The 72,089-nt window shown below is 36.6% G+C and overlaps 1 protein-coding gene and 5 long non-coding RNA genes across 10 annotated transcripts; 2 read left to right on the forward strand and 4 right to left on the reverse strand.

The window, feature by feature from the left end:
• The first annotated feature begins 37,708 nt into the window (after positions 1-37,708).
• LOC113327729 lies at positions 37,709-38,503 on the forward strand. Its single transcript, XR_003349166.1, has 3 exons — positions 37,709-37,847; positions 37,946-38,116; positions 38,482-38,503. It is a non-coding gene; the product is annotated as an uncharacterized LOC113327729 (long non-coding RNA).
• A 2-nt stretch (positions 38,504-38,505) lies between these two features.
• Positions 38,506-39,559, forward strand: LOC113327730. Its single transcript, XR_003349167.1, has 4 exons — positions 38,506-38,527; positions 38,624-38,702; positions 38,808-38,946; positions 39,443-39,559. It is a non-coding gene; the product is annotated as an uncharacterized LOC113327730 (long non-coding RNA).
• Positions 39,560-41,333: 1,774 nt separating this feature from the next.
• Positions 41,334-45,217, reverse strand: LOC113327638. 4 transcript variants are annotated; one of them, XR_003349102.1, is made up of 4 exons: positions 45,068-45,217; positions 44,810-44,962; positions 43,459-43,570; positions 41,334-41,962 (listed from the first exon to the last, which is right to left on the reverse strand). It is a non-coding gene; the product is annotated as an uncharacterized LOC113327638 (long non-coding RNA). The 4 variants fall into 4 exon arrangements; XR_003349101.1 differs by lacking the exon at positions 41,334-41,962 and adding an exon at positions 42,801-43,359; XR_003349100.1 differs by lacking the exon at positions 41,334-41,962 and having other exon boundaries at positions 43,380-43,570.
• Positions 45,218-49,784: 4,567 nt separating this feature from the next.
• LOC113327654 lies at positions 49,785-51,649 on the reverse strand. The gene is made up of 2 exons (XM_026574808.1): positions 50,838-51,649; positions 49,785-50,337 (listed from the first exon to the last, which is right to left on the reverse strand). The coding sequence occupies exons 1-2, from the start codon at positions 51,508-51,510 to the stop codon at positions 49,982-49,984; spliced, it is 1,029 nt and encodes a 342-aa protein (XP_026430593.1). The 5' UTR covers positions 51,511-51,649; the 3' UTR covers positions 49,785-49,981.
• Positions 51,650-60,931: 9,282 nt separating this feature from the next.
• Positions 60,932-62,654, reverse strand: LOC113327721. Of its 2 annotated transcripts, none has more exons than XR_003349162.1 (5): positions 62,573-62,654; positions 62,217-62,363; positions 61,993-62,068; positions 61,513-61,572; positions 60,932-61,362 (listed from the first exon to the last, which is right to left on the reverse strand). It is a non-coding gene; the product is annotated as an uncharacterized LOC113327721 (long non-coding RNA). The 2 variants fall into 2 exon arrangements; XR_003349161.1 differs by having other exon boundaries at positions 61,993-62,082.
• A 182-nt stretch (positions 62,655-62,836) lies between these two features.
• Positions 62,837-63,697, reverse strand: LOC113327722. The gene is made up of 3 exons (XR_003349163.1): positions 63,574-63,697; positions 63,177-63,283; positions 62,837-62,995 (listed from the first exon to the last, which is right to left on the reverse strand). It is a non-coding gene; the product is annotated as an uncharacterized LOC113327722 (long non-coding RNA).
• Positions 63,698-72,089: the final 8,392 nt, after the last annotated feature.

Below are 72,089 nucleotides of genomic sequence, written 5' to 3' on the forward strand. Positions count from 1 at the left end.
AGAAAAGAGGGACGCCATACTTTTTCTCTATCCTGTATATGTAATACCTATGTTTCGGACCTTTGCATCTTAAAAACAACTGAGGATCTCTATACCACGACATAGTTACTCGCTGAAAGAGAGATTCGACAAAGCAAATCTATCTCTGTGAAAGAAAAGAGGAAGTATGAGAATTTCCTTACTAATCCTTAACGAGATATCAAATACTACGATGTATATTTAAAGACAATCAATATAATTCAACAAACAAAATAAATTATATGTTCATATAAATGTCAACTATACTTACATATGCAGTTGGCTTTGTCCAAATTCTCATTAACACAGCTTCTAGGAAGTTATATGCTGGGTTAATTAACTTGGTCAGAAGTCTAAACTTATAAACTTATACATGATCTTTTCTTGATTATGACGATGATGAGTAACTATTCAACCGTGACAGATCATTGTAACCAGGTTCAACAAGTTATGAATATCAAATGAATCAAATTTAACCGGGTCAATAGTCTCTTCTGTATGTGCCTGTTCTCATGGATGTACGACACAAATTAGACAAGTACTTAATTAAATGGTGCAAAAATCAATTAGTAGTTGTAACACATCCAGTCGGAAAAAAAATTCTTCTAAGACGTGTTAGAATTAATTGCGAACTCAATTCTCTCAAATCTGAACAACAACCGAAGCCAAATGACAAATTCATACAGTAATATCCTATTCTGTTGTTACTGACCTCAAGGCTAACCCTGCTAACAACATTGCCGTGCAGGGGAAGCCTGATGGTCAAGCCAATTGTGGTGACTTTGCAGTTACATACCCATGGGCTGCTGACTTTGATCAATACAATCCGGTCCATATCAACAAATTTGCTTTATGTAATTGATCAGGTCTGAGAGCCTATTGAAGCTCGGTGCATTAATACTATACAAGCAGATAAACAATGAAATTTCACATACAAGACTCATTGTTAGAAGCCAGACAGGAAAACATAAATTTCAAATGAACAAAGAATTGATACAAGTCAGAATAGGCAAACTAACTCAATAAATTCTTAAGTATTACACCACACATACACTCTGTACAATACAACCACCAGCACCACGGAACTATTTGAATTTTGCTGTCAAATCGGAAACTTGAGTTTGCAAATATGTTACTTTATCTTTAAGACTGGAAATTTCTGCGGAAATCTTTTTCTCATCAGCTTGTTTCTCAGCCAATTTTATTTCATATGGATTAAGGATACCAGGTAGACCATAGAAAATTGAGTCATCTTCCTCTACTCGTGACCAGGTACCTGGGCAATCACCATAATTCCTGTAAATCACCAAACCTTGAAAATTTACATACTTATGAAGGCCATATTCACCTAACCAAGTTTTGAGAGCGTCATAGTCGCTCTCTTGGTTATTGCCTAAAGAAAGATGTCTAGAGAAATCTACAAGTGCAGAAAAATTGAAATCTTGTGAGAAAAGAGGGACGTTATACTTTTTCTCTATCCTGTATATGTGAAACATATGTTTCCAACCCTTGCATCTTAAAAACAACTTAGGATCTCTATACCACGACATAATTGCTCACTCAGAGAGCTTCAACAAGAAATCAAGCTTTGGCGTGAAAGAAAAGAGTACCGTTGAGGAGATTTGAGAATTTCCTTACTTTGTAAGAGATCAAATACTATGATGTCCATTTATGTTGGCGCAATGCGGAAATGTGATGGGTTTATGGAAATGAATTTAGGAAGAGAGGTTGGTTAATTGAAAGGTGAGGCTTATATTAATATGAAAATGAAAATATTACAAGAGGCTTGTGTAGCAACTTTGGCTTACACTAGTTGTTTAGTAAGAGGCACTTTGGCTCTTACTCTAAACTCTAGCTCTCACTCTTACTACTTACTCACTCACTTGAGTTGTGGATTGTTGTTGGATGATCCCAAATGAATCCATCCTATGCCTATTTATAGGCTTCATGACCAACTCCTTACTTTTCTAGATAGTTCTATCTAGACTCTTCTTCAAATTAGATATTATAAGAAAATTCTAGAGAAAAGAATTCTCTAGATAATACTTGATGTAAAGAAGGCCTAGAAGATTCTAGTATTTGGGCTTTACTTAGAGTAGATGATTATTTGGGCCTTACTATTGGGTTTTCACAAATTATGTTTTTAACACCCCCTCTTAATTTGTGATGTTAAGTTTTTCTCTAAAATGATTGAATTTGTCCACTGTGACTGCTTTTGTGAAGATGTCGGCATTTTGCTCTTGTGTTGGACAAAATTGGAGCTCAATTTCTTTGTTTTCGACCAGCTCTCTGATAAAGTGATGTCGTAGCTCTATGTGCTTCGTCCGTCCGTGAAAGACTGGATTTTTTGTCATTGCAATTGTAGACATATTGTCACAGTAGATAGTCGTCGGCTGCTTTTGCCTTTGTTGTAGGTCGGTCATTATTCTTCTCAACCATACTGCTTCACATGCTGCACTTGTTGATGCTATGTACTCTGCTTCGGCTGATGATAGTGCCACCGTACTTTGCTTTTTAGAACTCCAAGAGATAACTTTTGTTCCCATACAGAAAACATAGCCTGATGTGCTCTTTCGATCTTCAATAGAACCTGCCCAATCGCTATCTGTGAAGCCAATTAAATCATTGTCTTTTTCTCTTGTATACTTGATGCCAAAATTCTTTGTTCCCTTGATATATCGAAGAATTCTCTTCGCAGCGGCATAGTGTAATTTGCTTGGCTCGCTCATATACCGAGAAACAATGCTGGTTGCATTGACTATGTCTGGCCTTGTATTTGTTAAGTAGATCAGTGAGCCAACTAGACTTCTGAATAAGGTTGGATCAACTTTTGTCGCTCCATCATTTTTTACCAATTTCTCATTGGTACCCATTGGAGTTGCAATTGGTTTGCAATCCATCATGTTGAACCTTTTCAGTAAGTCTTCCGCATATTTTTCTTGGGAAATGAATATTTCTTCCGGAGACTGTTTTACTTGAATCCCAAGAAAATATCGCATAAGTCCTAAGTCTGTCATCTCATATTCTTTCATCATCTCCTTCTTAAATTTTTCTGCCATGTCTTGTTTTGTGCTGGCGTAAATTAAATCATCAACATAGAGACAGACAATTAGGAAGTCCGTACCTTGTTTTCTGATGTAGAGTGATGGCTCACTTGGACTTTTCTCAAATCCATTATCTCGGAAATACTTGTCGATTTTGCTGTTCCATGTACGCGGTGCTTGCTTAAGACCGTATAGTGCTTTGCGGAGACGATATACCATTTTTTCTTTTCCTTTTCGGATATATCCTTGAGGTTGTTCAACGTACACCTGTTCTTCAAGTTCTCCGTTTAGGAACGCCGACTTTACGTCCAATTGCTAGACTTTCATTTTGAGTTGAGCTGCCAAAGCTAACACCATCCGGATTGTTTCCATGCGAGCGACTGGGGCGAATGTCTCGTTGTAGTCAATTCCTGGTTGCTGGGAATATCCTTTTGCAACTAGCCTTGCTTTGTGCTTTTGAATTGACCCATCTTCATTATATTTTGTCTTGTAGACCCATTTCAGACCAATTATTTCTTTATCAACTGGCTGATTGACGAGCTCCCATGTCTTATTTTTCTCAATTACTCGCATTTCTTCGTCCATGGCGTTTCTCCATTTTTCTTGTTTTGCCGCTTCCTCATATTTTTGAGGTTCTAGTGCTATAAAAGCACAATTAGATACATTATAAATATCTCTTAGGGAACGCACCTTTCTAGGTGGGGCACTTGAGTCAGATGAGCTTGGACTTTGTTGTGTTGGACTAGGAGATCTCGGGCTTGCTGGTGGAGTGTTTTCTTCTTGGTGTGACAGATATGGCTCTTCTTCGATGAGTAGTGGAGACTCGTGGTTATCTGGTTCATCATTCCAATCCCAAGCTTTGAATTCATCAAAGATAACATCTCTTGATATTACCAGTTCCTTTGTATCTGGATTTAGAAGTCTATAGGCTTTAGACTCCTCGCTATATCCGATGAATATAAGCTTTTCTCCTTTTTCATCGAACTTTTCTCTATGTTGGGATGGAATATGTGAGTATGCTACACAACCAAAAATTCTGAAAGAAGTTACCTCAGGCTTTTTCTTATGCCATCCCTCGTATGGAGTTTTATTGTGAACCGCTTTTGTTGGCGAGCGATTAAGGATGTACACTGTTGTGTTGACTGCTTCCGCCCAGTAGGTGTTGGGTAGCTTCCTTGCTTTTAGCATACTGCGAGCCATTTCCACGATCGTACGATTTTTCCTTTCCGCGACGCCGTTTTGTTGTGGAGTGTATCGGACGGTGAGCTCCTTTTTAATTCCATTTTCTTTGCAGTAGTTGATAAACTCTTTTGAAGTAAATTCTCCACCACGGTCTGTACGGAAAACTTTCAATTGATGGCCACTTTGCTTCTCTGCCAGCGCCTTGAATTCTAGGAATTTAGTGAATGCCTCGGACTTTTGCTCAAGAATGTACACCCACATCATCCTGGTATAATCGTCCACGAATAAGAGAAAATATCTTCTGTTGTTGAGTGAAGTTGTTCTTGTCGGACCGCATATATCAGCGTGCACCAATTCGAGGGGCCTTCTTGCTCTCCACGATGTCTTCGTAAATGGAAGTCTATGAAACTTCCCTAGAATACAACCTTCACATACTTTATCTCCACCGTCGATATTGGGAAGACCAATTACCATGCCTTTTGATTTTAGAACCTTTAAGGATCTGTAGTTGAGATGCCCGTATCTCAAATGCCATAGCTTTCCTTCGTCAATATGGTTGATACTCATTGCACAATTTTCAATTGATGGCATAGATAGGGGAAAGACAAAATTTCCTGACATTTTTACTTTTGCCACCAATTGATTATTAATTTTATCGTAAATTGTGCATTCTCCGTCTTCGAAATGTAGTGAGTACCCTTTTCTTATAAGTTGTCCAACACTTAATAAATTTTGAGCTAGGCCAGGAACATAAAGAACATCAGATATGTATCGAGTTTTACCTGACCTTGTACGTACGGATATGACTCCTCTTCCTTCAACATTCTGGAACTTTCCATCTCCAAGTTTGACTGGCGGAATCTCTTGTTCCTCCAATTTTACGAAATATTCTTTGTTTCCTGTCATATGGCTGCTGCATCCGCTGTCGACGTACCATATACCTTGCGATTCTTGTTGCGAGGTGAGGCAGGAATAGAATACTTGATTCTGAGAATTGTTTTTCTCGGAATAGTTTGCTTCATTAAGCCAACAATCTTTCTCCATGTGATTTAATTTATCACACTTGGTGCACTTATACTTGCAATCTTCAGTTGCATGTCCAAACTTTTTGCAAACATTGCATCGGAGATTTGAGGAGTTATTTTTTCCGTACCTTTGATTGTTGTTTCTATAACCTCCTTTTCCTTTTCCACGTCCGCGGTAGAAATTTCTGGGTCCTTGATTTGACGTCGACCCTTTCTCGTACTGTGAGTTGGATGACGATCCCCCTCTGGAGCTTTCTTTTTTGGCTTCTGTATTTTTCTTCTCACTGAAATTTATTTTTGATTGAAATGCCTGCTCCAATGGTTGCTCCGCGAACCTATTTATTCTTTTCTCGTGCGCCTCGAGTGAACCCATTAATTCATGTACCGAGAGAGTCGATAAATTTTTTGATTCTTCAATGGCAGCGACGATATGATCAAATTTGAATGGTAAGCTTCTTAATATCTTTTCTACCACTCTTTTATTTTCAATGGTATCTCCATAACTACTGATTTGATTTACTATGCCAGTAACTCTTGAGAAGAAATTCTGGATAGTTTCATTTTCTTTCATAAGTAAATTATCAAAATCTCGCCATAAATTTTGTAGTTTAATGGAGATTACCTTTTCTGATCCTTGGAATGCTACTTTGAGAATATTCCAGGCCTCCTGTGAAGTTTTCGCCACCGAAATTCGAGGAAAAATAGCTTTGGTTACGCCCTGTTGTAGAAACAGTAATGCTTTAGCATCTTTCTTCTTATTTTCCTTATACTCCTTTTTCTCTGCGTCCGTCCATGACGACAGAGTTTCTGCCGACTCTGGTACTTTATAACCTTCTTCTATAAAATCCCACAGGTCTTGTGAAATGAATAGTGTCTTCATTTGTAGACTCCAATAATCGTAACTCTCACCATCAAAAATTGGAATTAGACTTTGGGCATAGTTGAAACCTTGAATATTTTGGTTAATTGCCATGAGTAGAGTTTTAGGATTACTGGGTTAGGTTTGCTCTGATACCAAATTTGTTGGCGCAATGCGGAAATGTGATGGGTTTATGGAAATGATTTTGAAAGAGAGGTTGGTTAATTGGAAAGTGAGGCTTTGATTAATATGAAAATGAAAATGTTACAAGAGGTTTGTGTAGCAACTTTGGCTTCCACTAGTTGTTTACAAAGAGGCACTTTGGCTCTTACTCTAACTCTAGCTCTCACTCTACTACTTGGTTACTCACTTGAGTTTTTGATGATCAAAATGAAACCATGGAGTGCCTATTTATAGGCCTAGTGAAGAAAACTCTAGAAATGAAAATTCTAGAGACTATGATCTACTATGCCTTAAGAGAATTCTAGAGAAAGAATTCTCTAGATTACATGTGACTAAAAAGAAGACTCTAGAGACCCAAAAACTCTAGAATGTATTGGGCTTTACCTAGTCTAGGGAACTTCAAGATTATTCTAGAATAATGATCACAAATTAATTTTTATTTTTAACACTCCCTCTTAATTTGTGATGTTGAGCTTTTCTCTGAAATGATTGAACTTATCCACCGTGACTGCTTTCGTGAAAATGTCTGCATTTTGTTCTTGTGTTGGACAGAATTGGAGCTCGATTTCCTTGTCTTCTACAAGCTCTCTGATGAAGTGGTGTCGTAGCTCTATGTGCTTCGTCCTTCCGTGGAAGACTGGATTTTTTGTCATTGCAATTGTAGACATATTGTCACAGTAGATAGTCGTCGGCTGCATTTGCCTTTGTTGTAGGTCGGTCATTATTCTTCTTAGCCACACTGCTTCACATGCTGCACTTGTTGATGCTATGTACTCTGCTTCGGCTGACGATAATGCCACCGTGCTTTGCTTTTTAGAACTCCAAGAGATAACTTTTGTTCCCATACAGAAAACATAGCCTGATGTGCTCTTTCGGTCTTCAATAGAACCTGCCCAATCGCTATCTGTGAAGCCAATTAAATCATTATCTTTTTCTTTTGTATACTTGATGCCAAAATCCTTCGTTCCCTTGATATACCGAAGAATTCTCTTTGCGGCTGCATAGTGTAACTTGCTTGGCTCGCTCATAAACCGAGAAACAATACTGGTTGCATTGACGATGTCTGGCCTTGTATTTGTTAAGTAGATCAGTGAGCCGACTAGACTTCTGAATAAGGTTGGATCAACTTTTGTCGCTCCATCATTTTTTACCAATTTCTCATTGGTACCCATTGGAGTTGCAATTGGTTTGCAATCCATCATGTTGAACCTTTTCAGTAAGTCTTCCGCATATTTTTCTTGGGAAATGAATATTTCTTCCGGAGACTGTTTTACTTGAATCCCAAGAAAATATCGCATAAGTCCTAAGTCTGTCATCTCATATTCTTTCATCATCTCCTTCTTAAATTTTTCTGCCATGTCTTGTTTTGTGCTGGCGTAAATTAAATCATCAACATAGAGACAGACAATTAGGAAGTCCGTACCTTGTTTTCTGATGTAGAGTGATGGCTCACTTGGACTTTTCTCAAATCCATTATCTCGGAAATACTTGTCGATTTTGCTGTTCCATGTACGCGGTGCTTGCTTAAGACCGTATAGTGCTTTGCGGAGACGATATACCATTTTTTCTTTTCCTTTTCGGATATATCCTTGAGGTTGTTCAACGTACACCTGTTCTTCAAGTTCTCCGTTTAGGAACGCCGACTTTACGTCCAATTGGTAGACTTTCATTTTGAGTTGAGCTGCTAAAGCTAACACCATCCGGATTGTTTCCATGCGAGCGACTGGGGCGAATGTCTCGTTGTAGTCAATTCCTGGTTGCTGGGAATATCCTTTTGCAACTAGCCTTGCTTTGTGCTTTTGAATTGACCCATCTTCATTATATTTTGTCTTGTAGACCCATTTCAGACCAATTATTTCTTTATCAACTGGCTGATTGACGAGCTCCCATGTCTTATTTTTCTCAATTACTCGCATTTCTTCGTCCATGGCGTTTCTCCATTTTTCTTGTTTTGCCGCTTCCTCATATTTTTGAGGTTCTAGTGCTATAAAAGCACAATTAGATACATTATAAATATCTCTTAGGGAACGCACCTTTCTAGGTGGGGCACTTGAGTCAGATGAGCTTGGACTTTGTTGGGTTGGACTAGGAGATCTCGGGCTTGCTGGTGGAGTGTTTTCTTCTTGGTGTGACAGATATGGCTCTTCTTCGATGAGTAGTGGAGACTCGTGGTTATCTGGTTCATCATTCCAATCCCAAGCTTTGAATTCATCAAAGATAACATCTCTTGATATTACCAGTTCCTTTGTATCTGGATTTAGAAGTCTATAGGCTTTAGACTCCTCGCTATATCCGATGAATATAAGCTTTTCTCCTTTTTCATCGAACTTTTCTCTATGTTGGGATGGAATATGTGAGTATGCTACACAACCAAAAATTCTGAAAGAAGTTACCTCAGGCTTTTTCTTATGCCATCCCTCGTATGGAGTTTTATTGTGAACCGCTTTTGTTGGCGAGCGATTAAGGATGTACACTGCTGTGTTGACTGCTTCCGCCCAGTAGGTGTTGGGTAGCTTCCTTGCTTTTAGCATACTGCGAGCCATTTCCACGATCGTACGATTTTTCCTTTCCGCAACGCCGTTTTGTTGTGGAGTGTATCGGACGGTGAGCTCCTTTTTAATTCCATTTCCTTTGCAGTAGTTGATAAACTCTTTTGAAGTAAATTCTCCACCACGGTCTGTACGGAAAACTTTCAATTGATGGCCACTTTGCTTCTCTGCCAGCGCCTTGAATTCTAGGAATTTAGTGAATGCCTCGGACTTTTGCTCAAGAATGTACACCCACATCATCCTGGTATAATCGTCCACGAATAAGAGAAAATATCTTCTGTTGTTGAGTGAAGTTGTTCTTGTCGGACCGCATATATCAGCGTGCACCAATTCGAGGGGCCTTCTTGCTCTCCACGATGTCTTCGTAAATGGAAGTCTATGAAACTTCCCTAGAATACAACCTTCACATACTTTATCTCCACCGTCGATATTGGGAAGACCAATTACCATGCCTTTTGATTTTAGAACCTTTAAGGATCTGTAGTTGAGATGCCCGTATCTCAAATGCCATAGCTTTCCTTCGTCAATATGGTTGGTACTCATTGCACAATTTTCAATTGATGGCATAGATAGGGGAAAGACAAAATTTCCTGACATTTTTACTTTTGCCACCAATTGATTATTAATTTTATCGTAAATTGTGCATTCTCCGTCTTCGAAATGTAGTGAGTACCCTTTTCTTATAAGTTGTCCAACACTTAATAAATTTTGAGCTAGGCCAGGAACATAAAGAACATCAGATATGTATCGAGTTTTACCTGACCTTGTACGTACGGATACGACTCCTCTTCCTTCAACATTCTGGAACTTTCCATCTCCAAGTTTGACTGGCGGAATCTCTTGTTCCTCCAATTTTACGAAATATTCTTTGTTTCCTGTCATATGGCTGCTGCATCCGCTGTCGACGTACCATATACCTTGTGATTCTTGTTGCGAGGTGAGGCAGGAATAGAATACTTGATTCTGAGAATTGTTTTTCTCGGAATAGTTTGCTTCATTAAGCCAACAATCTTTCTCCATGTGATTTAATTTATCACACTTGGTGCACTTATACTTGCAATCTTCAGTTGCATGTCCAAACTTTTTGCAAACATTGCATCGGAGATTTGAGGAGTTATTTTTTCCGTACCTTTGATTGTTGTTTCTATAACCTCCTTTTCCTTTTCCACGTCCGCGGTAGAAATTTCTGGGTCCTTGAGTTGACGTCGACCCTTTCTCGTACTGCGAGTTGGATGACGATCCCCCTCTAGAGCTTTCTTTTTTGGCTTCTGTATTTTTCTTCTCACTGAAATTTATTTTTGATTGAAATGCCTGCTCCAATGGTTGCTCCGCGAACCTATTTATTCTTTTCTCGTGCGCCTCGAGTGAACCCATTAATTCATGTACCGAGAGAGTCGATAAATTTTTTGATTCTTCAATGGCAGCGACGATATGATCAAATTTGAATGGTAAGCTTCTTAATATCTTTTCTACCACTCTTTTATTTTCAATGGTATCTCCATAACTACTGATTTGATTTACTATGCCAGTAACTCTTGAGAAGAAGTTCTGGATAGTTTCATTTTCTTTCATAAGTAAATTATCAAAATCTCGCCATAAATTTTGTAGTTTAATGGAGATTACCTTTTCTGATCCTTGGAATGCTACTTTGAGAATATTCCAGGCCTCCTGTGAAGTTTTTGCCACCGAAATTCGAGGAAAAATAGCTTTGCTTACGCCCTGTTGTAGAAACAGTAATGCTTTAGCATCTTTCTTCTTATTTTCCTTATACTCCTTTTTCTCTGCGTCCGTCCATGTCGACAGAGTTTCTGCCGACTCTGGTACTTTATAACCTTCTTCTATAAAATCCCATAGGTCTTGTGAAATGAATAGTGTCTTCATTTGTAGACTCCAATAATCGTAACTCTCACCATCAAAAATTGGAATTAGACTTTGGGCATAGTTGAAACCTTGAATATTTTGGTTAATTGCCATGAGTAGAGTTTTAGGATTACTGGGTTAGGTTTGCTCTGATACCAAATTTGTTGGCGCAATGCGGAAATGTGATGGGTTTATGGAAATGAATTTAGGAAGAGAGGTTGGTTAATTGAAAGGTGAGGCTTATATTAATATGAAAATGAAAATATTACAAGAGGCTTGTGTAGCAACTTTGGCTTACACTAGTTGTTTAGTAAGAGGCACTTTGGCTCTTACTCTAAACTCTAGCTCTCACTCTTACTACTTACTCACTCACTTGAGTTGTGGATTGTTGTTGGATGATCCCAAATGAATCCATCCTATGCCTATTTATAGGCTTCATGACCAACTCCTTACTTTTCTAGATAGTTCTATCTAGACTCTTCTTCAAATTAGATATTATAAGAAAATTCTAGAGAAAAGAATTCTCTAGATAATACTTGATGTAAAGAAGGCCTAGAAGATTCTAGTATTTGGGCTTTACTTAGAGTAGATGATTATTTGGGCCTTACTATTGGGTTTTCACAAATTATGTTTTTAACAATTTAGAGTCGATTAACAAAGATATATAGCTCAGCAATTATATGTTTATATAGATGTCAACTATACTTACATATGCAAATGGATAACTTGACAATTATATGTTTATCAACTCGACTTATAGCTAGGAAGGTATATGCTGGTGCGTCTAGCTTGGTCAGAGGTTTAAACTTATAACCTTATACAAGATCTGTTCCTAACCAATTACAGATCATCCTGACTAGGGTCAATACGTAATGGATAAAAAATCAGTCGAACTTCGATCTGGTCAATTGTCTTCTCTGTCTGTTCAATTAACTCTTCACTGTCTAGAATCATCTTTATGCTTCGTTAGTGTCACAATGAATTTTTTTTGCCTGCAGGTTATCTCGAAAACAGAGATATTATTGATGATCACCGCCACATCAAGATATGTATATGTGATTCACAAAACGTAAGGGTTTCTATAAATGTTATGTTAATTATTGGTAGCAGATCTATCAATCATTTAAACATATTATGAACAACAAAGAACTGAAATTAATTAACTGAATTGGTTTCACCTAACCTTATAATACGCCCTTTTATTGTATCCAAAAACACTTGAAGCTGTCCAATTCCAGAACTCAATGGAAAATATTAGTTTAGAATAAAGATATATAAATTCTGTTATTCAAACTTACTCAAATTTTAATTCTTTAATTTGTTATTCATAACGTGTTGAGCCTGGTTACAACGATCATGTCGTAATAAAATAATTACTAACCATCGTCATTAATCAGGAACAGGTCATGTATAAGGTTATAAGTTTAGACTTCTGACCGAGCAAACTAGCATATACATAATATATAAGTATAACTGACATTTGTATGAACATATCACATATCATTTGTTTTGCTTGTTGTGCTATATATCTTCGTTGATCCTTGTACTCTAACTATAGGTCATTGTCATTGATCTCTTGCTAATAATTAAGGAGATTCTCATATGTCCTCATTACTCCAGATTTTTCTTGTTCAAGCTAGGCTCTTTCATTGAGCAGTAACTATGTCGTGGTATACAAATCCTAGGTTGTTTTTAAGATGCAAGGGTCCGAAACATAGGTTTCACGTATACAGGATAGAAAAAAAGTATAACGTCACTCTTTACGGGGGAGATTTCAACATTTCAACAGTTTTAGATTTCTCTAGACATCTTTCTTTGGGCGATAACCAAGAAAGCGATTGCGACGCTCTCAAATCTTGGTTAAATAAAGATGGCGGAGGTACTAAGTATGTAAATTGTCAAGGTTTGGTGATTTACTGGGTCAGCTATAGAGAGTGTCCAGGTACCTGGTCACGGGTAGAGGAAGATGACTATATTTTCTATAGTCTACCTGGTATTGTTAATCCTTCTGATACAAGATTGGCTGATGAGAAAAAGATTTCCGAGATAGTAGCAGAAATTTCCAGTCTTAAAGATCAGTTGAATTATCAAGTAACTAGGTTGAATAGTGAAATAACATATTTACAAGAGCAACTAAATCAGGAGAAGAATGATAGGAAAGCTCAAGTTTCCGATTTGACAGCAAAACTCGAAGAGTATCGTGGTGCTGGAGGTGATATATATTGATCACAGAGTGTATATGTTACAGCCTTAAAGAGTTTCTGTAACCTGAAATAAGTTTGTGAACTCAATGTGTGTGTGTGTGCCGTGTGTATGTAAAACTATGGTCTCTAGCAAGTATATTGAGTGGATATCTGAATGCGGGCTTCACCATGTATGCACTCCAAACCTGATGTTCTAATAATATCTGCGTTACATCCATGAGAACAGGTACATTACTAAGACTACGGACAAGGTTATATAAATTTAATTCATTTGGGATTCATAACGTGTTGAGCCTGGTTACAACGATCACAATAGAATAATTACTAACCATCATCATTAACCAGAAATATATCATTAAGCTTACATTCTGACCAATATATCAAGGAAACCTTCATAGTAATAACATATAGAGTGTGAGAGCGTGTGATCTGTAAGTGTGCAGTGTGTGCCGTGTACACGTGTGAGAGTGTGAGCGTTGAATTAGTCGTGTCTATTGAAAGTTTATATACTCTCTGTATCTCATCGTAAGGATTAACTTTCTTATTATTCAATTGAATACAAATCGTCAGCAATGTAGACATGAGGATTCTCAACGTTACTCTGAGCATGCCTATTTCTGCTACAACAGTTAGCTAGGGAGAAGCTTAATTTTGTTCCATTGTATAGTGAAGAACAATTCTTCTTAAATTCAGTAGAATATTGGGGTACGTGTGTGTTGGTTGTTTGCCGCACCACTGTGTGCTTAATCTTGCTTCGATTAGCTCCTCCTCTCAATGTTACTTTGGTACAGTCCTCATAGTAGCGGTATGTGAGTGAGCTGGTTTGTGTGTGTAATGATGAAACCGAAGATGATGCTCTGGGATTGAATTTGGTGATGGTACTGGAATACAAGTTAGAGTTCTCTTTGATGAGTCTACATTCAATTCTGGATGTAGCCTGGTATCTTTATCTTTTACTTTCATGTTTGTTATTTTGAATGAATAATGAAAGGTCCAGCTGAGATTATGCTGTGAGTACTACAATGAATAAGTGAAAAGATTAAATAAGTGATTCATAGTGCACTGCTGCAATAACCGAATAAGGGAAATCATCTATAATGGTGTCAACAATCTGTTAGAATGTGGTTGCAGTTTACATGGTTATTGAACAGATGATGGTGTTTACTCAGTGGTTCAATTCAAGTCTTTGTTCTATCAGTTAGTGTTGGTGCAACAGTGAGCAGCTAATTTGGTCCTTCTAGGATGCAGTGGGTCATCTGTGCAACTATGTATGCATGTTGAGTAATTCTTACAAGTAGATATATGTCACTGTATTGCTAATTCATATGCTTGATCTTCCAGCTAAGTGAAGCAAATCTTATTTGGTTTGGCTGCTTATTTCTTCATATTATGCTCAGTCTGCTTGTCATCAGTTGCAGAGATTTTCAGTTATTGCATCCAATTTTATCCTATGGAGCCAAGTCAGGTGCTAGGTCATAATATACTTCAGCGGTCAGGTTATGAGAGTGTGTGTTGGTGTGCTGATTTACTTGCAGTTCTCTACAGCTGACTGGATTTCATTAGTCAGCCTTGTGTCTCTCCTTTTTCCTGTCTCTTACACCTGCATCCCCTACTACTCCTATTGGTTTTGATGCTAGCTTGGTGGGATTGCTCCAACTGTGTGCTTGACAATGGTGTTTCTTCAAGAAAGCTGTTTTTATTGGTTACTAAGATGTTAGTGCAGCAATTCCTATCTGTTTTGGCTACTTATTGGTTCACAAAACTCTATTCTCTATATTGAATGCAACAGCTAGTCATGTCTCCTGCTGCTAGGTGTGTGCTGCTAATGCAGGCAATGGTGTTTCTTCAAGCTATGCTAAAACTCTGTCCTAAAATGAAGCTTTTGATATCATTCACTGCTCCTCCCGCAACAACTGTATACTGTCGTCCTGTTTGCTATTATGCCTATAATATCATCATATGTACCTGCCCCACCATATCTTACAGCTGCTAACCATGTTTACCGTACGGGAATGAATTAATACCAGTACTGATCTTACAGCTGCTTACTCATGGTATGCCACAATAAACTAATGTCACAGCTGATTCAGTGCTACAGCGCTGGTACACAATTCTTATTGGGATTGCGTCCTTATTCATGCTGCAATCACTTGCCTGACTGCTACTGCTTTAAGACCAATTGCTCCCACTTCTGGTGCATTTTGGTGCAGGTACTTCATTCTACAGACATGTTTCTTTCTACATCAATATTGCCTACTCCAACTGAATATTTTACACCAACTGTACATTGATACTTTATCCTACCGTTCACCACTTCACCTGTCTGTTATAGATAGTAATTGTATGTGCTGCTTTTTGTGAGAGCGTGTGATCTGTGAGTGCAATCTCAAGTTGCCTTTCCAACCCACTTGAGATTGAGGGAGGGTAATAACATATAGAGTGTGAGAGCGTGTGATGTGTAAGTGTGCTGTGTGTGCCGTGTACAGTGTGAGAGTGTGAGCGTTGAATTAGTCGTGTCTATTGAAAGTTTATATACTCTCTGTATCTCATTGTAAGGATTATCTTTTTTAATATTCAATCGAATACAAATCGTTCAGCAATGTAGATTCATTCTGAATCTAGTACATAGTATGGTATGGTATATGTGTTATCAGAATTTACACAAAGCCAACTACTTAATATACATCAAGTTATCTATGTGAACAGCAGTACTCCTAGTGAAGAGATAAGGAACATATACTTTAATTTTTGGTTTACAGCTATCATATTTCATCTTGGTAAAGAGATAAGGAAACTTTTATATGCTCAATATCGTGATCGCTCTTTACAAGAAAAACTAAATTGACTAATCATAATGATGTGGGCTAAATACAATTTTTAAAAAAATTTCCTACTTATAATTTTATTGTGACCAGAAAAGGGACCGTCTATAGCCTGGGTTAGCCCCTGGCTAGGTGTCACACCTGCAAATGTCCCTGACAATTTTTTGTGCATCTGTAACCCGGCAATACAGTGCTTCAGTGATCTCTTATCACCCACTCGTATTTCAGCCTTATAAGTTTGCACATGTGCAAACATATAAGGCTTCCTTGAGTATGCAACGAAAGACATACTTAGATTTTCTCTTCAACAACAATGTAGCCCATACTACAAAGGGGTTTCTGCCATGATTATGCTTCACATAAGTTAGGGAGTATTATCAAATCAACAAGATACTACCGTATAAGCCAACAAACTCTCTTTTATTAGCTTAAGGGGAAGATACAAAATTCGTCCAACCAATTGACTTACAAGCTTATTCTTTAAGGCTAAAACAGAATTCACTCTCTACTACATTGTGGTTCCTCAACGCTTGAACTATTGATTAACTCTCATCTGCAAGGGTTATCTGGCTATTTATAATGCCAAGAAACAGGGCCAATCCGTATGCAACTCTGTTGCACACCCTATGCACAGTCAAATCGAAAACTTGAGCTTGTAAATATGTTACTTTATCTTTAAGATTAGAAATTTCTGCGGGGATCGTTTTCTCATCAGCTTCTTTGTCTGCCAATTTTATTTCATAAGGACTAATAATACCAAGTAGACCATAGAAAATCGAGTCATATTCCTCTACTCGTGACCACGTACCTGGGCAATCACCATGATTACCGTAAATCACCAAACCTTGACAATTTACATACTTATGAAGGCCATATTCACCTAATTAAGATTTGAGAGCATCATAGTCGCTCTCTTGGTTATCTCCCAAAGAAAGATGTCTTCAGAAATCTACAAGTGCAGAAAAATTGAAATCTTGCGAGAAAAGAGGGACGCTATAATTTTTATCTATCTTGTATATGTGAAACATATGTTTCCTACCCTTGCATCTTAAAAACAACTTAAGATCTCTATACCAAGACATAGTTACTCACTGAGATTGCCAGCTTCAACAAGAAAATCAAGCTTTGTCGTGAAAGAAAATAGTACTGGTGACGAGATATGTGTAGGGGTTAAATACCGCACACGTAGGTATGATGCGAAGCAACTGTACTACAAAGTAGAGAATGGAAGCCGCACGTAGCATGTCCCAAATTACGGAATTAGTGACGTCACAAAGTCATCAGTAAAGTGTGAGAGTTGTGCGAAGACTAAGAGCACGTGCGAGAAGATCCAACATAAGCGTGCGAAGAAATCGCATGTCAGATCCGAAAATAGGGGCTTTATTAGTTGTCCTCCATTATGTAAAATCCCTATATATAGGACCAGACACCCTTGTGTTGAGGGGAGGGAGATCTTTTGAGAGTTGAAATAGAACTTTAGCAGAGAGAAAGTTATTTGCATCCTGAGTTAGGGTTTTAACTTCTTTCTTTGTATTGATTTCCAAACTTCATAAAATTCTTATAAGTGTTCTTCATAATGTTTTCCTAGTTTGTTATATAGATTGTCTAAGGGGTGTAGTAATAGGATTTTCTACTACTACATTTTGGTGCTAGAAACAGTTCGGAGAAGGGATCACACCTGCTTGTTAAAATTTTAAAATTGATTTTCGAAGATTTCTTGTTTTTTTTTGTTTCAGTGAAAGATTTCAATTGTTTTCTCGGAATTTCAACATTAGGATTCACTCATTCAAAACATAGTTTTCATTTAGGAAGGAAGTTTTGGTTTGCATAAGTTTGTGAGAAAAGTGTTACTTCAAGAACACAAAATGGTGAGGGAAACATCTGCAGGAGAAAACACAACACCGATTAGGAGAAGTAGAAGAATCGCAGGTAGGAGAAGAGGCGAAATCGTAGAGACATCAAGGATGGGAGAGGGAACCAATGATCTCAATCGATCAAATCTCACATCCAGCAGGAACCAAGGGAGAACGATCAAAGAAAATATGATGAAGTAAGTGTCCACACTATGGATACAGATACCGTAGAAGAAAGTGAAGAAAGGACACTTGAAGAAGGAGCATTAGGAGAAATTGAAGACAATACGACCATTGGCAAAGGAAAGAAGAAGGGAAGAGGAACTGCGTGCGAACTTGACATGAAAAAATGATTAACTAAGAGAGGAAAATCAGCGATTACAAGAGAAAAATTCACAATCAAGGTCCAGAACAACACGTGCGAGTTCTAGATCGAGGACAAGCAGGAGTACCACTAGGTGGAGTAGATCTGAGCACGAAGATAATACGCAAGGACAATTTTTGGATAACAATTTTCAGGTAAATGAAAACTCGCAGGAGGAGCGCGAAGGCGATCACATAGAAGACTGATATATCCAAGAGGGAGAGGATGAACATAGGCGAAGACATTATAGAGAAGGGAGATTGGAGCGAAATAGAGAACATAACTGCATGCATGATGACAAACATCGAGAGGATGACGCAGAACAAGCTAGAATGATACTTCATGGAAGAGAAATGTTGAGACAACAAAAAGAGAGGGATAGAGATGCACAAGAACGCGCGAGACATGAAAGAGAAAGACGACGAGAAACAAGGGACGATGAAGAACAACGCGAACTAGAAAATGCCATACGGCAAAGCACACACGAAAACAGATTGAGGCAATCCCGATTGAAAAGACCTAGATACAAAAAGAAGACATATTCCCAAATGGTGAAACCTTAAGAGAAATAGCAGAGCTAATAGAATTAGTAACAAAAGGGAAAGACGGAGGAAGGAGAAAGCTAGAGGAAGAGATAGAAGAAACAACAAGGACACCCTTCGCACGGCGGATGCAATTAGTGACGATACCAAGAAAGTGCACGTTACCCACGTTTCCTAGTATCTTTGATGGATCTACATGCGCAATCCAGCACATAAATACATACATCTTAGCTTTGTTACAATATGAGGACAACGATGCCCTTTGCAAATATTTTCCAGCCAGCCTAGCAGGAGAAGCCTTGAAGTGGTTCGATGGATTGCCAGTAGGAAAAATAAAATCATTCGAGCACTTGCAGAGTTTGTTCTTGGGAAAATACATCAGCAGCAGTATGCAAATACCAGGAATTGAAAAATAATTCAACCTACGAAGGAGAACGAACTAGAGTATGGGAGATATGACCAATAGATGGAGGAAAATGAGTAACGAAATGGCAGGACGAGTGGATGAAAGGAATCCCATCATATCATTCATCAATGCATTGTTTCCAACAGACTTTTGTTTACGCAGATATTCAAGATGAAAGACAGAATAACGATGGCAGAACTGCGCGAATACCAAGAGGAGTATATTTCTCTTGAAGAAAAGCAGAGAGATATGGAGTCCTACTCGGTTGCAGTCACGAGCGAAAATATAGGGAATGCAAGTCTATTACCAAGGATGGAAAATGTTGTTGTGAGCACTTCTCAGGGAAGCAAAGAGAAATTGATCGTAGAAGATCAACAAAAGTAGGTTTCCATGAGTAGCAGAGACCAAGACATGTACGCGAAAGAATACATGAGAGAGGCAATACAATAATAATGGAGGAGAAAACAAAGTGGCAAGATAAGATAATGACAGAGACGGATATGGAGAAAATAAAAGATATTAGAATCAAGGCGCGAACCACAGAGTCCATGAGGAGGTCAGGATGGCACCTCTTAACACAACAGTGGAGAAAGTTTGGGAAGCTGTTATATGATGAAGGAGATAACACCACCACCTAATCTTGGGAAAGAACCACCATTTGGAAGAAGAAGTAAAGAATTTTGTGCTTATCATCGTTTCCATGGAGACACAACAAATAACTGCAAGAACATTCAAAGAACCGTTATAAGAATGATTGGACAAGGAAAGCTTAACCACTTCCTAGCCACGCCACTACCACCACCACCACTAGCACAACCAACAACAAGAGGGCAACCGTCAGGTGCAGACAAACGCAAAAACACCTTTCTAATAAAAGTGGGAGCGAATGCCAAAAATCTACATTGCAATTCAACAATACATTCGTTCATAAGCATAAAAGACTTCCACGACAATGTGTTGAGTCGTGTATACGCGCGAGATGCTGAAGGGAGGGAAGTAAAGAACCTAGCAAAGATACCAAAACTCAAGGAATGGCAGAAGCAGCGAATCACATTTAGCGCAGAAGAAGTATCTGGAGGAGGCGAACTTTATGAGAGTCCATTAGTGTTTAAGCTGAAGATAATACCAAAAAAAAAATTGGACAAATGAGAAGATGATGAGGATGTCACATGGGCGATAAATAGGATATTAATTGACTCTCGGGATTCAGTAGACATTTTATTTTATCATGCATATAAGACAATGAGAGGAAAAGATAAAGAATTAATTCCTTCAACTTATAAAATATATGGATTTAATGGATCAGTCAACAATCCAAAATGAGAAGTCACCATGTGAATACCTCTTAAGACAATCTCTACAGAAATAACATTTTGCGTCTTATATGTTGAATCTCCATACAATGCATTGATTGGAAGGCCGTGGATACATAGCATCTTGGGTGTGGCTTCCACATATCATCAGTGTATTAAATTTCCATTACCTCAAGCCGTTGGAATCATCAGAGGAAATGCTAATGAAGCGAAAACATGCAATGAAATATATGTAGAGAAAAGTCAAATGTGTGCGATAAAAAGAAGAAACATTTGGAAGCATATCGTGTTAGAGAGCAAACGGTGCGAAAGATTGATGGTTAATTTCATAACAAAAGATGCAGAAGGTGATAGTGATGAATCATCAAAAGGAGATGCTAGGATAAAATCGGAAAACGAAGGAGCTAGCACTGATCAAATTCGTAAGAAGATCACTGATCAAATTTTCAAGAAGGCAATCAAAGGAGCAGAAAGGTACGAGTATGCGAAAAAATCCAAAAGGGGAGAATTTCAACCAGGAGAGTTAGTTATGAGCGACATACCACCATATCAAAAACAAGGAAGAAAGAGGAAAGGGAAAGTAACATGGCTTGTACCTTATGTGCTGAAAAAATATGTTGGTGATGGGATGTACCAGCTAATGGAAAGAGATGGAAGAAATATGGAGAACATGTAGAGTAGGCTTTACAACAAGAGATATCTGAAGCAGTATTATGGTTAAGATGCTACCTATGTGCGATGTGAATGAAGCAGCAAGTAGATTATTCAAAAATACTAATAAGAGATTTCTATGTGTGCGAATAAAGAAGAACAATAAAAATCAGATGTGTACGAGAAAAAGTTATTAAAAAAGAAATTTTATTTCTTCTACAATGCATATTTCTAACATACAAAAAGAGAGCGAGGAAAAAAATAAGACCTCAACATAAGACCTCAATAGGGGGCAATAAAATTAAAACCTCTCACTAGGGAGGCTGGGTATCCAATCGTGGCGTGCACCCTAGTTCGCACTTGTGCAAGAGGCAATATAAATAAGCCCTAACGCGCGTCATAATTGGAGAAAACCTAATAATGCATGGCTCGGACGAAAGCCATACCATCCCTGGGACCTGAGTCATGGATATTGGGGGCGAAATAAAAGCATATCCGATAGAGACTCCTTAATTGAAAAACTAAGGTACTAAGTTCTCTATCATGGAGTGTAGAAACTCGATTAGGGCGTTGCGGTACACGGTTGAGTCAAGGGTGCTGGGGGCGTCTGGAGCGTACCTCGCCGCCCTTGGCAAGTCCTGGCTATGATACACTCGGTCCTCAAGAAACCTCACTTAGGGTGCAGACTAGAAAGAGGTTGCGAAAACAACTGGTTGTTGCATCACTGGATGGGAGGATCCCACCCTAACCCGGTAGGGGTACGTCTCCTTGAAGGGGCAACCAGGGGGAAGATAAGGATGGCACCCTCCATTAAGGAGCCGAATTGTGTCAAAAGACGTCAATATCATAATACTATAACTGAAACAAGAGTATAGACCATCGCATTGGCGCAAAAGAATATCCTGCAGAGGCAATAATATGAAAGATGATAAGGCGAGATCAATGGGTCATTATGAGAAAGCGTAAAAGCTTCCTGCGATTTCGTCACACGACCAAAATAAATACCCTGAGGAAAAAATAAGCCGTATTAATAGGGAGGCTGATTAAGACCTCTACTTAGGGAGGCTCAATAAGACCTTATGAATAAACACAAAAGACCAAACTAACATTATTTTTGCAGGATGAAATAAAAGTAGAAGAAATGAAATGATCAATACAACAATTAATGACAAAGATATTGTACGTAATGGAGGATTCAGTAGAGGCACCTGCACTCCTGTGAATAACAGAGGCAAGAATGGGATTATAAACACGAAAAGGTTATGTTATTCGCGTAAGCACACTAGCCTTACGATAAACATGGTAGATAATTCGCATGCATATGATAGACTCGCATACTGCCAGGAAAATAGTAAATGGGGAAGGAAGAGGGCATTTATTAAAAGGCTGAAGAATAACCAGTATATGTACAACATAGAGAACATAAAATAAGGAGAAAAAAATGAACAACTATATCTCTCCAGCATCATCTTCATCAACCTTAGAATCACGATCTTCCTCGTCAGAATCTTCATGTTCAAAGTCACTATCGGAAATCTCGGAGGTTTCTTCGTTATCGGAAGGATCTTTAAACTGATAATGCGATGGAAACGGGTTATCATGTTCAGCACAGAGATCGTCCACTTGCCCTTTAATAGCCTCATCACGTATGCGAATTGCATCCTTGGCAAAATTGGAAACGGTGACTTTGATCTTTTTCTTGAGACGACGGCACGTGGTATCACGAGCTTCATAATTCACTTCCAGTCTTTGAATTTCATCATTGGACTTCGCCTGCTGACTTTCAATATCTCGCAGATAATTCTTCTCCTTTTCAAGAAATTCCTTTTCACCAGCTGCGAAGAAACGAGAAAAAGAGTCAAAATTGCATGAACATAATTTTAAAAAATAAAGCAGAGGAAGAGTCATAAAGACAGGATAATGGAGAACCTTCTTTTTCAGAAATGATGGTTCTAACCAGAGATGCATGGTCAGATTCTAAACTAACACATGTACGCAACTCCAACCTATCATTATCAAGGACTTTAGCATCCCGTTCAAACTCAGCATCACTCTCTATTAGAAGACGAGAGTGAAGTTCATTCTCACGAGCGAGAAGACTATTTTTCTCACTTATGGCACGATCCCTTTCAATTTGAATCCCAAGTAGAGCTTCGTGAAATTGCTTCAAATCCTTCGCACCATTAGCAATTACTTTATCTTTTTCAGTAATAAGGGTTGTTTTTTTTTGCTTCTAAGACTCTAATTTTTTCCTTATCCTCACATGCGCGACGTTGAAAAGCCCTATTAGAAGCTAGCATTGATATATGTTTGCAAATAAGAGCTTCATAGTTCAGTCTCAGTTCCTTCCAACTAAGATTCTCCAAGTCACACTTGGGGAAATTATCCACAGAAGCGTTAAGGAGCTCTAAAGGGGCATCAATATCATCAGGAAGGTTAGCCGCCTCCTCGGTCAAATTATAAAGCTTTTCAAATGTAGGTAGTTGAAAGAACACGAAGATGAGGCAGAAATCATAAGGTGTAAGGGAGCGAAAATAAACACACTAATTAATTGATTATTCCTCTGGCGAAGTTCACTTGTCTCTCGCGTCATACACGAAAGTTCACTTTTAGCCTTCGCACACTCGGCTTCCAAGGAGTGGTTCTTTCCGTGCGATTCAGAGGCAACAACATGAGATGCTCGCGCCACGTGTAAGGATAAAAGGATGAGGGAAGTCAAAATAATTAAAAAGGGGAAGCATAGGTTCAAACTCATCCCAATATATAAGAGAAGAAGGAGACATACCATGGAAGCCATGGCATATAGGAATTCTGTGGAAATGGATGAGGCAGATCCTCGCACAGATTCATGACTCAGAGTGGGAGCATCGCATATGGAAGAAATCATTTGGAAGGTGCGAACTAAGTTGTCGTCACCTACAGCTGCGAAGGAGTTTTTGAAAATTTGAGACAGTTGGGCCATAGGAGAAGCTGAAGTAGACTCGTCAGGGAATGGTAACTCGTTTCCACGGGAGAGAGGAACTAAAGGAGTAGGGGAATAATTAGTCGAATGAATCTTTCTCTTCTTATTAAGATTACCAACCTTATTGGTATTCTTCGTAGAAGATTTGGAAGCAACCACTTTACCCTTGGACTTCGTACGAGTAGGACCCTCCTCCTCGTCCTCAGAAGAGTTTTCATCATCAGAGCCACCAATATCTAGCCCGTCCACCTTCGCATACAGATAAAGATAAGAAATATAGGCAACAATATTGTTAAAGAAAAATTAAAGGTGTTTCTTACTTCATCAGTGATCGAACGTAGAGCTTCCTGTGTGCTTTGTTTCTTCTGAGCATTGTAGTCCTTTTTCAACTTGGCAATCTGAAGACGAAGAAATTAGTAAAACAAAGAAAAAAGGAAAGTAAAATGAAGAAAGATTGATAAAAGAGCGAAGGTTAGAATGACATACCACTCTCTCCTCCTCAATCCAACTAAATTCCCAAGGAGAGCAAGGAGAAAAACCCTCATGAAGGGGATTTATTGACCTATTATCACCATAACCAGTGATATATGGACCTTCAATAATAACAGGGTAAACATCCCAGCGATTGTCGTTAGAATTCCATGCGGTGCGAATAGTCTTATCATTAAAATCAACGTCTCGCATAATCCTTTGATTCTCTGCGAGACCATCTTTCCTCGACAGACGAAAAACACAGCGAGATGACTCAGATTTCATAATCACCACTTCATAGTTAGCAAAGAAGCTTTCAACGGTATAATAAGAAGGAATGATCTCTAAGTCACCATACGCTTCGTTCTTGTATTCTCTAAGATAAATGGACCCTAATCCAGCCGCACGGCGAGCGAACTCCAGCATAATCCTTATATCATCCCCACTCAATTTAAAAATTGCACATTTAAATTCATCATGCGAAAGAATTTTATAAAATAGAGGAATTCACGGATTCAAGAGAGGGATAGGGAGACCAGCAAGAAGCTTCCCTACGGAGACAATGACTTTTCGATCATTCCATTGATCAATCTTGAACCATTTAGGGTTAAGCGTCAAAGTAGGTCCTGATGAAGGAAGGGCGGATAATTTGAAATCTTCATCTCTGAGTTCGACCTGCAACCTTTCAAAATGTTCTACATTATCCAACCGGCCTTGTGCCCCATTGTTGTTCTTCTAGATTGGTTTTATAAATATCAAGGTAATCAAGAAAGCCTAAGATGATCAAAGGGGCGAAATAGTACAACAAACAGGAAACAGATGCGATAGTTAGAAGAGAAGATTCGAGGAGAAATAATAAAAACATAAGAGTAACAACGGTAAGAAAATAAAAGTTGCAGAGGTTGAAGGAGAGGAAACAGAGTAAAAAGAGAGATATCAAAGTAAAAAAGGGTATATAAAGGATCTGTGAAATTCTCTTTTATGAAAGCATTAATGGGTGAGAAGATATGAAGTGATTGTTGCAGGTACCAGCCATAACGTGTCCAAAAATAAGATGATGATAGCAACACGTGGAGTTTAAACCCGAGATCTCGGAATATTGTCAGTTAAAGAATATGGAAAGATGATAGGGTGCGACATGCATCAGGTAAAGAAGCGAAAGTGACTAATAAAAAACTTCTCTCATCGCTCTTTCTTCGACAAAGATCGATAAGAGAAGAGGCAAAATGTAGGGGATAAATACCGCACACATAGGTATCATGCGAAGCAACTGTACTACAAAGGAGCGAATTGGAAGTCGTACGTAGCATGTCCCAAATAATGGAAGCATTGACGTCACAAAGTCATCAGTAAAGTGTGAGAGTTGTACGAAGACTAAGAGCACGTGCTAGAAGATCCAATATAAGCGTGCGAAGACATCGTACATCAGATCTGAAATTAGGGGCTTTATTAGCTGTCCTCCATTATGTAAAATCCCTATATATAGGATCAGCCACCTTGGTGGTGAGGGGAGGGAGATCTTTTGAGAGTTGAGATAGAACTTTAGGAGAGATAAAGTTATTTGCTTCCCAAGTTAGGGTTTTATCTTCTTTCTTTGTATTGATTTCTAAACTTAATAAAATTCTTATAAGTATTCTTCATAATGTTTTCCTAGTTTGTTATATAGTTTGTTATAACGAGTCACATCTTTTAAAGATATCAATAATTCTTTTATCAAAATTGTTCTCCTTGCTAGCTTATGTATTTGGTTTTCAGTTGAGATGTTTTTCATCTCATAAGTTTCTTGTTGTTGTTTTTTTTGTATGGTTTCGAATACTAATTGACATCATGTATGGTTTATCATTTTGAAGACTTGCTGTTTGACAATGCGAGGATCTAGTTCAACACCTACTGCCTCTGTTTCTTCTAATAAGCGACCACCTCGACCTCCACCTAATACAAGTTCAGTTGGAGGTGCAAGTGCTTCTAAAGATGCTAGTGCAGCTGGAGAGGCTAGTGGAGATGGTGATGCTAGTGCAGATGGAGATGCAACTGAAGCTAGCATAGAAGTGACGGGAACACATAGCAATAAGCGTAAAACTCCTGAAGATGCAACTGAAGATGACACGGAAGTGATAGAACCACAAGGAAATAAACGTACATCTGATGTATGGTTACACTTTGATATGGAACGTCCGCCTTCGCAATATGAAAAATGTCGCCACTGTAAGACAAAGATTGCATCTCATGGTGTCAAGCATGGCACAGGTGGTATGGATAATCATTTGAAGATATGTAAGAAGAAGCCTAAGGAGGAAAAAGGACAACAAACTCTTGATTTTCAACCGGCTAGGATTGGAGAGGAAGGAAAATTGTTTGCGGTAACTTTTAATAAAGATGCATGTACAAAGGCAGTGGTTTTATTTGTGATTTTAGATGAGCATCCGTTTAGAGTGGTTGAAGGAGAAGGGTTCAAGGAACTTTGTAGGGTACTTGAATCCATATTCAAGATACCTTCTCCTATGACCATTTCGCGGCGTGTATTAAATTTGTATGAAGCTGAAAAGGAGAAGACGAAGAACTACTTCAAGGAAAACAATGTGAGAGTTTGTCTCACCACTGACACATGGACCTCAAATGCCCATAATAAAAGCTACATGGTTATAACTGCACATTTCATTGATAAAGATTGGAAGCTGCACAAACTGGTAATCAACTTTTTTCCAAATTCTATGTCATTCAGGTGAGGTAATTGGGAAGATGTTAGAGGAATGTTTGTTAGATTGGGAACTTCCTAGGTTTTTACTATTACGCTTGACAATGTTAGTGCTAACGATTTAGGTATTGATTATCTAAGAGGGGATGGTTATTTAAAGGAGCAAGTGGTTAGTTCAAATGGTAAACTGAATACTAAGTTTATGCAAGTTAGATGTGCTACTGATGCGCTTGCACTTGTTGTGAATGCTGGCTTGGAGAGTATCACATGGCGGTTAAGAGAATAAGAGCAGTGGTGAAGTATGTGATGGTGCCGTGTGCATACATAAGTATATTGTATATTTGAATTATTTTTGTATTTTTTTTTTTGATTTTGTTGAGCTATCTAAAAATATATATCTTTGCTGATCGACTCAAAACATACATCGATCATAGTATCTGATCACTCTTTTCTTTACAAAGCTAGATTTCTATTGTTGAAGCTATAACTATGTCGACGTGGTATAGAGATCCTAAATTTGTTTTTAAGATACAGGGCTTCGATAGAGAGGTTTTACATATAATGGATAGAGAAAAAGTATAACGTCCCTCTTTACAAGGAACATTTCGACACTTCAGCGGTTTTAGATTTCTCTAGACATCTTTCTTTGGGCCACAACCAAGAGAGCGATTACGATGCTCTTAAATCTTGGTTAAATGAAGATTGCAGAGCACTAGTTGATAAGTATGTAAATTGTCAAGGATTGGTGATTTACTGGATCAGCTACATTGATTATTGTGTAGGTGCCTGGTCACGAGTAAAGGAAAATGACTCGACCTTTTATGGTCTACCTGGTATTACTGATCCATATAAATAAAATTGGCTGAGAAACGCTCTGATGAAAGAAAGATAACTTATCTTAAAGATAAGTTGGATTATGAAGTAACTCTGTTTCTAGTCATTTGGTTCCTTTAGACAACCTTGATGTGAAAAGGTTTTCAAATAATACTTCTCTTACGAGCATGGAAGGATCAAGTAAGCCATCACCTCATTTTGCTAAATAAAAATGTGCCTGAATATATCACTCTTTGTTGTCTTTAAAGTTTAAATATGTGTTTGCATTCGTTTATTTTGCATTTTCGGTGCGGCCAGAGTTCGTAGAGCTTAGTCTGCCTTGCATCAACTATTTGTTCATTTGATATTCATGTTTGCCTGCTTTGTATATTCATGAGCCAGGCAAATAAGACCATTGATGAGGCAAATAAGACCAATTATTTACCCAGCACATACCTTCCTAGCTAGAAGTTGTTTTGGTCAGAATTTAGACTAATTAAGCCAACTACTTAGCATGTGATAGTACATATAATTTATGAGATAAGGAAATTTTCAAAAAAAAATAATTTATGAGATAAGGAAAATTTTAAAAAAATAATTTATGAGATAAGGAAATTTTCAAAAAAATAATGGGATTTATATGAGATAGGGAAATCTTCAAATTAATTTAGGAGATGAAGGAAATATTCATATTATTTAGGAGATGAAGGAAATATTCATATCTTTGTCCCTTATCTTTTCTTCTTTCACAAGCTAGATTTTCTTGTTTTAAGGCTCTCTGCTTGACAATCAATTTAAGCAAACTTGAGTAAAATATGTCGTGGTATACGGTTCCTAAGCTGTTTATGTATTGCTGGAATTCGATCTATGGATATGGGTTAGTGAGGATTACAAAAAAGTATAGCGTCCCTCTTCTCAAAGGAGATATCATAGATGAAGAAGAATTAAATTTCTCTAACATCTTTCTTTGGTTAGTAATAAAGAGAGCGATTATGACGCTCTCAAATTTACCTTAGCTGAATATTCTGTCGAGGTTAGCAATCAGTGTGTTAAGAATGTAAATTGTCAAGGTTTGGTGGTTTACTGGGATTATTCTAAATCTACTGGTAGCTGATCACGAGTAGAGGAAGATGACTCCATATACCATATTCTACCTGGTATTACTAATCACTCTGAAACAAAGTTGGCTGAGAAACAAGCTGTTGAGAAAAGATGTCTGAATTAGTAGCACAAAATTCCGTGCTTAGAGAAAAGTTGAAAGAGCAACTAAACCGAGAGAAAAAGTTTTCTGAGCTACTGTCAGAAATTTCCAGTCTTAAAGATAAATTGAATAATGAAGTAACAAATCTAAAAAACCAGTTGAACCACAAGAAGAATGCTAGGCAAGCTCAAGTTTCCGATTTGACAGCAAAACTCAAAGAGTGTCGTGGTGTTGGAAGTGGTGCATGTTGAAAGAGTGCATGTGAGGTGTGTGTAAGGTTGTAAGGGTGTGAACTAACACCTTGTTTGTTTGCAGCTGACTCATCTGAGTCGTCTGGATCTGAGTCATCTGGATCTGACTAAAATCACCTGACTCATCTGGATCTGACTCACTAAGATCTGACTCAAAAAATATGTTTGTTTTATGAATAAGACCTGACTCAACTGACTGATAATATTTGGACAGAAAATACCCTTAGATGCATAATTGAGTTAACTTTTCACTTCAGTAATAAGATTGAACTAAAAAACAAGTTGTGGACAGCAGATTTATACATAAATGAAAACAAAAAATAAAAAATACTACCACAGTTGTAGTAGTAAGATGAAATCAGAGTCTACCCGAGGACTACAACTTGGACTCAGCACACATAATTACAATCGATGGTTAACAGAGATGTAGGAGTTAACATGGATGTAAAGTCGCCTGCAACCATGTTATTTGACTGCCCTGAAAGCATAAAAATGGTGTTTGATTCATATAAATCCCGAATGACAAACATGTAGTCAACACTTCCTTGGGTTGCAAAAGTTATCAGCAGCAAAACTCCTGCAATGTAGTTACCTTTCTACTATAGAAGCAAGGAATGCTTTAAAGATGCAGTTATATACACCTTGGTTTGGGCACTTGAGAGATATGCAAAAGCAGCAGAAAATACTACGACAGCTAAACAATCCCCAGCTGTTTCTGTGATCTCTTGTAAGTCCATCTTTTGGAATAGCGAGTTCCCCGTGATAGATTCCACTGCCAAAGTTGTAGCAAAAACAACCTATAGCAAATCAAAACTAAGAAAATTAAATCTTATTCATAGAGGATTGCAACTCGTATCAGATGATAATTGAAAGGTGAAAGTAAAAGAAAACATTCTAAAACATGACCAGATCCTAGTCAAAACCCGAGCCATATTTCAGACCTTCAGTCGAATAATATACATGTTTTAAATGTAGAACGATAAACAACAATTGAAGATCAAAAATTACCATTGAGATACGACCAAAGATCATTTCAATATCCTGACTCTTTCTCGAACTCTCAATATACTCTGATAAACTGGGGAAAAACGGTGACCCTCCATCGTATTCATCAGTTTCAGCGTAATCACCGTTATCAATGGTAGTGTCGATAGGGAGGAGTCATCCACTTAGGATCCAATCATTTAGAAGAAAAAATTCATCAATTCCAAATACTACTCAGGCATTGCCTTAAACATTCATTTCATCACGCATGAATTGAAAAATACACACTCCAAATACGCCACAACAAATGCAAAGGTTGCCTACAGAGGTTATCTACGGCCAGCAAATGAAACATACATGTAACATGTACCTCAAAACTATGAATTAACTACGACATTTACCTTCAAGATACAAGTATATAGTAAAATTTCTCTAACCATATTAAGCGAACATTAAGCTCAAATCAAATACTACTTACATTTGAGATAATTGTACACATATATCAAATCATAACTCAAAGAAAAGGACTCCATTTTTCTAAAATAAAGAATACATATTACGGATGAAGTTGGCAAAATATTATTATGACAGCGATATTTATTTCTTAATTCAACGAGTAAAATCTATAAAGATGGAAGAGCCTGTTGTACCCTTACGCTGCTACAAGTCAAAGATTAGTGTGAGTAACAACAAAACCTCACTAGAATACTACACTTACATTATGCTTATGATCCCACATTAACAAATTCTATGTAATTTCACTGTAGGCAATAAAACATTTAACAACGAAGGAATCAATAACTATAGCAACTTAACCAATGAATTAATTCTCCTCCAATCATTAACTATACAAATAAATCATCCATTATTTACATAAAGAGGGTCTAAATGACATTACCTCAAGTGATCGGACACAATCGCTCAATCCACCCATTTTCCATTATTTGTGGCCTTATATCAAATAACTCGTGTGCAGTGTTGTTGGCATTTTTCCTTGTTGTATTGAGCTCCTTTCTTAGCTCATTCACCTCCAAGTTCAAGTTTTAAGCAGAACCCAAGTTTTATAATCATATCAGAACTCTAAAACATTCAATATACGAGTCATTCATTACTTGAAACCAACGACAATGATTGGCAATATGAAAATTAAGCAGCCAAAAGAAAAAGCCAAAATGAATTAACCATGTGATGCTAGGAGGTCGAGATTAAGGAGAAGTAGAGATGAGTTAGGAGATCAGCTGAGAGATTAAGTATATCTAGGGTTTTCTCCCATTTCTGCTTCTGCTCTCGACGGAAGAAAGGAAAAGAGATGAAAATGATATCTTTGATATAAAATGTCCAGGACTGTTTCGTCAGTTCCAGCGAGTCAGTGGTTTGAGCCATGACTCAGGGTCATTTTTATGCCTGACTCCACATATCCCGAGTCAGGGGTTAGGGATGACTCAGATGCCGAGTCAGGGGTTGCCAAAATCACAAAGCAAACAGTCTGACTGATGACTCGGTGCGAGTCAGGGGTTGACTCAGACCCAGACACCGAGCCAGCTGCAAACAAACAAGTTGTAAGTGTGTATGTTACCTGACTGCTGCTGTAAGGGTGTGAACTAAGTGGGTATGTGCTCTGTCTGTTAGAAATTCATACTAAATGGTTTAACAAGATGGAATTCTTCAATCACAATCCAGTTTTCTCAAAAACTATCTGTACAAAAATCTCAAGAAGATTTAGAAGAATAATTTAGTTGTAAGAAATCTTACCACTACACTCCACTATAACTAATTCGATCTCTAGGTGATCATTATGAATTCTTGATTTTATTAACAAAAGATTAGGAATGTTTACAAAATAGATTCAAGTATTACAACAATTCTACTTGAAACCTAAACTCACTTTCTCTCTCTTCGTATCTCTTTACTAAGACTTGTCCTAGAATCCTCACACAAACAATAATCTCTCTCCTTTATATAGGATTTTACATAGTGGATGACAATTAAGAATCCCATTATTTTCGGGATCGCTATTCCACAGATTCGCTCATATACAATCGCTCATCTTCGCATATCATACTTCTTCGCATGATTCTTCACACTTTACCCGTGACTTTACTGACATCATCTGGTATGTCATCTCAACTTTGCTATGTGCGACTTCTTTCGCTTAGGTTATATTCTTTACTTCGCGTAGTTATTAACGTGTGCGATATTTAACTCCTACATTTGCCTTTTCTCATATTTCTTATTCTTCAGAGTGAGCGATATAAGAAGTTCTCTTCTTTCAAATCGCACATTCTTTTCTTTTTTTATTTTACTTTGCCGACAATTTTCCATATTTCAAGCTCTCTTTATGTACGCATGTCCTTTTAACCACTCATCTTTTGACACGTCTTTTTTAACCGTATATTTGTATCCGTTCATTCTTCGCATTAATGAGAGTAAATCTTGAAAAAAGGGTCGCTCTTTCCTATATATTCTCTTCTATCTTAATCCTTTTATCTCCTTTATTCTTCTTCACCTTCTCTGCAAATTCATATTCTTCATTCCCATTCTTTAATGGCTCCTGCTGGTAAAAAGATGAAGATCGAATTTAACAAAGTGAAAACTGACTTCAATTAGAGGGGTTACGAACTCTCTCTTCCTCCTTCATGTAATGTCGCATCAAAACTTAATCTTGATCTAATCAAATCTGAGCAATGGAATAACCGAAGAATCATCGTTTCGTTAGGTCAACTTCAATTCTTACGAATTCCTTTATATAATCCTGAGATTCCTCTTTTCTATAGACTTATTGTTGATGAGAGATTCACTTGAGGAATATTTCAGTTGAGTGGTGATGCTATCAGGATACCATTAGTGTATGCTCGTCGCGCAGCTGGTCTTGGGAATTCTTATCCTGATGAAGTGCGAAAAGAGGATCATCGCGATAAAATTATAGATCCTGCTGAGTATACTCTTGATAATTTCTTTAAGAATTATTACGTCGCTATTATGAAGAGTAACATGACTAAATGGGATGTTCGCATAAGGAGAGTAGATGGTATCGCTGAAGATGAAAAGATTATGCGAGACGTTGATTGGAATTCAAATTCTAATCGTGCTGCTCGCAGATCCAATGATTCTAGTTGGCTTAATTTCCCTGTTATCTTGGAAGGATCCTTTATATCTGGTAGAGCTGTGGATGGTTCTGACAATCCTCTGCCCGAAGATTTCCCTCTTTACCATCCTTGGGAATTTAAATTACTCGAAAATGAGGAAAAGAAAGTAGCGGTATGTGATCCTCTTAATCAAATTTGTAAATTCTCGTAACTTTCCTTCTTATATCTTATTTCTTCTCTTTCGCAGGATGCCAAAAAGGTCAGTACTTCGCGCAAAATATCATCTTCGCAGAATAAGGAAGTAAGAAACACACTTTATATTTTTAACAATATTGTTGCCTATGTTTCTTATCTTAATTATTCGCGTAGGTGAATCCTTTGAACGATAAGACTTTAGGCAAAAGCAAGAGCACTCCTAAGAAACGCTCGTCAAAATCTGTATCCAAGAACACCTCGTCAAAAGATGAGGTGTCTAGGATGTGTGCGAGGTATGCTTCTTCTTGAAGTACAGAATCTTCAGATAGAGATACCTTTGCTTTGTAGGAAGAGGTATCGATTGATTCATATCGGAAGAAGTTGTCTGATCTTTTTTCTGGAGATGCTCTCGCTACTCTTTGGGATAATGAAACGGATCGTGCCTTCAAAATGGTCTTAAGGATCTGTACTGCTTTTGATTGGGGGGATCGATCCCTTGGCAGATTTGTCTCTGCGATAAATTCAGATTTTCAATTTGCGATGAATGGCTTGGTAATATTCTGCCATATTTTCCTTTTATATTTTCCTTATTATCTCTTTTTTTTTTACTTATAATGCTTTTATTTTCGCAGAGTGCCTGTATATCTTATGTGATTTCTTTGGATAATGAAATAAAACTTCGCAGATTGCAAGATGAGAATGCCAAATTAAAACAGGAGAAGTCTATTCTGTCGGATACGAATGCGAATCTTACAGTCGAGAATAAAAACTTAGAAATGAGAATTTAACTAATTCTCAATTGGTTCTCCAAACTCGAGAAAGAAACAAGGAACTCATTGGTATGTAATTGTCTTCGCAGACCTGTATAACCTTTCAGATGAAGCGGGTAATCTTCCCGATGCTGAAAGTTTTTTAGAACACCTCAATTCCTCTTTAAGTAATTACCCCACTCGAGGATTTGAAAACCTTAACTTGGAAGGATTAAGATTAAAATATACAACCCTTAGAGAATGCCATAAAAATGCATTATCCGCTGCGAATAATTTTAAACGACGTTTTTATGAGGAGAAAGAAGCAGTTCAAGTATTGGAGGTGAAGATGAACGATCTTATTACTGAAAAAGATGAAATCGCTCTTAGGAGTTCAAAAGCACTAGAACAATTTCAAGAATCCATTATTGAGGTTAAGATAGAATGTGATTCAGCTTGTCGTGAGAGAGACATTCTTGTCGAGGAAAGAAATTTAATTCGATCTCAACTCCTTATAGAAAGTGAAGATGAGTCCAACTGGGTTGCTAGAGTTCTGAATGATGCTAGAAATAATCTAGGTGTGAATGTCAGTCTTCATATTGAGCATTCTACACTGGTCGCAGACATTATTTCCAATTATGAAGGTCATATGTTGTTCTTTGATCTTCATTCATATTTTTTAAGAATAATTGTCTGTTATCTTAACTCTTTTGTTAATGCTTCGCAGAGAAAGAGAAGGAATACCAAAAGAGAATTTTAGAGCTAGAAACTCGCTTGGATGCTAAGGAAGAAGAATCATCTTCTCATAACTCTAAGTATCAGCAACTGAAGCAGAATTGGTTTAACTTAGTCCAGAACAACACTAACGATGCTAATCGTTCTCGTGAGGCTGCTGTTAAAAAAATTTGTCTAAAGAATGGCATTCCTTTGTCGAAATACAACTTTCCAGTGATTCCTGAAAATGTACCCATTCATGATATCCAAGTTACTGATGGAGAAGAAGATTTTGAAGAAGAAATTAGCGATTCTTAGTCTGAGCGAAATGAGGAAGATGAAAATTGATTGCTTCTTCTTGTTGTAATATACTTGTAAATTCTTGTAAATTCAGTTTTCATCTTTTTAGTATGATTCTTCTTTTCTTCGCTTCATATTTATGACTTCTTCATATGCATGTAAGATTATCAAAATGAGGCAAATAACATTTCCTTTGCATTCCCATTCTTGCCTCTTGTTATTTGGCAGATTTTGATAAACCAAATATGATTGGTATCCTTTACTATGAACTTTTCTTGGTGCGAACATATTTTAAAAATTATAAATAATTCATTTTCTTGTATTATCTATGAGATCTTATTTTTGCCTTCCTATGTAAAGGTCTTATGTTGCCTCTGTTTATGCGAGACGAAATCGCAGGTGGTCTTTACATCATAGTGTATTGACCCATTGATCTCGTCTTATCATTTTCTTGTATTATTTCCTCTTCAGGTTACTTCTCGTAAATACCACAATTCTTAATACTCGTATGAGTGAAAAGTCTTGTGATATTTACGACTTTTTACACAATTCATCTCCCTAATAGAGGGTGCCGTCCTTATCTTCCCCCTGGCTGCCCCTTCAAGGAAGCTTACCTCTATATGGTTAAGATTATGGATCTTCCCGTCCGTCTTTTCAACAACCAGTTGATTTCACAATCTCGCATACATTACGTATAGGGTTTATGGCAGCAAGATCGCACCCTAAGTGGGGTATCTTCGGACCGAGAGCAACATAGTCAGGACTTGTCAAGAGTGGAAAGGTACGCTCCAGACGTCTCGGGCACTCTTGACTCAACCGTGTACCTCGGCGCCCTGATCGAGTTTCTTCACTCCTTGGGAGAGCCATTCTCACCTTAGGCTATCTCTCCCAGATGGGCATTATTGATATTGTTTTTGATTGTTGTTGTAGAATGAGGTTCAAACTCTCGGACTTGTGAAGATTAAATTTAAAGATTTAATAAAATTATATACAAAAATATTAACAAAGTGGGGGAGAGGTATGAGAAAACAACCAAGACACTGATTCCACTATTACACATGAATTAATGATGGTAAATAATCAAAAACTCTAATTATCTTTTAAGTCCTTTATATCTTAACTCACTAATAATTAAGCAAATTCTCAAACATCAACTGTATCCCTTAAGCATAGATTATCTAAACAACGCATAACCTATCTAATTGAATCAGAACTGATTAGGAAAATTACGCAAACAATTTAAAACTCTGCAAAAGCAGTGATTGAGTGAATTATAATTAAATATTAGAGAAAATAAAATAGATACCAATTATTCATGCGTAAATAGCTTCCTCATTGCCTTGGTTGTGGGAGAATTAGCCGCTCATCATGTTGGAAACACGCTCAAAAATCATTATTATTGCTCAAAGGGTGTTTACAAATGATGAAAAGGGAGAAATAATTCAAAACCGGGTTTGTCACAAAACCCTAAGATGCAAATTCTTCCGAACAAGAAGAAGAAGACCTAATCAGTTGGAGCTACATCCGTTCAATTGGTTTTATGTTTCATTGAAGCCTTCAACTGTGATAGTGATTCTTGAGTTGAAGGTTGATTTTCCTTGCTCTTTCTTCTCATGTATTTCCATTTTTACAGTAGTTTCTTTTGCATAGGTTCTTGTATTACTTCTATCTTTTTTTCTCAATAATTTAAATATTCTGAAACTTTATTTTTAAGGGGTTTTGGTAAGATTGATGACTATGGAGATCTTGTGTTGTTCGTGGTGATAACGTTTTATCTAATCTTTGGTTTTTGAACCTTTTATATGGGTTTTATTTCGTGTTTATGTTATAATTTTTGATGTTTTTTAGGACATTTTTCTGTTCATTTGCAATTTCAGATCTAAAGCTCAATTTAATTGAATATCCGTTTAATTTCATCATATAACAATGGGGGATTTGGATTGTACACTTTGATATTGGTGCTTTTGGTATCTGGTAACAAAATCGATTCAATTTCAATTTTTTTTCTTCATTTTTGTAATTTAATTTTTTGGGTTTTTGGACTTGGGATTTTTGTAGGTCAGAGAAGACTAATAGCGCAGTGCATCAAGTGGACTTGTAGGAATATTGTCGTTCTTTCTTGGTTCGGGTCTATTTACATACTTAATGCACTTTTGTTTTGTTTCTTTCTGTTTTAGGCTTGCTACTGATTTCCTTGTAGGAATATTGTCGTTCTTTAGGATACTGATATTTTGTGGATACAGGTGGATTTTGGCAATTCCTCTCTGTAATGCAGTTAAGCTACTGATTTTCTGGGTTGTAGCAACAACAAGATAAGTTGCTCTTGGATTTTAATTTGAGCACTCTTAAAGTAGTTTTGAATTGTGGATGGAGAATGATTAATGAAGTTTATAATAAATGAATGTGTTGTGAAGTTTCTTTGAGTTATTCAAATTGTTACAGTGAACAGGTGATGATGAACATAAATTGAACTGGGTATAAGAAACAAGGAGGAACATTCAAGTCTAATGGCAATACAAACATTACACCAAACCAAATGAGGGCATTTAAGGTTGTTATATTTTTCTTTTGTTTTTTCTTTTTATGGTTTCAAATCCAGTGGATTACTTTCCTGACTAAGTTTCAACACATTTTACTTGGTTTTGGCAGGAGTACTGCTTGTTGAATGGTCTGAACTCTGATGCAACACCAAATGGGTATTCTACCAGTAGATCACTAGAGGATATTATTCTGTTGGATCCCCAAACTGCACCTCTGGTTCCACCACTAAATCTCAGTACGAAGGGCGAAGTGGTTTATTGTGTTGATGGTTCCCATCAGGTCAGCAATCTTCTGCAGCAAACTCTCCTCCTCATGGACGTCCTGTACCAGTTCTGTAACAAGAGCTACAGTTAACCAAAGCTCATCTTTTTTATAAAATGCATGGATGAAACTGAAGGGATGTCAGTATATACCTTATTTATTAACCACGAGGTGTACCAACAGTGATCTTCCCATTTTGGTTCCTGCTAGTTTTAGTTGATAGAAACTGCCAGTTCTGCCGTTTCGAAGCGTGACTCAAAATGGCTGACTTGGCTGAAACAAATGTTGGCGTTTTCGTTTTGATGTTTTTTTTCTTATTTCTTACTCTATAAGAAGAATGGCCTTAACATAACTTAGTTACTTATGTGCTTTACTATGTTCAGTGCGCACTCCTCAAATTGATGGAAAGGAGATATTCCGCCAAGCCAGGTCTGACTATTACGGGGTTCAGTTCTTAGTCACGATTTTTATTGACAATTTCGAAAGTTTACAACTATTTGGAATTGTAGATATTTGGAACTACAGGAGTACTTTGTCTTATGAGCAGTTCAGTGCATTTCTTTCCAACATCAAGGAGCTGAACTGTCAAAATCAAACTCGAGAGGTAATTACTTACTGCTTTGTGATTTTTGAAACTCTCGGTAAAATCTTTTGGTCATTGAACCGACGTAACTAAGAAAATTGGTTTGTCTTTTTCCCTGTTATCCAGGAAACGTTAAGGAAGGCAGAATAATTATTTGGTACAGACATGAGACAACAAAGATCATTACTTATCACTCCAAGGGCTGCTTATTCGTAACAACCTTTAGGACTTAAAGGCGTATTCCAAAGATGGTGCATCATAATAGGTAGGCTACATCTCTCTTTCTCTTTCTCACACACATGCAAAGATACATATGCACCAACACAAAGATAGTTGCATGTCTCTGTACACACACATGTAGAACTAAAACATGGGAGTTTTGGACCTCCATATGAGTGGAAAGTCTACAAGTGAGTTTTGTGTTCACTTGATTTGAATTATGTGAATTAATTTATTGATTGTTGGATATACTGTCACTGTCATGATTTTATGAACCTGCAGAACTATGTTTTAACATTCTATATGTTTTATGTGTTGGATCCCGATAGTTCACTTCTCGCCATAGTGTATGTGCAAGTGTCTCTGTCAGAACATGTACATTTGTTCATAGTCTGTCAGCTTGTATGCATATCTTAGGATTTTAGCTTGGAATGTCGATGACGAGTTGCACCATCTTCAAATCTATCTTGGCTTTTCTTGTATATTGTTCTGAGGTTCTCTACATGTTCTTTTTAATGATTTTTGTTTTGTGATTTGTACAGAATTGCGCAAAAGAATCCAAAGAAACCAAACTGGCACCTTCTAATAATTGAAAAGGTTGGAAATTTGGGATACGAAGAGATTGAATGGGAGTAAAAGAGAAGTTGTTGCTAGTCACTGGGTACACCATTCTCGCTATCATGTTACGTGATCTGATACCATTAGTTTTTACCCCCAACCGTCTAAGCCGCCATCTAGTGTATATTTGTTGGTTCATGTATGTTGTGTAACCTTTACAGTGGATTACAAGTTTAACTAAATGGAAGATGTCCGGTTTTTTCCAAATTGTGTCAGCATCCTAATTTTGTGAATACTTGCATTGTCATTTGTATAATTTGGTTTGGAATACAGTGGATATGAATCTGACACGTTTGGAATTTGAGAATGTGGAGAACATTACATTTTCAGGTGACCGGAACCTGGCATTTCAGGTGATCGGAACCTAGCAACTTCAGGTGACCAGAACCTGGCATTTCCAGGAGATCGGAACTTGAAAGTGCGAATATTTTTTTTTATTAAAATCTAACTAATTGCTAACGGAAGGCGTGTGTTACCCAATTATGAAAACACAAGACACATGTCATCTCTTTACTAGTCACTTGAACAGTTATATAAAAAGTTAGCAAAGGTTATAACACAATTTTTACATTACAAAATAAATAGGAAGTGTAAAATGTCAATAGTTAGGATAAATATTGTAATGGAAATGAAGTGTTAGCTTATTTAATTTCCCTAATGGACTAAAAGGGTTGGATAAAATACTAACACATTATATAACTGCTTATGGGTAACCATTTTTCTTAGTTAGGGAAATTAGCTTCTATTTTTTGGTAACACTTTTGTTTCATAAGGAAATCCTTGATTTGGTATAGTGATTGTATACTTATGGAATATAACCTTAATAAAGAATTTAATTTGGAACCATACACATATTGTCTTCAAAAGGATATATTTTTTTCCTTAGTTATACAGATTTCATTAATATTCTAGATTGTGTCTCATTAAAATAGAAATTATGAATATAAAAAACTTAAGGGTATGTTAGAGAGTTCATTGGAAAAATATGACTATAAACAGAAGTTGGACACATTTTTGAAACATACTAAAATGGAATAGAGAACGGTCTTTCAGAAAGAGAGGGAGTAAGAAATACCAAAAGGCGTAAAAAAGAACAAAAATAATAAAAATAAAAATAAAACCTAAAAACAAATCTAAACACAAGTCCGCGTCGGCGGCGCCAAAAATTGATCGAAATTTTGATAGTGGTAAAGGTTGTCGTTCACTCGGACTTTGTTGGATTGATTTTAAGTTTTAATAAACGAAAATAAGGAAAATATATACAAATATGGTGACAAGATGAAGAGGCACTGAGATTTCACTACTTTTCATATTCTTGTGGTTCAATCATTAACTCTAAACAATGTAGCTCAAACAAAAGAAGTTGTGACTCTAATTCTTTTCCAACAATAGATTTCATAAAACATTATTTGTAAGTCGTAAGCATGACGCATCAAAAGTAATTTAAACCAAGCATGCGACATCAGACAAAATAACAAGTAATTAATAGAAATCATAAAGCAATTAAATCTATGCAAAAAGTCAATAAAAGAATTAATTCATTTACCACAATCATGAAAAGTTGCTCTCTCCTTCGTTCCAGTGATGGGTTCTAGCTTCGCATGGTAAAAACACACTCAAGTGAATTTTTCATTGCTCAAAAAGGTGTTTGCAAGGAGAAAAGGTATAAAGCATGTGTTTGTAACAGTTATAATTGTTACAGAACCCACTGTTACAGAGAAACACTAACAGACTGTTAATTGTTACAGAAACTGTTACAAAGATATTGAATTTGAAACTATAGGCAACAGTTTCTGCGACTGTTCTTGACTGTTATTCTGTGTTCTTATAGCAAACAGGACCAAGAAATCTCGCTCATCACTCCCCAAATATCCTCCATTACCTGATAATCAATAAAAATTATTTACATGCAAGATACGGGAATTTCTTCCCTGTTTTAACTTCTCAAGCAGCTAGCTGTTGTTTACACACTCCAAATTGATTGATACACGTTCCAGAATGAGATGACAACGCTATATACTCGCTCCAACTTTCCAAAACGAATCCAACATAATCCCGTGAGTCTCTCAATCATGTTTCACGTCATTCCCACGCACACAACCCAAATTTGTCGAGATAAAACACATTACCACCCTTGTCTAATCGAAACAGGGTTGTAACAATCAAAATCGGGCATTGAGTCTCAATTAATCGCCTCAAAATCTTCCACCAGAAATTCGCCGTAACAAAATATTTGAACTGAAGAATTCCGCCAATTTTCTGTCTCCCGTGAAGAAGAAGAAGTGTCCCTTATCCGGTCTTGGGGTGATGATAGCAGGTAGGGTGGAAAAAACAAAGAAGGTGCCCCTTAGCCAAAACTGGGTCCGTATAGCAAATGTCCTTCAGGGGCGCCCCGAGCAACTTTTCGAGCCGAATTTTCCAAAAATGTTTATTTCCAAAAATACCTAAAAATACATAAAAACACAATAATAAGGACGAAAATGAGTACTAACAATACGAAACATTGAGGACAAATTAGACACATAAATGCGTCTATCACCTGACATCTAGATGAATGTCTGAGAGTAGAAAGAAAAGTTGATTGCTGACTGTTAAGGATAGAGACTCATCTGCTGAAGGCTCTCAACCAAAACAGCTAGCATACCGTGTATGAAGGAAAGGACCGAGTATTTTGCATCTGCTTTTAGATTAGTCTTACGGTTCTTTAGTTAGCATTAAAATAGCATCTGTTGCTTTTGAATAGGTTGAACAGTTGTAACAAACATTGTATTCTCTTGTATAAATAACAAGTCGACTCCACAGTTCTAAGTGTGGAAGTCATTCCTCCAAATATCATGTTCTAAGTTGGTATCAGGAGGGTTCGATCCCTCACTCTTCCGCTGTGTTAACAAATATGGGTGTTTTTTTTCACCCATTTCACCAGTTCCATCACCTATTTTACTCACATCATCCATCCATTTTACCTACAACAAAAATTTCTATCACCAGATCATAACCATTCACCACCATTGTTAACATCGTTTGCTGCTAAAAAGCTTGTTTGAATGTCTCTGCTAGTGGCAAGGCAACTGGACAGAGTATTTTGTTTGATTATCAACACTTTAGATCTGGTACTAAAAACATTCTTAAAAACCAGTTCTAAACAAATTTCAATACCTTTCAACAACAATACAAAACAAATCATTACCATTACCAATTATATTTGTTAACCAACACAGATCAATACTACCAATTGAAGAGGTATTTCGACTATCTCACACAACCATTTGAAGAGGTATTTTGACTATCTGACACTATGAATTTGAAGAGAAACACCAATTTTTTCATACAAAAGGGCTATCTTCACCACGGTTCCGGTATATTAGAAGCAAGTTGCACATTCGTCAACTCAAGTACAACTTGAGGGGAGGTGTTAAGGATAGAGACTCATCTGCTGAAGACTCTCAACCAAAACAGCTAGCATACCGTGTATGAAGGAAAGGACCGAGTATTTTGCATCTACTTTTAAATTAGTCTTACGGTTCTTTAGTTAACATCAAAATAACATCTGTTGCTTTTGAATAGGTTGAACAATTGTAACAACCTTTGTATTCTCTCGTATAAATAACAAGTCGACTCCACAGTTCTAAGTGTGGAAGTCATTCCTCCAAATATCATATTCTAAGTCTGACCGCAATCAATGGCCTTATTGTACTGGCACAGATAATCAGACCAGGGTTAGAAATAAGAATGATAATGACGTTACATGTTGCATTTTACGTGCTCCAGCTTTGATTAATAATCCACCTAATAATTACCCATTCCAAACGAAAAAAGGGAAACTGAAGTTTCTCTGATAACTCTGCCATAATTATAGAAGATATGACACTACATTGTTACCCATTGACAGCCATTGGATTCAATACAAAATATGAAGAAAAACAAAAGTCGAAAAATGTACCTGGAAAATATAGAACATTAGGATTAGATATTCCCGGCGGTAATGAACATATAAAATTGTAAGCATTTTGTTGGGAAAATTTGAAGTAATTTGCTCTGACCATCAATTCTTCCTGCAACCAACATATGTGAACATTTTTTTGTCAGATTTGTTTTACCAATGCATTTTTGGCAACCTTATCCGTCCGGCAGTAGCATTGGTTAACTCAGGTGGTGAACCTGAACAAAAATAATTTGTATATGCCATGAGATCATCCTCAAACAAAGCATGATTTATCAATATCATGAGTATACTATCCTTCTATTGAACATGAAGCACTCATTTGAAACCTAACAATTGCCTGAAATGTGCAAGTAGCAAAAAACTAATTCACAGTGGTAAGAATAAAAGAGATCAGTGTGAGCTGAAAGGTGTTGAGTTATGTAGTGACAGTAACAAAGGAAACCTTCTTTTGAAGGCCTTGCCATTTAATGATGAGGACATCTGATCTATATTCCAACAGACCAGTTTCCAACTCTCCGCAGTTTAAAAAAAAAAAGATAAACCTAGGTTAGAAATCCAGTATACATTTTATAAAACTGGTCACCCATAACTCCAAGTGTTTAGGACATTCATGAAAATAAAACAGTACTCGTGTAGACACCAATATAATATTGGTTTTGCAGTTAGTTGGATGCCTAACACCCTAAGTCGACTTAGTGTTTCTAAAAAAATACAAAAGACATCTTTGTATTACAAAATTCTGTTTCAACATCGATGAAACTAACACTGCAGTTCTGATTCTTGCTTAATACCAGAAGCAGTGTAACTGCAGATTACGCGATTAAAGTTCTCCTATTTTAGTTAGCATTAACAATAATGGTGGCGGTGTTCAGCACCAATAGTTAATGGTGGATCACGTTAAGAGCAATGGGGACAATTATTGTTGCCCAAACAAATAATTAAATCTTTTGTCTGTGAAAGCAATCAAAACGATTTCTTTGTGACATTTCTACAAACAACTACCATGTGTTAGTACCGAAAATAAACAGACCAAATGCCACCATTGAGAAAGAATAGTGTCAACGATATAGGTGCGAGTGGATTAATTGAATACATAGGCCAAGAACTGGATTAATTACCTCCATTAAATCAAGATCGTACAAAAGACACTGGGAGAAAAATCCAGAAAAATAAATAAATCATGTTTTGTTCTTTCGCATTACAGCAGAACATAAAAATCGTTGACACCCATTATGACAGATTATAGTTGTCGACGCACCTTTGCAACAATACAAAAATTGATTGATTATTGAAAACCCTAACAAAAGGAAATAAATGCCGGTGTATCTTAAGATGAAGTAAATCTCACCAGAGAGAGTATTCCATCTTCTGTTCCATCGTATACTTTTAGTCCATGATTGATTCACCAGTGAAATCAATTTTAATAAAAGACATGATAAAAATCAATTTCTATTGACAGAAGAAAAAAAAAAACGATATCCTTTGAGTATGAAGTTGCTGGCTGCAAAATCAAATCAAAACAAAATAAAAAACTCAAACCGATTTTCGAATAAAAATCTCAATATTTAATTAATCATGGGAAAAGAAAACGAAGCAAGATTAATACCTTAAGCAGAATGGAATAATAGATTTTCTGGGGTATAAACGTTAGAATTTGCTGGTTTGCCATCAAGAATATCGCTGTCTCTTTCTTTTAATCATGATGGGTGTGCCATTATATTTTTTTTTGTTTTCTTTTATCACGAAAAAAAATATTACGGTATTTTTCTTCTTCAAGTTTTAAGTTTTTAGCTTAGAAATGAGATGGCAAATGACATGGCGAGATGAAGAGAAAAATTAGGAATGACATGGTTCAAAAGGAGAGAATTTCTCTGCAATTTGGAGAGAGGAGGGTGAGGGTCACCATGCGACGTGGGAGCTTATATGATTTCGGATTTTAAAAGAGTTAGATTCATGAAGTGACAATATTTAGGTGATGACACTTAGAAACGTATGATTAGTTTAAAAATTATAAATATAAAAAGAAAACATAACTTATCGTGTTTGGATTTTATGGAAGTCGAAGTTCAATTTGGAAATCGAGTAATTATTATATTATGACTATTTTTTTTAAATTAATATATGGGGTGGGGGTGAGGGAGCAACAAATTAATATATAAAGGGGCGGGGGTGGTGGGGAACAAGTTAAAATTAATATATAAAGGGGCGGGTGCGGGGGAACAAGTTAAAAGGAAAAAAAAAATCTGCACATATTTTTCATCTAATTAATATATTTTTTGTCCCGCCACACCAAATCAAAAATACACCTTCACTGGATAGGACGAAGTCCCGAGCATACCAAATCAAAAATGTATCGCCACGGGGCAGGGCGAGGCCCGCGCACACCAATTGAAAAATACATTTCCACGGACGGGAAGAAGCCACGCACACACCAAATAAATAAATAAATGCACGTTACGTAGCATGGACACAAATCTAGTGCAAATTAAAATTTCCAAAGTAAAACAACAAAGACTGAAAGACTGAAGTAACAAATGACCCACTGAATCCCTGGATCAAAGGTTGGCCTCGAACCGCTAACCGGAAGATATTAACGTCTATCGAACCATCAAGGGTTAGCCCAGTTGATCAGGAGTCTGACTCTCAAGTAGGGGGTCAGTTGTTCGAGTCTCCGTTCAAGTGTAAATTATACTAACTTTAACAAGTGTTCAAGAGGACCGAGTTTGCTCAGTGCGGAGTAAGCCGGTGGCTACGCTGCCAGGCGACAAGACGGGCCTATGCCTAGCATCAGGGGAAAAACAAAAAAAAACAGAAAAAAATCTGCCTTGTGGCTATACAGACATCTCCGACTCCAATGGTTTTCGGGCTGCATAAGAAACACCTCCAATTTTATACAAACCCCAAAACTCTGGATCCAACTTGGCCTTTTCATAGTTTGGAGCTATGTTGGCTTGGCGCCTCGCCTTGCCTAGCACCTTTTACAGCATAGGTTTGGAGACAACTATGAAACATTCACAGCCACTATAAACGTTCCACTGAAACTTGAGCTTGCTATCATTCTTCTCGTGGTCAGCTGGTTTTGTAGATTTGTTACTTCATTATTCAATTTATCTTCAATACTGGAAATTTCTGTTAGTAGTTCAGAAAACTTCTCTCGGTTCAGTTGCTCTTTCAACTTTTCTCTGAGAATAGAATTTTGTGCTACTAATTCGGACATCTTTTTCTCAACAGCTTGTTTCTCAGCCAACTTTGTTTCAGAAGGGTCTGTTATACCAGGTAGATTTAGAATAATAGAATTTCTGTTAGACTATAGACAATCGGGTCATCTTCCTCCACTCGTGACCAACCCGTAGATATAGAATAATCCCAGTAAACCACCAAACCTTGACAATTTATATTCGACGGAATATTCAGCTAAGATAGATTTCAGAGCGTCATAATCGCTCTTTTTGTTACTGCCTAGAGAAAGATGTTTAGAGAAATCTAATTTTTCTTCATCCATGATATCTCCTTTGAGAAGAGGGACGCCATACCTTTGTGTAATCCTCACTATCCCATATCCATAGATCGAATTCCATATAATACATAAAAAGCTTAGGATCTGTATACCACGACATATTTTACTCAAGTTTGCTTGATTGTCCAGCAAAGAGAGCATCAAACAAGAAAAATCTAGCTTGTCAAGGATCAGTGACAAAGATATGAAAATTTACTTATCTCAAGAAATCAAATGGCTATGAATCTATAATGTATATTAACAATATAAATTTTTTATGTACTTATACAAAATCAACTATATACGTACATATACACATGGACAACTTTGATATATATTACGGCTTGCTAAGTAAATTGGCTTTGTCTAAATTCTGACCAGAACAACTTCTCTAGGAAGGTATATGCTGGATAACTTGGTCAAAAGTCCTATGACCAAGCCCTACATGTTATGAATATACCTCATCAGTAGTCTTATGTGCCTGTTCTCATAGATATATACAAAGCAGGAAACATGAAATTCAAATGAACAAATAGTTGATCCAAGTCGGAATAAGCTTTACGACCTCTGGCCGCACCGAAGATGCAAATACAGACTTAAAGATAAACAACAAAGACTAATATAACCAAGTACACATTTATATATACTCCTTGAGTTTTGTTTTTTTTTTCAGATCGGAAACTTGAGGTTGTCTATCATTCTTCTCCTGGTTTAGTTGCTCTTGTAAATATGTTAATTCCAGTATACATAAACAGCTTTGAATCTGTATACCACGACATAATCAGCTTGTGAAAGAGGAAAAGATTAGTGACAAAGATATGAAAATTTCTTATCTCATTTAACAAGAGAACAAATGCTAGCTATGATGTATGCCAACAACAATTCCAGTAATACTTAAACAACCTAGGATCTGTATACCACGACATAATTTACTGACTTTTGCTCCGTGACCATGTTATGGATACCGGATCACTTCATTGAGAAGAAAAAACAATGCAACATACAAATAAGAGAGACTTATTATTAGCTAGAAGCCAATCAGGCAAACAGATTCAATTGAACAACGGATGACGTAAATCGGGATAGAGGCTTTATGGATCCACACCGGCAGATCCACCACCAGCACCACGAGACTCTTGGAGTTTTGCTGTCAGCTCCAAAACTTGTGTTTGGAGAGCTTGCTTATCGATCTTCTCTTGTTTCAGCTGCTCTTTAAGAATGGAATTTTCTGCTAGTAACTCGGAATTTTTTTCCTCAAGAGTTGGTTCCTCATCTAATACTGATTCATCTGAAGGATTAATAATACCAGGTAGACTATTGATGATCGAGGTTAGTTCCTCTACCTGTGTCCAGAATAATGACTTTCTTTTATTATCCCACTGTGCCACCAAACCTTGACAATTAACCAACCTAACATTCTCAAAACTGGACTCAGCAAAATCAACATTTCTAGCTAAGAAAGATTTGAGAGCGTTATAATCGCTCTCTTTGTTATTGCCTAAAAAAAGATGTTCATAAAAATCTAATTCATCTACACATGTGTAGTCTCCTTTGACAAGAGGGACATCATACTTTTTCTCTATCCTATCTATCCCATATCCATAACTCCAACCCCAGTAACTTATAAACAACTCGGGATCTCTATACCACGACATAGTTTCAGAGAGAGCTTCAACAAGAAAAATCTGGCGTTGTGAAAGAAAATACTGAAGATCGATCGAGGATCTGAGGATCTCCTAATTTGAAAGAGCCGGAAAACTATATGATGTATATTTAGAGTCGATCAACAAAGATATATAGCACGACAAGCAAAATAAAGTAAATGTTATACCTATAAATGTCAACTGGACTTGCATAAGCACATGGACAAGTTGATATATATTATGTAGTTGGTTTAGTCTAAATTCTGATTGACACGGCTTTTAGGAAGGTGTTGCTACCTAATAATTATTTGAATTAATCAACACGTTATTATAAATAATAACAATAGAATTAAATTTAACCTGGCCAGTAGTCTTTTGTGCCTCTTCACATGGATGTACCACAGACATCACATTGATGGGGAAGAGTCACAAATGTGAGCCGATGTAAGAAACAACCACACAACACCGGTAATAGCATGGAAACGAAACTGATACACCCACCGATATTTTCTCACGAGTGAAATCCCAGTAGAGGTTTGCGTGGTCATGGGAATGCCTCTCTATATTGGGATTATAAATGGTGTTATGATGGGTCCACTGTTCTCTAAGTTGGGATTATTTATTTATCGGATTATATCTAGGTGTAGCATTTTCCACGTGGAAAAGAGAAGACTTGAAATGTGATATAACAACAGAGACTAAAATGATTAGAAAACTTATGTAAGAAACAACCACATAACACGGGCGACTATGTGGAAAAGAGAAGACATAAAATGTGATTTAACAACAAAGTCTAAAATTATTAGAAAACTTAGAAACTAAGCAGGCAAATGTAAATTTCAAATGAACAACGGATGATGCAAATCAGAATAGGCTTACGCTTCCACATTGGTGGAACTTCCACCGTGGAAGGTCCACCTCCAGCACCATGATACCCTTCGAGTGTTTTTCACAAATCTAGAACTTGATTTTCGTGTACTTGCTTAGCATTCTTCTCCTGGTTCAGCTGCTTTTGCAGATTTGTACTTCGTTATTCAACTTTACTTTTACAATGGGAATTTCTGATCCCAACAGAAGCTTGCTTCTCGGCAATTATTAGTTAAGAGGGATTGACAATACCAGGTAGTCGAACGTTCCCTAAACCTTTTTCTTTTAATAATAAAAACAGTGTAACATAACCGGTCTATGTAATGTCTCTTATATTAGTTGAATCTCCACTCAGCATACTTAGAAACACATTAATACTTATATATTAGTTATACATCAATACTCACGTGCAAACACATTTCAGTTCACAAACTTACGTCAGGTACGTAACGTACAAACACTAACTCAACACAGTGGACACACTCTTTAAGTATTACATCTCGCCTGCACTTCGTCAATCTATACCACCTCCAACACCACGACATTCTTCGAGTTTTGCTGTCAAATCGAGAACTTGTGTTTGGAGAGCTTTCCTATCATTCTTCTCCTGGTTCAGCTGCTCTTGCAGATTTGTTACTTCATTATTCAATTTCCCTTTAAGACCGGAAATTTCTGCAACTAGCTCAGAAAACTTTTTCTCCCGGTTCAGTTGCTCTTTCAACTTTTCTCTGAGAACTGAATTTTGTGCTACTAATTCGGACATGTTTTTCTCAACAGCTTGTTTCTCAGCCAACATTGTTTCAGAATGATTAGCAATACCAGGTAGACTATAGAAAATCGAGTCATCTTCCTCTACTCGTGACCAGCTACCTGTAGATTTAGAATAATCCCAGTAAACCACAAAACCTTGACAATTTCCTTATCCCAAAATTATTATTTTTTGTCGACAATTTTTTTAATTCATTAATTATACGAGTATGTAACAATACTTATGGCATGCTAAGTAGTCGGCTTAATTTGTCTAAATTCTGACCAAAACCACTTCTAGCTAGGAAGGTATATGCTGGGTAATAAATAATTGGTCAGAAGGCTTATGAGTTATGACCAAGCTCAATACATTATGAATAACAAATTAATCAAACCTTGACCTCATCAATAGTCTTATTTTCCTGTTCTCATGGATGTATACAAAGCAGGCAAACATGAATTTCAAATGAACAACTAGTTGATGCAAGTAGGAATACGCTTTACGACCTTTGGCCGCACTTAAAATGCAAAATGAACAAATGCAAACACAAATTCAAAGATAAACAACCAAAACTGATATAACCAAGCACACTTTTACTTAGCGGAATGAGATGGTGGCTTACTTGATCCTTCCATGATCGTAACAGACGTGCTATTTGGATAACTTATCACATCAAGGTTCTTGGAAGGAACCAAGTGACTAGAGACAGTATCGCCACTCGTCCATGGTTGGACATCGGCGGATCCACCCCTAGCACTGCTACACAGTCTGCACTCTTCGAGTTTTGTTGGCAAATCGGAAACTTGAGCTTGTCTATCATTCTTCTCCTGGTTTAATTTCTCTTGTAAATATGTTACTTCACTATTCAACTTAGTTACTTCATAATCCAACTTATCTTGAAGATCGGAGATCTTTTTTTCATCTGCGCGTTTCTTAGCCAATTTTATTTCATAAGGATTTGTAATACCAGGTAGATTATAAAAAGTCGAGTCATTTTCCTCTACTCGTGACCAGGTACTTGGAGAATCACCATAATTCCTGTAAATCACCAATCCTTGACAATTTACATACTTATTAACGCAGCCATCTGCATTTAACCAAGATTTAAGAACATCGTAATCGCTCTCTTGGTTGTGGCCCAAAGAAAGATGTCGAGAGAAATCTAAAACCGCTGAAGTGTCGAAATCTCCACTGTTAAGAGGGACGCTAAACTTTTTCTGTATCTTGTATATGTGAAACCTATGTTTCGGACCCTTGCATCTTAAAAAACAATTAGGATTTCCATACCACGACATAGTTATAGCTTCAACAAGAGAAATCTAGCTTTGTAAAAGAAAAGGGTGATCAAGAGGAGATATGTCCGTTACAAGAGATCAGATACTATGATCGATGTATGTTTAAGTCAATCAACAATATTTATTTATAGCTCAACAAACAAAATTCAACAACTTGATTGATGTATACTATGTAGTTGGCTTTGTCAATATTCTTAACACGACTTCTAGCTGCTAGGAATAAGTTATATATTGTGACAGATCTTTGTAACTTGCGGGATCAACACGTTATGAATATCATATTGATATATTTTACGTTATGTGCCAAATTAGATATCGTAGGCACGCTAAGCAGAATGGACACAGTAAAACACTTGTTGAAAGACAATGAAATTTCACATACAAAATAAGAGAAGACTTATGTTGGAGATAATGCATTTTTTAGATAAATCTAGAGTTGTAAAACAGTAAAAAAGAAATAGAATTTGTGCACGCCAAATCTAAAATCCATCGTCACGGGAACGGGCAATCCGTACACACCAAGTTAAAAGATAAAAATGTCTGGTGCGTAGCACAGGCACAAATCTAGGAAAACCAAGTTCAATTTAGAGTTCATGAAGTGACAATATTTAGGTGAAGACACTTGGCAGCGTATGCTTGGTTTAAAAATTACGAACTCAAAAAGATAACCTAACTTACCGTGTTTGGAATTTTATTGAAGTCCAAATTCAATTTGGAAATTGAGTACCTACCATATTATGATTCTTTTTTTTTTTAATTAATATATAAATACGAAAAAAATCCATATATTTCACACATATTTTTTACGAAAATAATAGGAAAAAATAAATATAATTTGCACATATTCTCCATCTATTTAATATATTTATCCGGCCACATCAAATCAAAATTTCTTCGCCACGGGCCAGGTTAAAACTTAGCGCTCACCAAATCAAAAATGCATCGCTAAGGGAAAGGGCGAAGCCCCGCACACACCAAATCGGGAAAAAAAATGCCCGGTGCGTAGCACGGGCACAAATCTAGTACAAGTTAAAACAAGTTCACAAACAACAACAAAACAACTTCAAATATCCAACTAACTTATTATTATTTGATGCCAAACAGAGAAAACATAAATTCAGATGATACAAATTGGAATCGGCTTTACGACCACGCAGAATGCAACATAAACAAAAGCAAAGTCAATTTCAAAGAACCAAAAACTAATGAAATGATGAGTAACTTGTGAATTCCTTCAAAGTAATGCTGGAATTAATCAACCTTTCTAGTGTGGTGACAAAGACATTTCCGACTCCAGTGGCTTTCGGGCTGCGTAAGTAACATCTGCATTCTTATACAAACCCCAAAAATCTGGATCGAACCTCGCCTTTTCATTGTCGGCAGTCAACTCTGGAACATTCACAACCACTATAAGATAAATACAATAACTTAAACGTTGGTTGTCACATCTTCGACAAATTTTGCGTTACTTGGTCCTTCCATATATTGTTTTTGGCAGGCACTCGGTCCTTCCATGATAGCCACAGGAGTATTTTTTGTAAGACTTAGCGCATCAAGTTCCTCCAAAGGAACCCAATGGTCAGGAACCGTAGAATCATTCAGCCATGGTTCCACATCAGCGGATCCACCTCCTGCACAACAACAACACTTTTGGAGCTTCATTGTCAAATTGAAAACTTGAGCTTGCCTATCGTTCTTCTCCTGGTTTAGCTGTTCTTGTAAATATGTTACTTCAGAATTCAGCTCAACTAAATTGGAAATTTGAGCATGCCGATCATTCTTCTCCTGGTTCAGCTGCTCTTTTAGATTTGTTACTTCATTGATCAACTCATCATTGAGACTGAAAAATTCTGCTACTAACTCAGAAATCTTTCTCTCGACAACTTGCTCAGCCAATTTTACTGTAATAATACCTGGTAGACTATAGAAATCCGAATAATTTTCATCTACCCGTGACCAGATACCTGATTCCGGTTGGGAAAAATTCCAGTAAACCACCAAACCTTGACAATTTACATACTTAACATTCTGAGAGTTAAGCTCAAAAGAATTTTCAGCTAAGCTAGATTTGAGAGCATCATAATCACTCTCTTTGTTATTGCCAAGATAAAGATGTTTAGAGAAATCTAACTTTTCTTGCAATACGACATCTCCTTCGGTAAGAGGGACGTTATACTTTTTCGTAATCCTCGATACCCAATATCCGTAGCTCGAATCCCAGTGATATATAAACAACGTAGGATCTGTATACCACGACATATTGCAACAAGAAAATTTTAACTTGTGAAAGAAAAGAGTTAATGAGGATATGAGAACTTCCTTATCTCCTTAGCAAGAGATCAAACCTTATGAATATAGAGCTCTTGACCACAAACTAAAGTACGCGTTCATACTTAAAAATATCAACTATATACTTAAGAACCCACAAGGACTGCCATTCACATGGACAACTTGCAATGTATATAATATGTTGCATGTTGGGTAGTTGGATTCTTCTAAATTCCGGTAACACGACTTCTAGGAAGGTGTTATTAGCTAATAGCTGAATTGAAAATAATTCTTATGTCAGGTAGTACGCTGGCTATAGCCTGGTCAGAAGTCCAAATATATATCCTGGCACATTTTCGAATAATGACGACGATTTGTAATTATTCTACTGTGACCGTCTGACAGATCCGTGTAACCGGCTCAACACGTTAAGAATATCAAATAAAAATAAAAATGAGCTGACCAGTTATCTTTTGTGCGTGTTCTCATGGCTGATACACCACAGAAGTCATAAGAATATCAATGTCATCAGCAGGGGGTGAAGGCACCATTCAGAACGAGCTTTAACTAAAATTCTTGCACGTGACTCGATGAGCTTTAACTAGTTCTAAGTAAAATCATCACAAAATTGGTTAAAAGGACCAAAATCAATAATTTTCTGGTGAAAAAGATTTGTACATTTTGATACTGTTTAAATGGACAAAAATTAAAAAGATATTGTTCAAATGGATAAAAATATAAAAATAGTCAGGATGTAATCAGTTTCATCCTACCCATTTTCAAACATTTTTCTTATTTTTAATTTATATCAGGGTGCATCCAGTTTCATCCTTACTATTTTTTTAAGTTTAAGCCGCGATGAATCCAGTTTCATCCTTGTTATTTTTTTTTGTCCATTTCACCAACAATAATTTTTACTCGTCCATTTGAACCATGTTTTAAAATTTTTTGCACAAATGACCCATTTTCCGTAAAATCATCACATTTCATGACGTTTAACTAGTTTTAACAGTTATACCACAGTTTTTGTTTATTTTGTTTTATACCACGGTTAAAATTTTAGTTTTATTTTGAAACAATTGAAAACACAATTTACATTTTTAAGACCGATATGATGGAGTTTAATAATCCTGGCAAGATTGGGGTATACCCAGATTAATTGGGGTATATCTAAATCTAAATGGACCTAGTGCTCTTGCTAAGGGGTGGTCAAAATTGGTGATTTTATTTTAATACCCTTGAACTAATTAACTGAAAATTAAACCCTAAAATTAAAAAACTCTTAATCTTCCCTAATCTCTCAGCTCTTCCCCTTCATCTTCTTCCATTTCTTCCATCAAGCGAAAATCTTCAACATTGATTTTCCAACATTGGCCAGCGAAAAGAAGACTCTAAGTGATGTCTAAACTTAAACCCATCATTGTGTTGTGTGATTTGGTTGTTATATAATTGTTATATTAGGTTAGATATCAAAAATTATGATTTATGTGTCTTCAGCCGGCAAGGTCGTGACATGCATATCTTGCCGACTTTTCATAATAGTCATGGCGACTGTAAAAAAATTTCAACAGCCGGCAGGGTATTTTTTGAAGACCTCGCCGACTTTTCATAATAGCCATGGCGACTGTAAATTTTTTCAACAACCGGCAAGATATTTTTTGAAGACCTTGCCGACTAATAAACAGCCAACAGGGTATTTTTTGAAAACCTTGCCGACTAATACATTTTTCTCAACAGCCGGCGGGGTATATTCAACAGCCGGAAAGGTATTTTCAACAGCCCGCAGGGTATTTTTTGAATACCTTGCCGACTTTTTTTTGTCGTCTCCTGTATATCAAAAAAAAAAGTCGGCAAGGTCTTCATCGTCGACCTTGCCAACTTTTCGTACTTTCAGAACTGAAAGTGCTGATTTCTGATCTAATTTAGAGTATGATTTCATACAACATCTTTGCAATCCCCTCTTTAGAAGTGTTAAGGTAGTTTGCTTTCATTTCCGTTCCAAAAGATTTTCTCAAAACAAAATTTTTTTCATCAAAAACCTTCCCAAATAAGTTCAATCAAAAACAAAATTTCATAACTCAATTTCATAATTTGAGAAGTTTTAATCTACTTAATTAATTAACCTAATCTGAATTTTTAATGTTAATTAAACAAGGACATATTAGCCATTTAAAAAATACAAGGTTAAGGGGTGGCTTGGTTTTACTTCATAATAACCAGATTTTGTCTTATTGGGTATACCCTAATTAATGTGGGTATACGCCAATCTCGCCAGGTTAACAATAGTCTTCGATTATCAAACTAATTTAGAAAACAGATATCAAATTCGATCCAATTGGATGGAATCGAAAATAATTTTGTTTACACCACGGTTTTTGAATTTGTTTTAATTATGTAAAATTCAACATATAACATCTATCAAGTCAGATCAAATAAAAGAAGTAGTGTTTTATGTATACCGTGTGAAAACCTATCCCGAAACCGCTCTCTCATATGCAGTAGGGCCCAACTCTCTAGTAACAAGGAGGGAACCATATAGGGGTGGATTGGATCCCACCGTACATGTCACAATGGTTTTGAAGCAGTCTAGGAGACGGTTTGTTGAGAACTTTTGTAAAAAAGGTCCACGCAAAATCTTCTGCATGTCCACCTCACTATGTCCCCATCAGAAAAGAGTAACATGCATTTTGAAAACTGAACCAAAAAGCAAATTTACATAGTCATTGGATCGTGATCATACGGATCAATCAGTGGTTCAACCGGGTGACACTATAAAAGAAGTTCAAAATATTTTAAAAGAACATGCAATTAGTAAATCAGAGTCACCCTTATCCATGTATTTTAACTAATTCTTAATCTATCCTTCACTAATCATTAGAATAAATCGTTATTATTGAATTTGTTGATCTAACAACATTGAATCAAGATATTTATGATCATGAAGGTTTAGGTGAAGAATCAACCAAGAAAAGTAGACAAGTTGAATATCCAAGTGCTCCATTTAGTCATATATAGGTATTAATGTATTGAAATTTGATTTTTTTTTTTCTCATTGAATCCGCCACTTTTACACCTGAAAAAATTAGTGTCGGCATGGTAAAAGTATGAATACCATGCCCGCAGGGACAAAATCGGTATGGTATTCATACTTTCACCATGCCGATACACAATATCTCTCGATTTTGAAATATTAAGTACACTGCCGGCACAGAAAGTTCATTATCGAGCATGCTGGTAGTAATGCCGGCATGATCGACTCTCAAGTGTACCGTGCCGGTTTGAGGACAAAAACATATAGAAAATCTCTGTCTGAAATAGCAAGTTTCGGCATGGTATTCATCCTAAAAACCATGCCAGCAAAAAAATATAGTAGGTATTCATCATGAACACAAGCCGGGAGTGGATTGAATTCTAACTCAAACGAAGTTTTAAAATAAACAAAAACACTTTAAATACGATTGGGTATCATGTACCTTCTCAATGAAGCCATTTCTTCTTCTTCTTCTTCTTGCTCAACAACGATTCAATTTAACATATCTTTAAGAACTTGTTTGGGTTTGATTTTAATTTTTAGTTTCAAATTTTAGTTTTGATGGAAGGATATTTTAGTATTTCCGCCCGTAAATAACACCTCTATTAGAAAAATTAGAACTAGAACAAAAATATCAATTCTATATCTTTTATGGAGAGTCACAACTACTTGAAACTTAATTGTTAATTTTAAAACTATCGTCAACATGTATGTTATATTATCGGTGATGTTATTCACCTCCTATTTCCTACCTCTCTGCTCTGCTACCTCCAATCTAAACTTCACGTCTGGCAAATGGTGAACCCCACATATACCTATATGTGAATCGAATTCTAAATGTGTACTTTAGATTGGAGGAAGCAGATTAGGAAGATGAAAAATATTGAGATGAATAGCATTTATGTTATATTATCCAACCCCTTGATGATTTAGAAAAAAAAAATACTTTATCATAATAACCCATGCATATTACTGAGAAATCTTTTACAATTAATTTGACATAAATGAGAATCCAATCAAAGATTATCATCCATATACACGTATCTATGCATGCATCTTATCAAATTAACAAGCATGTTATGTAATTAATCAATCACTATAAAACACCTATTGACAAACCAGTACTAACCTGACTATAACCATTAGCATTATACTTGGTTTGAACGAGGGTTGTTTCCATCAATCATGATGTCAAAATCACTTTATGTTTTAGGAACTGTTGCTGCCATCTTCTTCGTTACTATTTTTACTTTATCCTCTGCACAATCTATTCGTAGTAAAAAGACTGTCGTTGTGCAAAATGCTATAGGTTCAGCATTTCCCGTAATGCTCCACTGTTGGTCAAGCGAGAATGATTTCGGTATGCATACATTAGATTACACAAGAAACTTCACATGGAGATTTAATGTTAATATTCGGCATACAACTACATTTGTATGCGATTTAGGTTGGTATGATTCAAATATGTCGGTGCAGCATTGGGACCACTTTACAGCTTACAACGCAAAAAGAGACTGGAACAAACATTGTCTACAATTTTGCATATGGAGCATTCGTCTAGATGGTGGATATTATGGGGATGGTGGTGGTCGGTTTCCGTTTCAAAAGATGTTGTCTTATTCTTAATATTCAATTTCTTACAAAATTGATTCATTCTGTATTGTCCTTATGCATGTGAATCAAGTATTTATTAATTGATTAATAAAACATAAAATGGTTTATTGCGCAAATATTCTTAGAATATGGTTCTAGTGGACATGTAAATGTTATGGAGGCGTGAAATTGATCATAAACAATTATGTATTTTGATTATTTTTTTATCCGCTCTCTTATTTAAAAAATCACACAAAAATTCATAACTTGGAAAATTTATATCTAGTTTTAATAAAATTTATAATTTTAGAAAGGGTTATACAAATCTACAAAACAAACTCCAATGTTGGTAGTAAATCAAAAACTCTTTTTTGTCGAAATAAAATTGCTAGTATAAAACCGGTTGTATCATGTGTTAAACAAGATAAAATAAAATTATTCATAAAATAGATAGGATAAAACTGGATGAACCCTTACTTAAATTAATTAAGAAAAAAATTTATTCGAAAAACAGTAAAAATATATCTGCGTGGATCATGGATTGAACTTGTTTCCATTCATACTTAAACTCATATGAAATAGGTATTCATCCTGTTCAGATGAAACTGATATCGTCATATTATAGCTTTGATTAAAAAAAATCATGCATGTTTAAACTTGTATGAAAGTGGTTTCATCTAGTTTTAAATTTGTTTGAATTTATTTCCATCCATGTGTTAAATTTAGTTGAATTTGTCTTCATCAGTATGTAAACTAGTTTCATCTAGTTTTAAAGAACATAACGATATCCATGAACACCATATATATATATATATATATATATATATATATGCAAAAGTCAGTATACACCATCAAATAGTGATAACAGCTGGTTGAAAAATGGCATCAAATGCCCCATAAAATTGCTACTCCAAATTGCTTTTGTAGATAAGAAATATCAACTTCTTATCAAGAAAGATATTGTTCCATAGTATCGCATATACCAGAATTACACAGCAAAGGAAGATACATGAGGATTAGGTTTGATTTATTCGTTTAACAAGAATAAAAAGATTAGGATACTATAGTCGGTTGTTACAAAAAATTATTTTAAATATTAGGCAAAACAACCATTTTTGGATATATAAAAGTATTTAAAAGATTTTTGGACATTTAAACAGGTGGGAATGTTATAAATACCATCCGTTTTTGTTGATCCTGCACAAACACCCCCGAGAGGTAAAAAATAAAAAATTTTGGAATCAACTTGAGAAAGTTTCTTCAACTTTTTGGAAGCAACTTGTATAAAGGTACATCCACTTCTGGAAGCAACTTATTCTAGTTGCGTCCACTTCTAAAAGCAACTTGTGCTAGTTGCTTCCACTTATCAGAAGGTAGATGTATTCTTAAAAATTAAATAAGGGTATATTTTAAGGGACGGATTTTGAGGAGCATTTAATTAATGTTCCCTTTAAATAGTATCGAATATTACTCATCTTTTACCCCGCGAAAAAAGCTATTGAGGGTTATTGAACCTGTTCATTGTAATAAAAATTTATATATTATATATAAGACAAAGTGTTGTAGGAATTTCAGAATGGATATCAGAAGACTATGTGGTAAGAGAATAATTCGTGTAATGGGGGATTAGAGAACGTATAAGCAGGGTTAGTACTAGAAATCTTGTTGCCGATCGTCTTGAAAACTGACAATCTAGTTTAGCTTCTATCTATATAGTTTCTTCTTTGATGACATCCTTCGTCCAATATATATTTCGTTATTCTCTTTTGTAGTGCACACGGGCGACCTTTACAGTGTGGACATAGGATGTTACACAGTATATAGTTATATGAACTTCACGACTACCAATTTTAATCATCCAGTCAGTGACGGAGCTATGATTTCAAAATTCGAGAGATAAAAGAGTATTTCTTCTCGCACCTAAATAAGTGTGTAGTTTTTTTTTTTTTATGTAAATTAGATTTTGTGGGCGCGCTATATTCGGGCATTTTTGTTCTTTTAGTCATATTTTTCTTTAGGTGTCCTGGGTTTTCGTCCCACCCCATCACCATACGTTTTTGATTAGGTGTGGCTCGGCTTCAGCGTCGCCTGGTCCTGTTCCGATGCATTCTTTATTTGGTGTTGCACGGTTTCGCCCCGTCCGTCGGGATCCTTTTTGATTAGGTGTAGCTTCGCCCTCCCCCTCCCGATTTGGTAAAGCTCGGCCTCGCCCCACCACGTCCCGATTTGGTGTGACAAGGTAAACCCGATTTGATAAAGCTCGGCTTCCGCTTCGCCTCACCACGTCCCGATTTGGTGTGGCTCGCCCCTGTCCCAATGCATTTGATGAACCTGATAATTGATAATGCCAACAACTACTTCTCGTGGGACATCACAATCTTGAATGTGGGACTTTAGTTAGGATGCATCAAAATTCTAACTTTCATATAAATTACAGAAAACAGAACTATGCTTGATCAAAAGTTTCGTGGAACTCCATTTGGAAAAAAAAAATCAAAACTTGATAACTACAGGCCCCATTACTGCTGGTTAAAAAAATCGACAAAATGTTAGTTAAAAAAATCAAAAGTTGATAACTACAGGTCCCATTAATGCCCAATAGGGTCACAGTTTCCAGGAACTCCATTTGGGTGTCTTACATATAAGTTGTGTTGGAATTTAATGAACCCGCGTCTTTAATGTTGTCGACTGGATTTTGTCCAGTATATAAGCGTAATGTAAAGACCGCCAGCGTTAATCTCCCAGCCTCTGCTGCATCATCTGTTGGTTCTTCATACACTAAATATTCGTTTGGGTCGTCGTCATCAGCAATACAAATTGGTAATGGATCATTGCGTTCCCGGTACTCATCATATGCCACATAAACCCAAAATTCTTGATTCCCAATGCACCAAAATTGAGAAGCTTGAAACCAGCCAAACCATAAACTGTTTGCTACTAAATCTAGTCCCCCAGTTTTTCTAAATCAAACCAAACCAAAAATACTTGTATTCAGGAATATCTCAAAGCAGAAGTTTAGTATTTTAAACTGCCGTAGTAAAGTCCAGTTTGAAAATCAAATTGGTATAGTCTAGCTTAGACGATAAGTCTTAGACACAGTTCCCAATTACCTGCATTGAAAGTGATAAAGCCCTCAACCATCAATTTCTTTTCCACCTCATACACATTCACTGGTTGATTTCAAAGAAGATATTAGAGCAAATAATAACCAATGTGCACAAATTGAAAACCATAAACTGCAAATAAGACAAAGATATTTCATAGAATCACTATCAGCTTTCTTTCCATTTCAAGTATCCCGTTTAAGAATAAGATGTTCAAACTGCAAAGAACTATAACCATGCAGTTTCAAGGAAAGTTCTGCACGAACATGTTAACATATACTGTGTACAAAGTAGTGGGTTCAAAGGTATACTATCACGATAAGTTGATACGTACCAACACAAAATACTTTTGTGCTAACATGCTCAGCCGCTTTAATATCTAGTGCAGGAAATGTTGTTGCAGTGCGTATCAGGCAAAACAATTAACATTTTCTATTAATTGAGCGGGTAGTGGTCGAAACCAATTCAAATTCGATTAGCCATTACCATATCAAGTATCAACATCATCGCATGTGGGATACGTTTTGATTGCTGCAGTTTTTCCTACCATCCCTCCAGGCTCCTGTACGAAACCACCTTCATAGTCAATAATAAGAACACAGTAGTAAGTTCGTAATAATTATAGAATAATCTGCTCCTTTGGTCATAAAAAAAATCGTATTTATAGATCCATGTATTCGTATACTGATTATAGGTATAAGAATATATACTTTGCTGTAGTCTGTGAGCTCGCAACTGCACATAGAATGGCTTATGGAGCTGTAGTCTGTGAGCTTGCAACTGCACATAGAATCGCTTATGGAGAAAAAGTGAAAGGCATAGCTTCCTAGGAAGTCTGTACACAACTAAATTTGGCCCTGTTACCAGAAAAATTATAATAAGAAAGCTTTAAACCTTCGAAAATTCAATACACCTTGAAAGGCTACTGTATCTTCTTCTTTTTCACATATATGGCCTGAATAGCCCATATGTGCTTTGAACCAAGAAAGGCTTAAAAGTCATTTAATTAAATTAATTGAAGTAAAACTCAAGAAACGGCAGTATATTATTAAGAGAATTGGCAAACCTGGTACATCAGTGAGTGATCTCAGATGCCAAGCAGACGTATATGTCTATAAAAAGAAGACATCTACCTGATGGTAGCTGAGGTGTCTTCCTCTTAGTGGATGAACAAAAAAAGTCAGTAATCAAGCTACAGAATAGCCATATGTCTATATGGCTTAGAAGACTAAACAATGATGTCCAATGGGTTATTAAAGGCAACAATAACCCTAGTTACCGTTACAGGCTTCTCAAATGTTTTTCCAAGGTTATAATGCGTATACCTGTCAATCAAAACCATTAGTAGTCTGTCTGGAAAACTCTCAGCTTCTCCCATGTTTTCCCAAGGTTGTTGTAGATATCAGCTACACAATTTCCTGCATAACCTTAAGCTTGCTTGTCACAAATAGTACCTTCAGGCTTCAGCTTTGCAATGCAACAAAAAAATCTGTAATCAAAATAAAACCAATGACCAAAGTGATGAGAAGAAGAAACGATAGCAAGATTCGATTCACATAATCCAGACACCGCAATTTATACCAACCAAATACATGTGTACATCAATTAAGAAACCCATAAATTCAAATTATTTATCAATCAAAGAAAAAGAAAAAAAATAAGTATCTCACAGAATTGTGAGATAGGCAAAAAGTGTAGGATCACCATGCTCACTGCCTTGATGTACCCAGCTTCTTCCACATATGTCATTCTTCTCGGATCCAAAACGTGCAAAAATCTGAAGAAGAAAAAAACCCATCATCAATTGACAAACGATAAATAAGAAAAAAAAGAATCAAAAGTAAGAAAAACCTAATTTTTTTAATCTGAAGAAGATAAGAAGACTGAAAAGATCAAGAGATCAGAGTCTTAAAAATCAAAACAAAGTTTCGGATTGATTCCTTCAAACCTTAACTTCAGTTTCAGTTACTCTTCTCTTCAATGAAACCGTGAAAAGTGTAAGACGCAGAAAAACTTACAGGACATACAAAAGGGTTAGGATCGATTAAAAGAAAGAAAAAAACTTACAGGTTGATCTCTTGAATAAAATCGCACCTGCATATAAAACGAAGAGAGGCAGAGTTAAGTTTTAGGGATTTAGTTTGCTGCAGTTTTCTCTTCTCGGTGTGTTTATGCCGTTTTTGCGAGAACCGAGAAGAAGAAAGGACGGAGAAGAAAAGAGATGGGATGAATGAACCATCACGATGGAGAAAGAATTTTTGTTTTTGTGTTGAATAGAGGAGAAATCTGCATCGAAATAGAATGTAACAGGGGGTTAGTCCTCGAGTGATTTCGGGGGAGTTGAGTGTATTTTAAATCTTGGGGATTTTGAGAGAGTTTGAGAGAGTGTAGGGAGTTTGAGATAGTTTGTTGTTTTTGAGTTCAGGGAGTCTGGGAAAGTGTAGGGAGTTTGAGAGAGTTTATTAGAGGGAGTTTGGGAGAGTTCATTCCTAAACTACCTTCTTCATCCTGCTACAAGTATACATAAGATAGAAGAATGAAAAACTTGTCTTCCTAACAATGTTACTGTTACCACACACATTGAACTGCAGGTCACTAGAAAATGGCTTAGTATAGTTCAAGATACATCCTCCTAACTTCGTGTATAACCTATCCATTACCACTCGTATACGAATAACTACTACTGTTCTCCACATGCTAATTCTGTTAAAACATGTGTACTGTGTTTTTCTGACTGCCACTTTATATATTTCGGTTACTCAAAACAAAAACTATTACATAATCTCATCTGAAGTAGCTAGCCAGTGCACATAGATATCTCTTCTTCGCATATAGAATAAAAGTTGCGTTAACAACCCATATTAGTAGATAGATGGTCGACTGTATGCACATTTTACAATCTGGAGAGATACCTCTTTAGTACCTTGACTAAGTATGTAATTATCTATATGTAAATGCTTGTTTGAGAATAAATACAACTGACAGTTATGCTTTTAATGCTTTTAACTTGTAAGTAAATGGAACATGGATAAAAACAAATAAGTGCACAGAGCTTAGGATATTTTCTAAAGGCGTTGTTGCGTTAAGTCTAGTGTTAGCATTTCATTTTTATAAATCCACAAAATTGCGTGAATGCCCTGCTGCGAGTTTGCAATATGTGCAAGTGTAGCGGCATAAGTTCTGAAGTTGTGAATTCACCATACAGTTAAAGATGAGAATGCGAGCTATACGTTGATATAATCTACCAAAATAAGTGCAAGGGAGGAAGTGGTAATTTTTTTTTTCTTTTTTTTCCGATCAATTACAGTGGTCATCTCAACTATTTGGATGATTATATTTTCGCACTGAAACTGTATTCTGATGCTTACAGGGGGAACGAGGCTCTTATCTCAACATTTCTTCTAAGTTGCATAAGTATTGTACACCAAAGATTGACCCGCCTTGCATACTGCATCGGGAAAGTGCCTATATAGAAATTGTCAAGGCTTCCAATGTGCAGGTTACACTTACAAATCTTTGCAAACAAATGATGCCCAAATGATTACCAATACAAACACAGATGTCCAACAATCTATAATTCCCACTTTCTCTCCAAAATTATGTCCATATCCAGGACAATATATTAGTCTGATGTGGAACTTGAGGATACCGCCAATGTGCATGTTACATTTACAACTCTTTAGATGGAGAAGAAAGACCAGAAATTATTGTCGAATTAAACTAATCAAGCCACATACTCACTTGTATGTGCATAAGAAATTTTCGTGGTGTAGCTAAGCACATCGTCACACGCAACACACGTCAATATCACTTTATACAAAACAATCACTACTAACCCAGAATATCCTATCAAAACTTCTACTGTTAGACTATCCCTAATAATCATGGAAAAAAATAATCAAAAGAGATTTTTATTCATCAGAGAACTGCACCAATACAACATGTACACAGAGCTAGTTATCTAGTATATAACGGTAACCACAATAAAAAAACCCATCAAATCATGGCGATCATAGAAGAAGAAAAAAAGATGAAAACCATACCTGAAGGTGAAGAAGCAATTCCTTTTCTCCTATGTTTTTCTCTTTTCAAACTCCCTCCAAATCTCTACTGTTTTGAGAGTTGTGTATAGGCAAAAATACACTATCAACTCTCAAGAACTCCCCAAAACAACCAAATCCCTAGCATTCTAGGGTTTTACCACTAACAGGGAGTTCAAGAGTTTTTGTCAAACTCCCCCACGACTAACAGGTGTTTTCTAGGGAGTTCGGGAGACTCTTCTAAACTCTCCCACGACTAACGGGGATTTTGAGAGACTTCTTCTGAACTCCCCCACGACTGACGGGTAAAAATCCAACTACACCCAACTCCCCCAACTCCCTTGAGGACTAACATCCTATAAGAAGAATTAATCCTAACCTCTGGAGTTGAGAATGGGGAACATTCAAAAAGAAAGCATATCTTTTTTTTTTATATTTTGTGAGAGAAAAAGAAGAATCGGTTTTTAGAGTTTTGTATGTTTTTTTTTGGGTTTTATGTTTTGTGCCGGAAATTTGTGTGGAATTTCTCTTTTTTTTTTGAGGAAAAGAGAAACGGAGCAATTCTGTGAGAGAGTGACGGTCACCGTTCAACGTGAAGCCTAAAGGAGCTTAGGATTTTAAAGGAGTTAGATAATTAACATAGGAAACTAAAACTGAGATAAGATTTGTACCTGTTTTTTAACACGATCCGAAGCGGGATTCGAACCTCTGACCTAACAACTCGAGAGTTCGACCCTGTCTAACTGAGCTAGCCCCAGTTGGTTTTATAGGATCTGTTCCTTGAACTATACATGAAAATGAAATTGGTGTAATTCCTATTTGTGTACTTCACATTGACGACTTTAAAAGTGCATAAGAAATACTACTTGTCTGCTTCCGACAACGAGCGGTATCATAAGAAAAATTACCCTCATTATAAAGAACATCATTTATGTATATCCTCCCAAAGATTTGCCCTCATGCACATGCATTAGTCTTACTGGAAATTGTTTCTCTTTATTGTTCTGCAAAGTGAGACAAACGAACCCTATCAAACCCTTTAAGTAAGAAAAGTAGTCTAAAACTAGACATGGTGTATAAGCAAGATTATCTCCACTGATGAGGTTAAGAGTGGTATTCACAGGTGTTTCCTAACAGCAATCATCCATGGAATAACTGGAATCAATCGTGGGCATATAGTCTTGTGGATGATGAACATCTTACTAAACACTTTCTTTGCATTACCGAAACTAAAATTTTAGTTATACAAATGAAAAAGTCGTTGCACCCGTGTGAGTGGGGATTGACTTACAAAACCGGAAAACATAAATAGATCCAAAAAAACACAACTTTATCTCTACAGGGGAGTTATTTGTTGTAAAAACAAGGAAGCAACAAGGGGCTACTTCACTAAATCAGCAAAAGTCCACGACCTTAATGTTGGACACAATATTAATTAATTATCATTTTAAAATTGGTTCAGGAATATAATGGTCAGCATGGGAATAAGTTCCGAGCTGGAACTCGTCCATTTGGTCCAGGCCAAATTTTACCCGTCTACTATTTACAAATTTTTGTCCATTTGGCCCATTTTATCTTTGCTATTCCAAATGCCAAACTGCCAGACGAGATCCTAACTGCATTTCCATAAAATCACAACTGTCTCGACGAGCTTCTGGGTGAACTCGTCTCTCCGAGAGTAAAAGACTCATTTCAGCATGGATCCAGACCGAAAATCTCCGCGACTACATTCCATATACTTAGACATAACCAGAGGATATGCAGAAACTCGGACTCCTAAATTCTACCCACTCAAAAGCTAACAGAAAAGAGATTATAACATATCTTCCACTATTGATCAAAAAATTGAAATAAAATCATCCACCAACTCCACTCAATCTTAATACAGGAGTAAATATACTGGTTTTTCTATTTTTACATGTCATCTAAAGTGTGCGAATCTAATTTTATTTGAGATAGCATGCAACTTTTTTTACTCGTCTACGTCAGTGTGTCTTCGTTATCCACTTCGCCATCTCCACGTAATAGATTGGAGTAACGCAGTAAGTAGTTGTTGCTTTTCCACTATTATAATTTCGTGCACAATCATTTAAACAAAATGTGTGAGTCTCGTGTTATGATTTAATTGGTTGTTTAGAAGAGAGGCTCTGGCGGAGGCAGCCGGAAGCAAGGGTGTTCTGCAGCATGCACCTCAGGCTAAGCTAACTCCCAAGCCTAAATTTTTAGAGAATGTGGACTGGAAAACCCACTTAAGCATACATAGTATTTTGCTCCATCATTGTCTAGCTCCGTCCCGCTCTGCCCTCCCTCTGGAAAGGGAAAAATAATAATCCTACAATGTGTTTTTGTTCTTATTTATTTGTTGGCGAAGTTCTGTTATTGGTTTCCTTATGGGGTTTAGATTTTTCTTGAGTACTCTTTGCAAGATGAAAAAATATTGCGCAAACTGTTCTGGTTTAACAAGAGCTTCTCTTCTTCAAGAAGAACAACATCCAGAATTGTTGGATTTAAATCCTAACCCGTTCCTTGTATGTGCCTTCGGAAGAAGAATTTGATACCATCGACGTTATCTTGATGTTTTTGTTCTCAATTATGTATTGTTTCGCTCTTTGTAATTGGCTTTTAAGTTTTGTATTTATTTTGATGTTCTTTCTGTTGAAAGCCACCGGGTAATTAACCTTTTGATATGAATAAATGGGTCAGTTTTAAGGGTGCATAGGAACTATCCCGGAACCGGTGAAATCGTACCTGATTTTGTCCCGAATCGAGGAAGAGGGTACAAATACCGGTCCAGAAATAGGAACCGGGACTAGGGAGGTATAGGTACTCGTCCCTTCTCATATCCCGTGCCGAACTGTACCGATCATTTGTAATCGTTAGATTTATATCTAATCTAACGGTGGTAGATATCTAGTATATATAGGAATGAAGTTAGGGTTAGAAACAAAAGTGGTTCATTTTCTTTTTCCTTCTTCTTCTTTGCCGCTCTCATGTCCTGAGTCTCCTCCTCCATCACTGTGTTCATAAGAACACACGTTAAACACCACCAAATCCATCACTGTTTATTCGATTAATTCAATAAGTTAACAAGAAGTCTACAACAGGTAACCGAAATTTCTTTGATTATGATTATTATTGTGAATCAGTGATGTTTTTTTTTCTTTCTAATTTTCATTTTGATTATTATCTTCCTTTTGCGTGTGTGTTCAGTTAAATTTAGACTGAGGAGTGAATTGGGTACCCGAAATCTCGATCTATTAGTTCTGAATCTTCTGATTCCTTAATCATTTGATTAGGTAAGATGCAATCTAGATCTGTCATATGTATCATTTAATTTAAGCTTCATTAGTTTGATTATAAGTTTATAACATAATGATTTGCATGACCAATTCTAGGGTTTTGGAATTTTCTGCTATGTCTCTGCACCCTTAATCTCAAATTCTCAGCCAAAGGTAAATCATTTATTTCTTCCTCTGTTTATTTATTGGACTGTATATATTAGATGGGTTTCTAATGATCAACTTTGTGGAGATACTTATGTTTGAAACATACTAGAAATGATGGAGTTTATGTATGTTTCCTGTTGATGGAGTTTTTGGGTCTAGTCTAGGAGTTAGTTAGGGTCTCCAGTCTGCTATATGCTTGTTGATGGAGTTTTTGCAGAAAGAAGCTATAATGGAATCTAATTTCTGATTCATGAATACAATGATTAAAATACATGTTTCTTCTTTCTTTTGTTATATGTCAAATGTAAAGTTAATTACTGTACTGTTAAGCAAAATAAAGTAATTCAAAGGTTAATCATCCCATTAAACTGGGTATAATTTGTTTAACTAAAATACTACTTGAGGTGCTGATTTTGCAATTTTGTTTTCTACTACAACTTGAATCCGTTTCAGAGTACAACAAGTAATCTATTATTGTTGGAACTAGAATTCTGAATCCGATTATAGTATCACAAGTCATCCGAAAACCAAGCCTATATAAAATTATAAATACCTGCTGGCATATGCTTAATCTCCACACATAATCTCATCCCTTTTCTTTATGCTGCCATTTGATATGCAGAGAACATGCTTAGAATACATGTTTAATTTCTGATTCATGTAGTCAATTGAATCTTAAAATGTATGTAGTCATTTGAATCTTAGGATACACTTAAAGAGCACTATCTATTTACTTGTGTTTGGTAGTATTAGACATAAACTAATAGTTACTAACTGCTATTACTTGTTTTTGTAGCGTTACTTGGTCCTATCAACAATAATGCCACCATAAGTGCTGCTGCCATGGAAATGGAATAGAAGATCAAGACACAAGTCTTTGTATTTGTCATTGCCAGTTTGCCACCACTGTCCAATCATTCTGTCATTGCCACTGCTACTTGATAATGCCACCACCAGTGCATTGTAGTTAAGAATTAAGACTATTGCGTGTGTTTGTGTGCTACTGCTACTTTTTCTTTTTTCATATTTTCAAGACTTTGGTTGTTTGGAATTTTGGTTTGCTAATATTATTGTTACGTGTTAATTGTTAAATTTGTTCTCTGATTGAGATATTGGTTAATATATTGAAAAACAGGTAAAACAGGTACTCAATTTGTCTGTAAAAATGACAGGAAAATCTGTCTTTGAATTCTGACAGAAAGTACCGATTGGTACCGGAACCGTACCTGGTACCGTACGTCTACCGAATGATACCGGAACCGAGATACAAGGTACATGTCCAAAATTTTGAAACCGAACCTAGGGAGGTACATGTACTCGGTCTGGGCAGGAACCGAGCCGAACCGTACCGTATGCACCCTTAGTCAGTTTGATATCAAAAAAGATGTAAGGATACAAAGAAAAATTAATTGGTCGTTTTATCACTTATCATGGGGTGATTAACATGGGGTGTATTGTATGACAGTCCATGGGCCCTCAGAACAAACTGTTCGTGGTTGACCCACTGGATTAGGGCTGTTAACGGGTACCGGTACCATCTGGATATCACTGGACTCGAAATCGAACTCAATTTTATAATTCGGCCTCAAAACTGGTACCATCTAGGGGTGTAAATATTACCCGAAAAAACTCAGCCTGCCCGTACCCGCCCGATCCCGCCTGTACCTGAAATTGCCCAAAGCCTGTTATGGCCCGTTGCGGGCTACCCGACCCGGCCTGGTTAGTGTGAACGGGCGGGCTCAGGCTTTCTCCAAATTTTTTCTACCCGGCCTGGTGCCCGCCCAAATTACTTGACCCATTACCCGTTCTATCTGCCCGCCCAAACTACTTGACCCATTACCCGTCCTATCTTCCCGACCCAAGTGCCTGGTCATTATTTCGATATACCCGAGAATATCTTCAATTGAATCTTCCACAATTCCATTCTTCCCTAAAACTAGCCAAAACAAAAGAAGGAAACAAGTTTATCTTTCTTTCCATATCTTTGGAGAAAATCAGAAAAGATTTCATCTTATCAATCTGCAGAAATTCTACCCAAACTTGTGGCAATTCTACCCAGAATTTTAGGAAGTTAGATTTCTTTATAAGCCAGTATGATTTTCTCTTTATCTCTGACGGGTTTCAACAAGAGAAGAATTTTCATCAGTCAAAAATCAAAAAAAAAAAAAAAAAATTGATCGGTGAATCGGAGGTGTCTGTGGCTGTAAGTATTTTCTTAAAACTTAATTTATATCTATCGAAGTTATGTTATCAATTTAATTTTTTAATTTCTAGTAATAAGTTTGAAGTATGATTATTGAGATTCTGAGAAATGAATTTCATGCTTATCAACTGTTTGTAGAGTTGTCTAAAACAAGTAATATACTGTCCTCTAGATTCTGAGGAATACAGTTAGATCTTTATGGTTTAATATAATTGCATGTTATACTGTCCTCTAGATTCTGAGAAATACAGTTAGATCTGTATGGTTTAATATAGAGTAATCAATAGTTGTATTCACATCTTAGTTTAATAAGTTAGATCTCAAAAGCACAAGCTTTTTCAGATGCACACAGTAACTAATTAGTTATATCTCAAAAGTACAAGTTTTTTACATATACTTAACTATCTATGTTATGTTGTTAGCAGGAACATACAACATGGATACTACTGAAGTTCAAATGGATTCTCAAGGAGATAATGAGACTAACTTGAACGGTGATGTTGCTGCCTCCACAAATCCATCAACTATAACCACAGATGAAGGGAAGCAAAAAGAATCTAGGCTGAGATCAAAGGTGTGGGGTGATTACGAACGCTTTACAATGGCAGATCCAGAAAACCCTACCAAAGTCTTAAAGAGAGCACGTTGCAAACTATGCAGCATTGATTTTTCTGGGGATCCTGGTGCAGGCACATCACATCTTAGTAGACATACCATAAGCTGTCAGAAAAAGCAAAAAACTGATTCCGAGCAGACCTTAATAGCCAGGGATGGGGAAGGTAATATCATTTCTTTTCAGTTTAGTCAAGCTAGAGCAAGAAAGAATATCATTAAACTTATTATCTTGCGTGAAGTCCCTTTCCAATTCATTGAAGATAAATTTTTTGCATGGTG

Source organism: Papaver somniferum, unplaced genomic scaffold, assembly GCF_003573695.1.
Source record: "Papaver somniferum cultivar HN1 unplaced genomic scaffold, ASM357369v1 unplaced-scaffold_107, whole genome shotgun sequence".
In the NCBI taxonomy this organism is placed as follows: domain Eukaryota; kingdom Viridiplantae; phylum Streptophyta; class Magnoliopsida; order Ranunculales; family Papaveraceae; genus Papaver; species Papaver somniferum.

Coding starts and splice junctions, on each gene's coding strand:
- LOC113327654 (XM_026574808.1), bottom strand. CDS start 51,510: ATGTCGTGGTATGGAAATCCTAATTGTTTTTTAAGATGCAAGGGTCCG. Junction 50,338..50,837: donor TACGATCATGGAAGGATCAA/GTAAGCCACCAT, acceptor CTAAATCTACAG/GTAGCTGGTCACGAGTAGAG.